Source organism: Centruroides sculpturatus, unplaced genomic scaffold, assembly GCF_000671375.1.
Source record: "Centruroides sculpturatus isolate CEXI.00-Female unplaced genomic scaffold, Cexi_2.0 scaffold932, whole genome shotgun sequence".
NCBI lineage: Eukaryota > Metazoa > Arthropoda > Arachnida > Scorpiones > Buthidae > Centruroides > Centruroides sculpturatus.
In genome coordinates this window covers 263-72351 of record NW_019385024.1, presented here as the reverse complement: position 1 = coordinate 72351, position 72089 = coordinate 263, and the positions used below count along the sequence as shown (strand labels likewise).

The following is a 72089-nucleotide window of genomic DNA, read 5'->3' as shown; positions in this document are numbered from 1 at the left end:
TTTAATTCTCAGACTCATTTCTGGATCGATACATATCAATTATATATATTTATCCATCGATCTTAAACCTCTCCTCCGATAAATCCAATGATGATCCTCGTGATCCTCGAATGACTCTCATGTATTAGCTCCTGGAATGACCATCATGAATTAGATTCCTCGAATAATCTCGAATATCCTGATATTCCGATCAGAGAAATTCCCTGATCAAAAATAAGGGATTTCCCTGATTTAGATTTAGGGGTTTTTCCTGATCTAAATCACAAGAGAACTAACGTGTCACAATTAGAAAAAAAAACCCTGTCTCATTGAAATATCATTTTATATATTTGAAGGAAAAGGAAACTTAATTCGTTTTCTATAAATGATATGATGGATGGTAATATAATTATATCATTTGGGGGTTATCAACAGATGACAGTCAAACAAACAGATGATATCTGATATTAAGTTTGTCTGTTTGATGAATGGAGAATTGAATCTTTCTCTCGTTCCCATTTCTCTTCTTTGTATTTGTATCTATTAACCTATTCAGAATAAAAGAATAATCATTCGACAATTGCAATTTGTTTACCATTAATATTTTCTCTATCGACTCTTTAGATAAACGCATGTATTTTTAATTAAACGAAATTATGTATTTAAAATATAAATTTTACATTTACGATATAAAATATTAAATTAGAATTAGAATTATTGTATTTTATAAATATAAAAGTTTAATTAATTCGTGCCTGTAGAATAGAGCAAACTATAAAGATGTCAGTAGGACCATTCTCCCGTCATAAAGGACCTCTAAAATTCACTGTTANAATTTTACATTTACGATATAAAATATTAAATTAGAATTAGAATTATTGTATTTTATAAATATAAAAGTTTAATTAATTCGTGCCTGTAGAATAGAGCAAACTATAAAGATGTCAGTAGGACCATTCTCCCGTCATAAAGGACCTCTAAAATTCACTGTTAGATGTAAATTAAAGTCTTTTTTTTTACGATAAATGATAAAGAATCTGTTGTTCTGTTTTATTCGTATGTTTGGGAGGCCCTTAGAATTCGGACCCTAGGTAGATTCCTTTTTTTATTTATGGTATAACCCGGCATTCTCCGGGCCTCATTTCACCTGTCTCAAGCAGTGTTAACTCTAGCATTAATTAAATTTGTTCATAATAAATCAATTTTCCCTTGGGCAATAGCCCACGTGTCGCTTTGTCGTATACAAACAAATAATAATTCAGAATAACCTGATAATTAATTTTCCAAATTCGACATTAATTAGAAAAATCTATGTTGATGTAATTTGTACGAGTATAAGCAATGCCCAATGCCATCGTATGTCTGATCGAACGATTTCTGTAGTGTAGAAGGGCATATAGATCTACACTTTTTAAATTATAAATCATACTGATTATGTTTAATCATAATATAAGTACGATTTATAGTTTACTACCGCCTTCCTGAAATACGTTATTGCCACAGTTAAAACAAAAATGATAATTTGTACCCACATCAGAGCTGTATGTGCTATGTGATGGCCTTGTAAGTATTAACTGTAGACTGACCCACAGTGGGATCAAGCCAACGAGCTAGAATATCTAGAAGGTAGTTCATTTGTCTTCAAATATGATGCCTTTACAGATGTGAAGGCGCCATATTTGAGGAACATAAATTGCCCTCTAGATATGTGAAATACTTTCACAGTAAATTTCAGAAAACCTGTACTTTTAGGCAATACATGCTTATTACTTCTGAATACATTTTCACAGTTTTAATGTCAGATCGCGCATATCCAGAGGATTGCAAACGGGGTATTTTCCCTCCCGTGGAATCGAGTAAAACATTCCTCATATTATAATGGTAAAAGTGATTGAAATATTCAACTTCACACTTTCGACCAGTGCTTCATGGGGACAAAAAAATTTGTATTAGGAAGTCCCATGTATCTTACAGTGTTAACTTCAGATATTTTTCTTCGGGGGAATTTCTTTAGGAAAATATTTTCTTATAAAAGATTAGTTTTGGATCCCTTATTGGTGGAGGCCCCAAACAATTGCCCTCTTTGCCTATAGGATAATGCGCCAATGCACGGGACTGTATTTGATCTATTTTCTGTATTCTACTGTATTCTATAATCTATTTGCGAAAACAACCAAAAATTAAATAATTATATAAAAATATATATTGAATATCATTAAACTGTTGATTATTTTCTGTACTTGGGCTGCAATTTGAAAAAATTATAGCCCTATAAATTTCCCACTGTTGTCTGTCTTTCCTAAATATCGAGAACGGTGTTAGATAATTGAAATTCAAGACAACATATGGAAAGCTTAGGTGTAGGAAGTCCCGATTAACTATATGAGAATTCCCGATGAAAACCGGAATTCACGTCATTTCAATTCAAAACTTTTCTCACGAAAGGAATTAGATAGATGACCAGCACGACTCCATTGCTAAAGGAAAAGTATGATGTACAGGGGCAAGCCACTACTAATTTGAGGTGGAGAGCATATAATTTAAATTAAATAAATTAAAAAATATTACTAAAAATTGCAGCATTGTAACCATGTCACAATAAATAATTGCTCGTTTGATATATGTATTTATCTTCAAAGCATAATGAGTACCATCATTTGTCTTGTTTCGTGGCACTACTCCCGCTGTACATTTGTTAGTTAATTGTTTATCCTTACGAGGAAATCTGTATAAAAAAATTAGACTAGTAAAAGAAAAGGTTATAGAATTAAAACGTGCGTATATTGTAATTGATATAACTCCATACCTCTTAATTCTGTTTATTTTAATTAGTGAATATATTTAAATACTTTCAGAATAAATAATTGTAGAAAAATAAACGTGAAATTCTCTTTATAAAAATATATTTTTAATGTGAAATGGGCCTATTTTTTCAGGTTCAAAGCTAACAATCCTACGGTTTTTTCTCGTGTGTGATTTTGTATCGAGCTTACAATACAATTGATTGCATCTTATATATTACACTGTATTAACATTAAATATTTCACTAGTTTGTTAATTAAAATAAGAGTTATGGAAGAAATTAGCATATATTATCAAACATTCCAGTAATATTATTTAATATGAGATTTCTTATTATATGAATCACTTAATCCATTGGTTTTCATGATATTCCGACAATTTATTTAAATAAATTACTGGGCATCAGGTGTATCACACATAGCAAAGTAAACCTACTATGAGAAAAAGTTAAAAATCATCGATCAACTCATGTATTTATTTGTATTCGTTGATAATAAGGCCTCAGGAGGTTTATTCTTAATATTCTTTAGCCTTTAATTTTGAACAAACTTTATCTTTTTACAATTAATATATATCTATCTTATAATAACAAATTTTAATCGGAAATAATTTAATAATTAACTTATATACTCCCGTTTATACATAAGTTTTATTAATTTAAATATCCGAAGAATCATCTAGCAAACCTTTAAATAGAAGAGGAGGAAAACAGAGGCACATCCGACCAGGTTATTTACCCCTCCGCACAGTTTAAAATCTCGAATTTTTTTTTCTAATACGCTAATTTATTAATTTTAAATAAATTAATAAATACATAAATATAATAATTAAAAATTGCAATTTATTCGAGTTCTTTTATTAAATTCACTACAAAAATATCAATAAAATCCTGTATTTAAAGATTGATTCTTGAGTGAGGTAAAACAAGATCCAACCCAGACGTTAGTTTTTGGGCCTCAGAGGGGGTTCCACACTTTTAAATTTATAAGAAAATTTGATATAATTTCAATTACTACCTTTATTATCGTGAAATTCTTCCTAAAGATGCCTTAAATTTAATTATTAACCAACAGGAATCCTACCAAACTGGGTTGGATACCGCACGGCAATGCATTTAATTCTATTGAAATTAGTGTAAAGAATTATTTTTAAATATTATAAAAACATTCTCGTATTTGTGTTTGTAAATTAAAAATTAATTATAATGACGATTATTACTTTTATATTAATAAGATAATCCAGTTTGTCTTCCAGTAATTGCGCTTGCTATCTTATTACATTGTTGTTACTTGAGGGTGACGTAGAAAATGCTTTCGATCGTTTTTTCTTTTTGAATTGAATTTCATTTTATTCGCGGGAATGACGGCATTTGACGGAGTGTACCTGTACACTTCGGTAGTTTTCCATTCTCTCTCGTCACTACTCTTTGCGTGTCCCATTGGCCGAGTGGAAAACAACTAAGTTATGTCGGTCGATCATTGGAAACTGTCCATTACGCCAATCCACGAATGTCACACATCCGTAACGCAGTATCTACTAAAGCTACTTTACTTGTCTATTCCTATCGAAATATACGAGAAAGGTAAGATTTAAAGGGCATTATCCCATAGAAAGATATTCTTTAAATATTTTATTGGTAAATTCTTTCATTAAATATGCATTGTTTAGTTTGGCAGAATGATCTCGTGTCGATATTATCTTAATTTTTATAACAATTTCGAAGAAAGGACTAAGAAATTGTGGAGAGAAGCGGATGCGGTATGCTTCGATGTAGATTCTACGGTTTGTAAAGACGAAGCTATCGACGAATTAGCGAAATTTGCCGGGAAAGAAAAAGAAGTTGCAGAGAAGTAAGACACTATTCTTGTATTTATTTATATTCTATGCTTTATAAATTACAATTGAGTGATACTCTCTTCTGTAAATATCATATCAAACTTTGAGAAAACTTGATACTTCTCTTCATATTTATTATACAATAATATATATATCAGGGATAGGGTGGGATGTGTGTGCTGTTATACAAATATAAAGCCTCACCCATCTCCAAAAGTCATTAAAAAAATACCTGAATAAATGCAATAAACAGTTAAAAACAGATTTTCATCACTTATATATTTTTTTTAAATATAAAATATCATTTTGGGCACTGAGTCAAATGGTCCAGATATTTTGTTTCAATAAAATTCATGACTAAAAACCAATTTATTCTGGAAAGACATTATACTTAACAATCCCATAGATTCTACACTTTATTTTAATATGTTGGTTTCATTTTACATCTGGTTTTACCTGTTGCAGAACCACAATATTCTTTATTATTATAGACCATACAGTAATAAATTTGAAAAATTAATTTTATTTCATATTTTAAATATATTTTTAACATGGAGATGTGCAAAAACTTTATCAATAATTATTTTTAAAATAGTTTCTAGATTATTTATTATTATTAAAAATCTTTCCTGTATTATCAGTATGCAATATTATAATGTAAACTGTACATTTTCTAGATGAGATACGTAAGGAAAGACATGAAATTCTATCACAATTCTTGGTGATTTATTGATAAAATGACATTCGGTTATTAAATATTTATACATTATAACTATTTACTCCGCTACAACACTTTTGATATCGATTTATTATCCAATAAATAGTTAATTCTAATTGTCAATGTTTAAAATGCTCGCATAATAGTCAATTATCGACGAATCAAAATATAGGATATTCAGATATAATTGCGCGTATACCGAAAATCGATTTAAATAAATAATTATACAATTAAATCAATCCAATATAGAGATATAAAAATTGTATTTTCTTTACTTCAATTTAGCATCTTTTAAAGAGCAACAATTAGGAGAGGAATCCGGAAGAGGAACATTAACCAAGTTTAAGAAGAATCTTCTCTCATAAATGAATCTATGTTGCTCTATTCATTTACATTTTAACTTCGTTTAAATTGTTTTTACACCATCANTACTTAACAATCCCATAGATTCTACACTTTATTTTAATATGTTGGTTTCATTTTACATCTGGTTTTACCTGTTGCAGAACCACAATATTCTTTATTATTATAGACCATACAGTAATAAATTTGAAAAATTAATTTTATTTCATATTTTAAATATATTTATTAAAGACCTTTATATGTTCCTACTAATGATTCTAATGCAGAAAGGAGCATTTTTTTATTCTCTGCTAGTAAACAAATTGGAACTTGAATGCAATAAATAGAAGCATAATAGAGCAATACAAATCTGGAATGAAATATATCTTTTAAGTTTTTCCCTAAATAAAATTGTGTGAAATTATTTTTAAAAGTCCTTAAGTTGTTGGGATATTGTGAAAATTGTATATAAAAAAAATCTAGGTTGAAAAATTACTTAAAAATATATAGAAGTATAATTTGAAAGAACACAAAAATAACTGGATCTTTGTGTTCCTGTGATATGAGGAAGAGGCATTAAGAAGACTGCAGATTCTTTTTATATCTGTCTTTGAAACAGAATTATATCAAATTAATGCAGAAATACAAGAAAAATAATGCAGGCTAAGAGCAAATATTGTCTTTATTTTTACAATATTCTATACACTTTTAGATTTATACATTTATTATATTTTAATTTGGAAAAAAAGTCACACAATGGAGGTGTTGAAATAAAATGAAACTTTATTAGTGCAAATCTGATGATTATGGTAATAATTGATTACAATATCTTATTTACTATGAAACAATGATACTAAAGGTTCCTTTTAAATTGTATCTTGTAGGGTCTCCTCTTGCCTGGATGTACAGTGATATTATTGGGTATGGATGCATACAGGCACCACATGCTATCCTGTGACATATTTGTCCACAGATGTTGCAACTGTTGTCCTAGATCTGTCATACTCGTAGATAGATGAAGCTGCAATCCTGTCTGGTCCCACAAATGTTCAATGAGAGACAACTCTGGAGACTGGGCAGGACAAGGAAGTGTGGCAACATGACCGAGACATTCCTTGGAAACAATGCCACACTTCTTTGGTCTGTCCAGTCTTTAGATTTGTCTTCCTTAGGGCAGGACTGTTTGCAACCCTGCCATAAAAAGCAACACATAAGAATGCATGATTTCATAAATGTATCACTATGTCATCAGTGTACCTCATACCATTAATCTGACTTGACAGTAGGCAGTAGTTGACTGTAAGCACGTTAGCTGCAACAAATTTATGATCATTTGCATGATAATTTTTAATACTTTCTTAATTTTTCTTTCTTTTGACATCCTTCTGCCAGCTCTGAGTTAATTATACTATTCTATACACTAATTTATATACCAGTTTAACCTTTTTTTTTTTAAAGGAATATCTTAATTAAAAATTCATCATGTAGACATATAGCTTTAAACTTAATTTCAATATAAATATTTATTATTAATTTGTTTATTTTTTTTAAACAATAAAAATCATTAATTTTATTGCTATTAAATTAAAGGACACAGAAAGCGATGAGTGGTGGGATGACATTTAAAGAGGCTCTTCATCAACGTTTAGAGTTAATCCAGCCAACTGTAACTATGATTCATGAATATTTATATAAGCATCATCCTAATTTCACTCCAGGAATCAAGTAAGTACTTCAATTCATTATTGTATCTGAATATTTGTGTTGTTAAAGAAATATTTCAAGATTTATATTACTAAATCCAGACATTTATTAATATTTTGCTTATTATAACATCATTTACATTTGCTTATTATAACATCATTTACAGATAACATTAACCAAAAGTTTTGTTAAATGTTATCTGTAAGCGAATTAATTCTATTAATTTACAGACAATTTATCTTTTGTTTAAATTAATTTTGTTTAAATGAAATTAAAAGATCATTTAGTTAAAAGAAATGCTAAAAAGTTTAGCACTTCTTAGCTTCGTCTTAACTTTTTATCAAATACTTTACTCCCTGAATGTAAATTCAATTCAAACTGCTTTACTTAGAGTAAAATCTTCTTAGAAAACTCAAGTGCCTTCAAGATTTATAACCATCATTGAAGTTAACAAGAGAAATAAAGATCAAGAGGAGACACTAGATCACTACTAGCATTACCTTTTCAATGGTCTATTGTGTGTAAAGCCTGAAAGTGGTTAGTTTCCTAAAATGTTTTCACTGCAGGAAAAATAGTAAATTTTTAAAATTCAATTGGAAGAAGTTATCAAGCTTTGATTATATACAAAATCAATAAAATTATTATAAGTTTAAATCATTTAGTTTAGTATGCTTATATATTTTCATATACAGTTTATTTAGTAACAATTACTTGCCACTATTGCATCAAATTTGGGATGATAAAAAAAAAATTGTATGACGTTCATGAATAACATAGATATTGATTTTAATGTTAAAAAAATAAATTCTTGATACAGACTATCGAAGATCATATTTAAAAAAAATTATCAGTCCTCCAATGAATTGCAAAATATTTGATTTTACTTTATACACATTTTATTTTTAATAATACAAAATAATTTAAAATTGAGTTGGTGATATTGAATAATAATTTCATATTCTACATTTTATCCAGATACATTTTTAGACTTTCATCAAACCTCAGTAAGCTGAAAGCTGAATCTTATGAACAAGTTAGTTCGTAAGCATAAAGTTTTAATCTTTTGCAATCATCAACAAGCATAGTGCTTTTAAGAAAAATGTTTACTAGATGACTCAAACTACTAATTGAGTGTTTTGGACACTATGATGGAAACACAATATAATTCTTTCTATGTTTTCTGCATTTGTTGTATGTCTACCTTGTGGGTGACCTCTTAAAATACTTCTGTTTCCAGCAACTAGTTGATTCCACTTATGAATGCTTTTGTCACTGAAGCATTCTTACAACATGCTCGCCTGACATTCCTTTTGGCAACAGTTATAGACTTTGTTTCTGGGAACAATAATATACACTGTGCTTTTTCTTATGATGATGCCTGTACAATGGTGCTATTTAGTAGAAAATAGGCTCAAAACACTGTTTTTATTCAAATACCCTGAATTTCAAACAATTATTTATTAATTAGAGAGAGAAAATGACAAACGTTTTTTGAACTTCTCATCAAATGTCTCTATTGCTTGTTATTTTCTGTATTTTCAAAAGTCTTCTTATCTTTCAGCTTTTTTTAAAACCAAGTAGTTACTGAAATTAGATCCATATCAGTTATAATGTATCATTCTGACATGCTAGATCCATCATTCTTTTCAGAAATTACAATAGAGTTAAAAATAATCTTGATTTAATGCAGTAGTTTCTAAGATGGCTTCACAACTAGTATAAGAATGCTCTATCTGTATGCTGCAGTTGCATTTGAATTCCCATAATTTATCATGGATAAATTACAAGAATTCAGATGCCAACTAAAAGACAAAACTATTCTTCTGGTGCCTCCTTGTTTGATACGTCAAATTTCCAAGACTGAGTTGCTGGTAGCATTGATATCCAAATAATGGTTTAAAATAAAATTTTTTTTACTATTTATAAATAGTTGTGTGCAATAAATTAGAATTAACTTTTATTGATTTCAATTTCAGTAATAATTAAATTTGTTTTTGTAGAGATCTAATCAGAATACTCCACAATAGACAGATTGCAGTCTATTTGATATCCGGTGGCTTCTATACATTGTTAGAACCAATTGCTAAAGAATTAAATATATGTTTAAATAATGTGTTTGCTAACAGACTTTTGTTTTATTTTAATGGTAAGTAATTTTTTTTTAATATTTTTGAATGTATAACAAATTGTTAAAACTGTTTTTAGATAAAATAAAATACATAAAATAGATTTTTTTTGTATATATATCATTGCTAATATAATCCAAAGTTAGTTTTTTAAAAGAATTGAAAGCCTTTATTAAATTTATGAATCTTTTAAGATTTGTGAATGAATAAATTCTCAGAGTGTCAATGGGCAGAACCTGCAATGTTTGCATTTAATGTTCACAGGAAAAAAAGCACTTATGTTGCCATTATACATCTATGATCTGGTGAACAATTGCTAATCGTTATTACATTTTATAAGGATAGAACTTACTTATGCATAATATAATGAGGAGCTATTGTATATTGGTGGACAAACAAACAATGTATCTATGCAGCCATTTTCTGTTTTTGATCTTTATGCCAACTTACTTTTTGTGGGTTGTATTTTATACAATAGTAATTTTAAGGTCAATGATTGGATGTTAGTAGAAATTCAATAGCAACCATTTTTTTTAAAAATTCAGCAATGAGCTGCTTAACTTTTCCAGCAACATTTAAAACTGCATGTGATGCTATCTGTTATTTTTTTATTAAAAAAAAAGCTTCTTATATTTTTAATTTTTATAAAATGGCAAAAAGGATAATGATGGGTTTTACAAAAAATTGTAAATGCTAATTATGAGTAGAATCATCAAGTCTAACCCTACTTGAGATATGACAATAAGCACAGGAGTTAAGCTTCAAAGAGGGTGAACAAAATTATATCCCCCCACACACACAGAAAAAAACTTGCCGAAATATTTTGCATTTCTTGATGTTTTAAGGTCCCAAGTCAAAAAATGTAAAAATCTTGAGAGGGTTGTTCTTTGATAGATCATCATACTTTTCCTCTGTTATATATAAGAGAGCCAGGAAAGTAATTATTGGCTAATGTGCTTTTATATTTGGAGTAAAAAACGTTTGGAAACAAAGAACTGCTGTAGTTCTTTCAGATTAAACTTTTAGGAATTTTACCAGATTTTTTATTTCTCAGCACAAAATATTTTATCTATAATAATTACCCAGTATATAATTTTTTTAATATTGTAGACCAATGCTTTGTAACAAGATACATTTCTATTGGGATACATTTTGAGTACCCAATTTTTTTATTGACTATTGTAGTGTGGTATTCTATTCCTATAAATTTAGTTTTGAACTATAAAACTTCAATTTATGATATTATCTATAGAAAATTATTTTGGTTCTTTGAAAACCATCATTTTCTGCTATTTAGTATTATAGTTAATAAAATGTTTTTTTAGTACAAAATTCATAAGATGCACAGTTTGTTTTATTTGATACTTCAACTGTTCAGATTTCTGTTTGATGTTTTTTCTTTTTTCTTTTCAAATAGGTAAATATGCTGGTTTTGATGAAAATCAACCTGTTTGTCATCAGAATGGAAAAGCTGAAGTAATAAGTTATCTAAAAGAAAATTATGGCTATCAGAAAGTTGTAATGATTGGAGATGGCATTACTGATTTAATGGCTTGTCCTCCAGCTGTAAGTTACCAAGATTATATATATACATATATGTAATTATAAAATAAAAACAATGCAAAATTTTTAAAATATTAAAAACGATGTAAACTTTCTAAATTTTAACACTTAATGCTTTCTATTCTGGCATAGTATTTATATAAGGTGGCTGAGAGCTGGAGATTTTTCTTGGTCCCAGAGAAAACATGGGCCCTGTAGTAATTCCTAACTCTTTAAAATCAAGATTATATTTTCTTTAGTAAAAATATTAATAAAAAGCAATCTTTAATGTTAAAGAAACAATTTTACATATTTCATTTTTAAAAGAGCCTGCTAAGAGGCAAAACGACCTGCTCTACTCCCTGTACAAGCTCTTGACAGCCCTGCTGAGATTCATTAAGATCTAGACATAAAGTTGTGTCTTGTTAGTGTGGTGAGTGACCACTATGTTTATAATCCTGAAATTAGTAGGTGAGATGGCTAAGATGGTAAATGTATCAGCTTGCCATTGAATTGGAGCCAGAAGTTTTAATGTGAGCATTGTGAGCATGATTGAAAGTTGCCTTACTCATTAGTAGCTTCATTAGTAGCCTCAGGATGGAAATCCTGAGGCTACTAAATAAAAAAAAAATCAAATATTAGATGAAGATCCAGGTGACCTAAATGATAATACATCTGCACAATAAACAGAATTTGCAGGTTTGAATACTGTTTCAGATTAATAATTGAACTTTTCTTCCAGAATATTCTATAACAATTATTAATCTTGTACTATGGTAGTTAAGGATATTAGGCTAATTATTGATATGAAGATAAATCTGAAATGACAGATTATTTTGAGATTTATTGTGGAGAATGAATTGCTACCAAATTCACATTTAGTCTGATCAACACAATTAAGAACAGAAGATACATCAATTAAACATTTCCTTTTCTTAAACAAAAGTAATAGTATTAATTCCAACTTAAAGGTAGATAGAAGAACTCCAACAATACAATACTGACAATCTCTCCCAAATAATTTTGGGCTACTATGCCCATTTTCAGGAGAATGCGACCTTTAGTCTGTAAAAGATAATTCTATCTAGTTCTTATTTAAATTTGTTCCACTAAAAATTCCAAAAGCTCACTGCTTTGTTTTTTAGAACAGTTGAACTTTTGAAACTGATATTTTTAATCATATTTTACTTCTAACCCTCTAATTTTTTTTCTAATAACCACTTCCAAGTCATTGATAACAATTCTCGGTTCCTACTCTTAATCACATCTTTCCTTAAACTTTCTCTACTTGATCTAACCTCTCTAAGCTCTTCTAGAATTTTTGCTGTTCCATTCTATCTTCAAATCTGTCTGTCAAGTGGCATTCTAGAATTATCTTTTACAGACTAAAGATTGCACTCTCTTGAAAATGAGTATAGTAGCCCAAAAATACTTGGGAGAGAATATCAGTTTTTGATGTTAGAAGCACTCCAGCAAATTATATTAAAGGAAATTAATGATTATTGTAAAAAAATAGCTATTGAGAATTATGAGAATTGAAAAGTGAATAAATGAATTTATCTAACATTAAAAATTTGGAAGGAAATCTGACACAAAATAAATAAAACGATGTTTTAAAATGTTTTTAGTAAATTTTATTAATTTTACTGTATTTAAAATATAATAAGTTTATTCATTAATTTAGAAGTAATTGTTTTCCGGTTGATTATAAAAGATAAAAAATTCAAATCCTTTTATGTGAAAATTTTTGCTTACATTTGATTATAAAAGAAAACAGATTTATGCTTAATAAGAATAATTTAATTAATTTTAATTAATTTTACTGTAAATATATGGATTTACTGTATAACTAACAAGCTTTTATTGAAAATCTTAATTGTTATTTTTATCTTTTTAGGGTTGAATGAATTGGGTTACTGAGAAACAAGTAATCTCAAAATGGATATAGATCCAGCATAATTAAATGAATTATAACACTGTTTATATAGAATATTGAATTTTTTTAGATTAAATTTTTACAATTGATTTAGAAAATAAATAATTAAAAGTATTAATTAAATTTGTATATTTAATAGGATGGTTTTATTGGATTTGGAGGAAACAGCAAGAGAAATATCATTAAAGACAAAGCCGGATGGTTTGTTACAGATTTTTACGAACTGATCGAAGAACTACAAAACTAAATTTAGTATTATTTTAAGAGAAAACTTTCTTGTGATATTTATTATATAATTAGTATTTACACAATTTTATTTTTAATAAAAACCAGTATTAACAAAATATGATTGCACCTGCACTCTTTGAGTGTGTACTGTATGACCTCCTGTGGAGGCAATATTAGCTTTTGGAAAGCCAACATGTAATTTCTTTATTAATCATTTTAGATGTTGTAGTAGTAAATGTACCTTTTAATGGGATTGTTTCATTTGCTTATTATCTGTATTTTTTAATAAAATTATTAAATTAATTCAACACTTAGTTTTCTTAGATATACAAGCTCCTATGAAACCTCTCGTAAGCCAAAATAGTATTAAAGTGAAGAAACGAATGCTCATAAAGTTTTCCTACATAAATTAATTTTGACTCTGAAGTATTATTAACTCATTAAATAACACATATAACCTACAATAACATATAGTTACTACATTAGACATAACCTGTAAACTATGAAACTTTCTGGTCTCAAGAACTAATCAAAACCCTCCTTGACTATCTTTAAATTCAACTTTTGCAATATTTTCATCATCATCAATTATTTCTGTTTCAGCTTATTGAAAAGACTATCTTACTTAAGAAGAAATCAGCCACTTAATGGAATGCCACATTTTGTACACCAATTAAAACGGAGAGAGTATTTGTTGAGTGGATTATCATTTTATTTTTTGCTACTGGATGCACAAAATAAATTGACCAAAAAACACTTTGGAAGCTTGATGCTGAATGTAGTTTCCAGGGAAGGAGCTTTGAGATGTCTCACTGCTTGAGGTGCATAATGCCTCTAAAATGGCACTGCAAAACATCCCTAAATGCTAGTTTGCTTTTTGCCTTTTATACTTTCCAGGCTTTATGTATACATAACAAGGGAAAGTATTGGAATTGTGTCAAATTTGATCCTCAAAGTGTTTTGCGAATCTCCAGATTTTGAGACTTCCTGAACCCAAAAAGTAAAAAAAAAAAACAGCAAAACAATTTCCGCATGTATGTGTTGGTCTATTTTGTTTTTTGTTTCTTAATCTTTCCCCCATTCTGAGATATTAAATTTGGCATGGCTTGTGTACAGGGGTGATGCTATTAAAATTTGGTGATTAAATATTGAAGGGGTAGGGAGCTAGAGGATTATCATATGTTATATCTCAAGTGGAGTTGGACTTGATGTTAGTCTTCATTAAGTCCAGCCTCACCTGAGATATGCTATTACCATTTACAATATTTTATGAAACTGATTACTACACTAAGCTTTTTATTTCAATAATTAAAAATATAGAAAGTTCTTATAACAAAATTTCATAACAGATAGCATCCACACACAACTTTATTATATTGTAATTAAAAATACAAAATAAAATCTCATAATAGCTGGGAAAGTTATGCAACTTGTTGCTGGATGCTTTCTAAAAGTGAAAATAAATCCTCTTTGGGTTTCTTTCAGTTAGCAAAAAAGAGGTACTAATATAGGTCTTTCATAAATCAGATCTTTCATTTAATTCAATTGATATATTACTTAATAATAAAATTCTTCACTACATTCAAACTCCATTTGTACATTTTTCCAAGTTAATGTTAAATATTTTCTACATGGAATCAGTGCTGGCCCAAGGCAAGTTTTAGGATGGAGCGACATCCTATTATCGCACCCCCCTTGGTTGCCCCTAATTTATACCCTTTAATTTTCTTTACCATTGAGGTGCCCCATAGCACTTAGCACCTGGAGCAGCTGCTCTGTTTGCCCTATGGTAGGGCCGGCTCTGCATGGAATTTTCTCAATTATAAAACATTTCAGTTATATGTTTTTTCTTTATATGTCATATTTTCCACTGCTTTTTATCTCTTATGTGTTATTCACTTTAAAATGGAAAAATTTAAAGTGATAATTAAAAAGTGAAAAACAAATTATGTATTCACTTAAAAGCTGATTGCTGCATAACCAAAGAGGATACAATCAGCCTTATTGGGGGTTATTTTTTGACCTATCACTGTACTAACAATTTAACTCAAAATTTAACACTTTTATATTGTTTTTATTAATTTGGCAATTATTGGCAATTAATAAAAATATAAAAGTGTTACATTTAGAAAAAGACCCATATAAAAGGAAATTTAAAGAACACACACAAATCAAAAAACACCCTAAAGATAACTTAATTAATATTTCAGAAGGCATATCAATAGACCCCCAATGGTATAAAGTAATAGAGAGCACTGCCATGCGTTAAAGATTGTTTAAAAGTACACCCTGTTGTACGGAATGTTAGGAATGGTTTAAATAACATTACTTGTCGGTATACTGTTACTCTGTGAACACCGGATAACACCAGTTGTCAATTTTTACCGTTTCATCTTTTGTTGGGAATAATACATATTAACTAAAAATGTAAGTGTTCATAGATACTTTGAAATTAATAATCTGTGTTATATTTTTTATATAAATGATGTGTTAAACAGCAATGCTCTTTACATTTTTCATATTATAGAAAATAATCATACAACTATGTAATAAAAATATAGTCACACAATTCTATGTTGTACCATTATATGACATGCAAGTTTTTTATTTTATTGTTTATTCCTCTTTTTTTTTACATCATACTTACCAATGTCATGAAACTCACCTTGTTTTTTTGTAATTTTAACAGCACTCAAGAGGGATGATGACGTTCATGAATAACATAGATATTGATTTTAANTTTTTTATATAAATGATGTGTTAAACAGCAATGCTCTTTACATTTTTCATATTATAGAAAATAATCATACAACTATGTAATAAAAATATAGTCACACAATTCTATGCTGTACCATTATATGACATGCAAGTTTTTTTATGTTATTGTTTATTCCTCTTTTTTTTACGTCATACTTACCAATGTCGTGAAACTTACCTTGTTTTTTTGTAATTTTAACAGCACTGAAGAGGGATTGGAAATACAAGCCAACCCAAAATGCATCTGAATTTAAAAAAGTGTTTTAAATAAACCGTAATGTTTTTCTAACTAATTGCTGTTTGATCATCTACCAAAATTATTGTTTGGATTGCAAGGATGCTACACACAAAAATTGTTTTATTCTGTTTTAAAATTTTCTTACACCATATCCTTTCATTAGGTGAACCATTCAAAGTTTATCCTTCCCCCATTTAAAGTTTGGTTACTCTGTCATGTATCGGGTAACATTATAACAAAACGGAAACATCACAAATACGGAGCTAGACAAAACACACATGTGCAATCACATACATCTGGCACTCCACTATGTCACATGCAAGTGGTCTATACATTACACTATATAATGTGAGATGACTGTTCATGTTTCATCTGCTATCTACTTTACAGTTAAATTACAATACTGTATATAACAAACTCAAAATATCAAAAAATCCTGCAAAATTTATTGAAGAAAACTAACATTTTCAACCATGTTTAGTGATCATCATCAGATTAGAATAAAAGAACTGGAATTTTAACATAAATTTCAAACTCTAAATCCGGAACCTGTTACCAGTGTAATTTGCGTGAAACAACCTTCCTTTCACAAACATTTTCAAGCTGTCGAGGTAGCTCTTCTTCAGATAGAGAAAATTCCAACGGAATACTTCAAAAAAAATGGAATGTAGATATTTAAACAAAAAACCAAATTGAAAAATGGAATGTAGATATTAAAACAAAAAACCGAAAGCTCGTATAATGGAAATCATCGAGACGGTCATGCACATTCGTGCACTGATGTTGATATTTAAAGATTGTCATTTAAAACGTTTGTGAAAGGAAGGTTGTTTCACGCAAATTACACCGGTAACAGGTTCCGGATTTAGTATTTCACCCCCGGTGTCAAAGAGAGATTGAATTTGTTATTTAAATTTCAAACATGTCAAGCATACATTTAGTTGGACATGGTGGCAATTTTCATTACTGCTGTTTACAAATGAAATCCTTTTATTAATCAGCCTCCAAGAACCCATGCTTGTGATAAAGTTTGTAATCCTTATAGTTTATAGCTATGTTCTGTCTCTTAGCTCTAAGCTCCTAAGATGAGCCATGTCAATGGAGAGATATATGAGATGTTGACTGTGTCCAATCAAATGCTTGTTTGATATGTTTGAAATTTAAGTTTGAATTCCTGTTCTTTTATTCTATCTGACTACTATTAAAAGTAGTTGAAAATATTCCATCTTGTTGAACTTCCATCCTCAATTACAAATACTGTATTCTAATACAGAGAAAGATTCATTTTTAAGTGGTCATAACAAGAACTTATTGGAAGGGTTGATATGAAATTAGAGACTTGATGTTCCAGTCCAGTAGTCTTTATGAGAGATATTCTTTAAGAGGGGTCTCACTGTATTTTTAATTAAATGAAATGAAACAATGAAATTCAGGGCAGAGTAAAAAAATGAAGATCATTTGGAAGAGTAATATTACAATTAAATGAATAAATTGCTAGCACAATCAAGAAGCAAATCAAATATTTCATTGACCTTTTATTTATTTTTCATATACTCGGCAAGGTATTATGGTTTAAATATTTTTGCCATTTTTCATCAATTGCTTATGTGAAATATCTTATTTAATAGTTATGAATATTTCTGCAACTTTGAACTTAGCATCTTAAGTTAATTTGGAGTTGTTTTTATGAACATTCCACTATATTTAAAACACATTGAAAGCTTGAAAATATTTGAAAAAAGTTTTAACTTTAATTCAACATACAATATAAAATAGAAGTCCATAAAATCACAAAATAAATACTAAAAAATAGAACAGAAACCATCAGCTTTAAGAATGCTAAAAAATATTAACTATTTGAGCATTTCTCTTATAATTTCATAACTTCTATCATGTACTGTTTATTGAATTAAAGTTAACATGCAAATGATAAGAATTTTTTGCTTGAATAACATCTGTAGGAAGTATTCCAATACTCTCCACCTTTATATCCAATACCTTTATATTTTAATAAATTATTTTTGAACTTCTTGTAAGTTTTGTATTTTATTCTTTCAAGACGGCTTTTAGGTGGTCTGAAAATTCTAGGAACTGATGCTTATTTCTTTTTTGACTTCAATATAGTAATATTTTGTGTGTTAAAAGTATTTTTGTTCATAAATAGTTTAAAAGTAGTCCTTGTTTATAAATAGAATTTATTAATAAATCCTATAATAATAACAGTATAAAAGTCCTATTTATAAACAAGATCTAAATGGAGAGTACGAAAACAAAAATTTGTAATATTAAGGTCATAGAGGTATAAAGAATTAGTTTAAAAGTCGTTTTTAAATTAAAAAAAAACTATTAGAAATTAAAATGTGTAATTTATTAATATAAAATCAAGTGTTTTTTTAACACCTGATTTTATATTAATAAACTAGCTGTCACTCGCAACTTCGCCTGTGCGGATTTTGCAAGCAAACACCATTTATATTCAGTATTTTAACAACCATAGTAATTGCTATATAACATCTACCACTGAGAATGAGAATTGCTGAGAATCAAACAAACTGTTTTCAATTTGATCAATTTTCTGGAACGTTTACAATCGTTCTATAATCGAACCAATATGCAATAACAAATTCAAATTTAAAACAGTTTGAACATTTGGTTAAAAAATCAAAATATATAAAAATATTTATAACAAAGTCTGAAAAGTTATCAAATTAATACACCTAAGTACTCAATGAAGAATAAACATAGTTGAAAACAAAAAATCGCATCTAAAATAGTACAGTAGAAGCCGTTCTTCAGGTTAAGCCTTAATCCTTTCCCTCTCCCCCCACGGGGGAATTTTGAAAAATCCCTTCTTAGTGTGCATTTTCATGACGTACCCTAACCGTGTACAAAATTTCACCTCTAGGTTCAGCGGTTTGCTCTGGGCGATGATGAATCAATCAGTCAATCACTGTCAGTCAGGACAAGTAATTTTATATATTTAGATTACACATTTTAGTTGCTAATAAACCATTCTCATATGTTTGAGATTGTTTTTCTATTCTACCAAAAGATATTTTCTCACAATTATTATGGACTTAGCCACACCATTAATGAGATAATTGAAAGATAAAAGACAGGATCCAATATAGCCAAGGACATCATGAAAAATTTCTAAAGGCTGGTTTACATTATATGACTGTTACATCCAAAAACATGCAGACAAGATTTTCTGGCAATTCAGATATTTACACAATGTAATTTAATATAACTTACAAGGAATAAAAGGGAATAAGCATGCCAACCTCTTAGCTAAAGAGGTAGCACATACCCATCGTATGTGCTACCTCTTGACTCACAATAAAATCCCAATTTCGGGTATTAAAAGACTGATAAGAGATGAAACTGTAACAGAATGGCAAGATAGGTGGTCTTACTCAGAGAAAGGAAGGCATACATTTTGGCTCTTGCCAAGTATAGAAGAGCAAATCAAAGACCTAAGTTGGCTCCAGGCCAACTATATCACTAGTCAAATTTACACAGGTCACATCAATAGCTACGAATATCACAAGAAAATTAAGAAGCATCAGATATATACTTGCAACTATGGAGAGGAAACACAGAACATATGTCACTTACTCCTTAATTGTTATAAATACAAGAGAGAAAGAATGGAACTCTCTAGTCTACATCAACTGAATATCAACACTCAGACTCTAGAACTTTACAATTTAATGAGAGACAGAAACCTTGCGGATGAACTAATGTCCTTTGCAAGAAGAATACTCATGTAAAGGGGGGAGAAAGCCTTCTCCTCCACCTATCTGCCAGTAGGTAACTCGTAGTGTCTTGTCGAAGCTAGACAAATAATAGTTACATAGCCTAAGTGTTTAATATTTCTTTTGTATGATAATTGTAAGTTTGTTTATTTGGTATAATGATAAATGAAACATTCCTTGTGGTGTGATAGCGGGACAAGGATGACTCTGATCCCTGTAAGGAAAAATGCTGAACATCAAATGAAAAAAAAAAAAAACAAAAATGAATAACTTACAAGTCATTCTGAATATATGCAAGAGCATTTGTTTCTCTTGAGAGTGATAATGACATAACCTATCACATGATTTTAATCTTGTCATTGATTGGTTCTGTGAGATCCAGATGCGTTTTTCTGTTTATTTTTAACAAAAATCTGAGTTATAAGACACTCGTGTTAAAGGGGACCTTTGATGCAACGAGTCCTTCCCCCCTCTCATTAACCTGAGAGAGTTCGAAATAACGGTATAACAACTAAATATTAACATGTGAGAGGGTTGACATTTAAATGAGTTCACAGGGAAAATTTACAAACAATCAAAGGAAATAGTAAATTATCCACCCAAGGTAGACTAATTCTTACCACCCTAGCCAGCCCATTGATGACTCATCTAGAGTGTAATCACTACAAACAAGTGGTCACCTGATCATATTCCCACACTTGATGGGGATATAACAGCTGAGCACCCAATCTTTGGGGCAATCAGTACCTAAAGAGTATCTTTGACTAGTGCAAGTGACTCCTAGACCATCTCCCCAGATATTCGCCTCCCGAAGGGTCTCTCTTCTGATCGTTGACATCAAACCCTCGACCTTGATCCACGAGTGACCAGATGACTTTGTATAACCAGATCTAGAAACATCGAGTTGGAATGACACAAAGTACTGTATATTGGAGTTATATTTGTAATCTCTCTCTCTCTCTCTCAATTAGGAGTAGATACACTGAAAACGATTTCCCTAGAACCTCATGAGAGTCGTGCTTATGCTTAGCAGACAGTTCTATGTTTCATAGTAGTTGTATATTGTAATCTAGGTTTTAGATATATATTAAACTTATTATTTAGTTAACATGTCAACCTGTCTTTCTTGGAGTAATGGACAGCCTTTCGACTTATCGACAACCTCCCCACTCGGTTTATAGCCCTCCTATTCAAACAGCCATCCAGTGACACTTGAGCAGCCTTTAGCAGATCAACCTCCCATCTTCTCATGGTTCAATGATACAACAAAGAATGAAAATTCTGACAGATTAGATGTGAGCAACAAAATAGTGGAAGTTACATGTAAACTAACCATAATGATACAACTTCCATTGAACCTAGCTCACCAAAGCGGCAAGCAAACAGTCAAAATATTTTTCCACTTCAGACATCTGGCTAGTGATTCAAGATTTATACAAATATAAACATCCAAACCTGATAGTTATATATTAAAGCCAAATTACATCAGGCTATATTACTTCTATTATTATTATATAATGCTAAGTATGTGTGACTCTAGTGCCAAATTACTTAGCATTTAATTAATAACAATAGTAGCAATGTAGTCTGATATAATTCAGTAATCATTTTGTTTTGATTCAAGGTTTATTTGACACAAACTGCATCAAAATCTAATTTGTTAAATATTTATTTCACAGCACTTTAATTATAAAAAAATCTCCCTAATCAATTTTATTTCAGTTTTATTGCAGCGTGTAATATCAAAATTGTTCAGTAGATTTAAATTGAGAAAGCACAATCTCTAAAATTTCCAAGTAAGATATGTACAGTATTTAGAAATAAATTATCTAACTACATGGAAAGCTCATGTTTGCATTACAATTTTCCATCAAATTTCAATGAAAATTTATTACTACTATACTTATTTTTCTTGGCAAATATGGACTATCATAATTATTTTGATACTAATGAAATTATTTTATTATGTTAATTAAATTTCTTACAATTTATTTTAATCATGTTCCTTTTAATTTTTTTAACATTGTGAATGGATTACTATAAAATGTATTTATTAACATTCACAAACATGTTGAAAATGTTTTGTAGATGGTGAAATAATCAAAAAAATCATAGGTTGGTATACTACTGTACAAAACAAAATAAAGTATGCATTTGGAATGAATTGTTTATACTTGAATTAAATACAAGTACTTTTGAAATTTTAAAATGTCTTTCTCAGATGATAAAAGAATATATANATATTCTCACTTATGACATCAAATATACTATACATAAATTGTACTATCTTTTGGCATTAAATTTATTTGATGAATTAAATACAAGTACAGGTGATAAAATAATATATAAAAAATATACATTCTTTTATTGAAATAATTTAAAAGAATATATAATATATATATATTATTTGTATTTAATTCATCAAATAAATTTAATGCCAAAAGATAGTACAATTTATGTATAGTATATTTGATGTCATAAGTGAGAATATAGTTTTATGAATTGTTTAAATATACTTCAGTAAATGGCATATTCAAATGTATTTTCTTGTAATTGTTGGAGACAAATTATGATTAATTATAATATTGGCATAATTTACTGCCAAAAAACCTTTTATTTGTCAATAATATACAGATGAAACAAAGTTTGCAGGAAAACCTAAAACACCTGTAAAATGCATTGTATTTTAATTATGAAAAAATATGCCTAAAGGATAAACTATTATTTGATGAATGTATATATATAGCAGATATATATATATATCTGCTGAATAACAACATAATATATCTCTATCTTTTTATGATAAAATCGGAAACAAAGTGAATGTGTTAACATAAGCACTTACATTCCTTTTTTAAATAGTCATTTTCCAAAATATTCTATGGCTGATGTAAAATACAAGATGTCAATACTTTAACCTAAACATATTAAAAAAAAGAAAAAAGGAATGAACTGATAACATCTGTACAATACTAGAAAGCTATTTAAATAGTCTGGATAAAATTAAAAATAACTGTTTCTTTTCAAATAATTAACAAGTAGCTTCTGTGGCAATTTATAGAAAAATGGCATCCAACACAAAGTGCCAATTTTTTTTTTTTTTTTTTAAAGAATCTAGTACATGCACAATGTTCACAGCACCACATCACAGATCACTGCACTTGAAGTGAATCTTTGCAAATTGGATGCTCCTTTAACACTTTTCACATAAACTTAGATGACTGTTACATTTCACTGCTTCGGTGGATTTCTAAGTCGCATGGTGTATGGTGAGGCTCTCTGCTGTTGTTGCGCTTGTTGCTGTTGTTGTTTGGCTGCCTGAATGGCAGCTTGTACTACTTGAGCTGTTGTACTTGCGCTAGCTTGGACAGAATTTCCTGGAGACGGTGACTGTCCGGCCGCTTGGGTTAAACTAATGGTGGTAACAGGACTTGCAGCCTGTTCTGGAACTTGTGATTGTTGCAAAACAGTAGAAGCAGCCTGCTGAAACTGTATCTGGACTTGAGCTTGTCCTTGAGGCTGCGCTGTTGTTGTGGACGATACTCCAGCACGAACTGCAAGTGCAACTGCTTGCTGAGGAGTTAATCCCGTGGTAGCAGGTGAAAGCTGTTGTAAAATGGCAGCAGTTGGAGACTGTCCACTAATCACAACTGCGGGTGTTCCTTTTAGTATAGTTGTGGTTGCATTGCTGTTACTATTTGTAACTTCTGTTCCTACTTGAGTTTTAATGGTACTACTATCGGGTACAGTTCTTAGAGTTTGCATTCCTGCTGCTAAATTTGGAGCAGCTGTCACTACCTGGAAAACAAAATAAAAAATTATTTAATGACTAATTATTATCAAATTTTATCATTCAAATAGACAATAATCTTTAAAGATCTCAAAAACCCATTACATGGATAAGAACAATTTTTTTTTATTTTAGAGAAATGAAAGTTTTTTGAAGAGAATTAATAGATTTAATTCAAGTACTGTCAATAAGAATTTTTTCTTGATAACAGACCAGTAAAGAAGAAAAATACTGAACTAAAGAATACAAATTTGTATGATTTGTAGAAATGAAGTTTTCATCAAATTGGATATATAGTAATATCCCAAACTTACGTGTTAGGTGGGACCGAACAATAACCACATAAGTTGGGGTATAACTTCGCAATTTGTGTAAAATTCAAGTCAGATGTGTATGTAAGCTAATAAATGTTCTTGTTAATCTTATCTTGTCTTTTGATTCGTTCACAGTTGCAAGAAATCACCACATAGAGTTTCTCAAGTGTCCGTAGATATAACAAACACAGAAATAAATAACACAAAATAAATTGTAGCTATGTGTCGATTCTGCGTGACACGTCCGAACATGTAAGCTGAACAATAGTGTGGGGGGAGTGAGTAATCAAGAGTTGTGTGGCACTCAAACAAAAGACAAATTGACAAGATTTGAAAATCACATAACTCTGGGTTCGCGTAAGTCGAGGTATTACTGTATTTTAACTAAAAACATGTCTAATACTAAAGTGAAAAAATTTAAGAAAAATATAATTACTTAATTTTCTAATAATTGTAATATTTGCTTATTTATTTACTAGAATAAGTGTATATAAAAGCAAATAATGAAATAACCAACGATTGCCTGAAAGATCGGTTAGTCTAGCCCGATCTTTCAGGTGATCATTGGTTATTTTGTTATATACTCATCAGGCTACAATTACAATGCTATTAATTACTTCTGAAAAATCATGGCGAAGATATATAAAAGTTTTGCTAAAATAAGCCAACAATATAAATTTATGTTTATTTTCATATATTCAGTAAATAAAATTTTATGAATGTATGCATTTATATTAAAATATGTACTACAATATCTAGAATATGCAAATTTATTACAGTAGTAGTAGTATAAACCTATAATTAGATTATTGATTTAGTCTATTGATTTCAATGTAGCAGACAGTGGGAAAAAAATTCCTTAGCAAATCTGTCAATAGTTACATTTGTAATGACTTTTTACTTATAATAATTTATAATTAACATTCTAAAAACTCACTCTTAATATTATTAAGAACAATCGTTAGAGAACCCCAAAGACGCATAGATTTAAATTATAATACTTCAAAAATTAAAATTAATAATCAGTGTAATTTATCTATGGTAAAAATGATTGCTTCTTAATTTTAAAATTACATCATTGTGAAATTTTGATAATATATTCCATCTTTCAAAGAAATAACCTGTATGAGTGTGTAAAATTCATTGACTAGCTGTTAATATCTTATTTTAAATGAAGAAATCAATAAAAGCATTTATAAAGACATTTTCTTTCTTTAATAGTTAATGGAAAAATCGATACAACATTTACAATACATTCAATTATACTATACTCCCCACAGGATGAAGGACAAAGTCACATTATTCACTTGTTTATCCTCCCATCACAAAATCAGCTGATTCATGCCAAACTATTTTTGTTTTTGTGTAGCAGAATAGCCTGGCATAACATTATCCAAAGCTGTTACCTTTTATCTTAATATTTTCATTATTTATTTTATTTTAAATTTAATTTGTAAGGGTTTCACGTTGATTTAATTGTACCATTTGGACACTCTTAACTAGAAGTTGTTGCTTCTTTAACACAAAAATAATCAAAGATACCAGTCAGCTTACAGCTTCTATGCTTAAAGTCAGATTGGCTTCATAATGCATGAATATACATTCCAAACTGCTTCTTGCTGCTTGCACTGTGATTGTTAAGTATTGTTAACAGCCATTGAATTGTATCTGTATACCATTTACCAAGTTTTCAAAGGTATATAAACCATGAACAAAATAATGTTTATGACAAATGCTACATGGAAAATGTAATAATAATTCACACCATCATTTTGGTATTGTATTTTACTGCACTTGCATACTCTTTCTTGATAGCCACACAGTGACTTTGTTTTTATCTTATGCAGCATGTAGTAAGTTTCATATTCATGTTGATGAATTATAAATATTAGATGTCTTTATAGAAACATTTGAAGATGCTAAAGATAACAATCAACTGAGACATAGAAATTTGAAAAAATAAAAAGAACTAGTTTTTTATTTCATTATTACACAGCATAGATAAAGGATTGGTAACTATGAGTTTCATGGATCAAATTATTTTTATTTTGATGAAGTAGGCCACAAATATTGATTTAAATTATAATGGGATACTGCAGACTGAATGAGATACACCTTTAAAATACAAATTTTTATACTTAAGAGAGACTCAAATATAAGCTGAAACTTCTTTGACGAGAAAATACATTAATTCATTTTTATAATGACTTAATAAGGGATTTTGGACAAATAAACCAAAATGTTATGTCCTTCAAATTTGACTTTCGCCATCAATATTGCGATTGATGTCGAAGAATCCCAAATATTGGTGTAAACTCTGACACAGATTGTATCTCCTACTGAAGAGGGATCAGCGAGAACTCCGATCCAAAATGCATTTAAAACTGAGAAATTATCTGAGAACTAAATTGTCATCTGAGTAATTCTTGAACTTGGGTGAAAACCAGATTCGAAGGATATAACATTTTGGTTTATTCGACCAAAAATCCTTTTAAGTGGTTATAAAAGTGAATGATTACATCTGGTAAATATTACTAGTTTTAGCTTTGTACTAAAAATGCATTAACTTTATAGAAGCATACTTTTTCTTATATTTTTGAGTAAATTTTTACAAAATAGTAACTATCTCTTTTAATAACAGTCTAAATATCTTCTAAGAATATATTTTCTGTAGAGATTCATGTTAGATAAAATAATTCTGAGTTCTATGCCTAGCTTTTCAAGTTTAAAATATACAAATTTATTTTTAATATATAAAGATACACAATATTTTCAATTACTAAAAATTAAATTATTTGAGCTTAATGTTAAAAAAATTAATACATGCCAGAATAAATTGGTATGCTAACTATAATTGTTCATATGCATATTTATATAAATGCAGAATGTAAATATAGCTTCATTTCAACAATACAATAGCCAACGAGAATATTTTGCATTCATTGGCCAGTATATTATTAAGATGAAATTATAATTGAAAAAGCTGAATTTTATAAATTGATAATCATTTGTGATAATACTTTGCATCAAGAGTATTTTTTGAAAATTTAGGAAATAATTCCTAAGACAATTTCATTAAGTTTCTAATCTAAACAATAGGATTGCAGTTATCCTTAACAGTATTAAAGAATTTTTTTAATTTAATATTTTAAATACATCCACGATTTAGCTTCAATTGTGCATTGGGTTTTTGTTCTCGAATCATTCTTCACTATAATTGACATTTTTTAAAAGCGTAAATTAGATTTTTAATTGTACAAATTTCAGTTAAAGAGAAGTTTGTAAAATTCAAAAAATAGTAATTAATTTAATTTAATATTTTAAATGGCCTTATGGGCGCTAAGACGGACTTTTTCTATGCCAATCGTGAGTTCAGCCAGGCCCACTTATTTGCCTGGCTCAATTCACGATTGATTGGATCCATTTTGGGCGGTTAGTTGATGAAAGTTAGAACCAGACTGTCCATTATTGAGATTTCAGACTAGGATTCGAACCTGAGTCCTCCATAGTTGGGAAATGACTCCTTCACTACGGCTGTGTAATTGTTTGTATTATAATTTATTTTACTATTTTTTGAATAATCATTCTTAATTACAATTAATTTTTATTTTTTTAAATTAAATGCTAGTAAAAGCACAAATTCTTTAGGGAATATTTCTGTATGATGGAAGAAGATCGAATATATTCTTGCAATAATTCTTAAGATATTTACAGAATATTCGTGTAATAAATCGGGAAAAATTTAGGAAATTTTTTTTTTTAATAATTTCGAAAGTATTAAAAATAAATAAGAGTAATGTTTTCTAATACTTTTCAGTAATTTAATAAATATTATTCTGTAAATTCTGTATACATACGATAATTTCTGTAAGCTTTAAGGGATATTCTGCTGTTTTGGGGGAAAAAGCAGCAGATAAAATTACAGATAGGTTTAGGGAAAAATTTACCCACTTTCATAATGGATAGGAAATATTTGTGCTATTATAGGGAATATAGGGAATATTCTAATTTCCGTGATACTTAGGAAAGAGTCAGTAGCATTTTTAAATATTATTTAGCTTAATTTATATTTAATANATCGATAATCGGTTAACAAACAATTCAGATAGCGAACAAAGTCTTGGAATGGATTATGTTCGTTAACCGATCACCCACTGTATATATTTTTTTGATTTTGGTGAGGCTGAATGTTGCCATCTTAAACTAGATCTTTTCAATATATACAAATTATGCTTCCAGTACATATTCATATTCATCTTGATCCAGTCATATATGTTAATTTGCAATCAAACAATACTTAATAATTTAATTTTAGATCTCCAGCCTATACTAAAATTTTGAACTTTTATTAATTTATCTTATACTGATGTGGCAATCATATAAGATGTTCAATACATTAATGTTCTGATTATGCATTGTAACAGGCATGCATACATGTACATTTGATATCATTCACTAACTCGCTGTTTTTAAAAATTTCTTTGCCCAATTAAACACAAATTTATATAAATAGGTATGTTTCTTCAAACCATTCAATTTTCTGCATATTCAAAATGCTTTTTTATCTTTTCTTTGACTAAAGAGAATATTGTTTCAATAAAATCATCATGCTTCCTTATATTAAATGAGCAACTATTTATTGTGACATTGTCACAACACAGGACTGCAATTTTTAATCATATTTAATTTAAAATATATGCTCTCCACCTCAAATTAATAGTGTCTTGCCCTATATATCATATTTTTCCTGCTAGAAATAGTGTCGTGTAGGTCATCTATCAAACTTCTTTCAGAAGACAATTTTTGAATTTTCTCCTGAAAAAAGTTAGATAGATGCACGAAATAGCATGACTTCTGGTTTGTACCAGAAGTTTGTATTTAGTTAATCAAAGCCTCCCACCCAAAATTTTCATATTTGGTCTTGACTTTCTAACTCCATTCTCAAGATTAATTAAGGAAGGACAGACAGGCAGACTGATGATAGTGGAAATGTATAAGTCTACAACTTTTTCAAATTGCAGCCTAATTATAAATCCCAACTACATGACATTGTCATCCTAGTACAAATATCAGTTATGCTATCATTACAATAACATCAAGTCTTGTAAATCCCACATTATTTATCATCATCTAAAATAAAAATGAAGTTAATCTTTAAAATATTTCTATTACAAATACACAAATGTAGGATAATGTATGTAGCAGTTGAAAACTGGAAGTGCTTTATTATAAATTTCCATTGTGCTTCAGATATATTAATACCATACTAGACTAACCAACAATGCTCTGTGTAGCATACAACATTTTTCCTATTAATTTATACAGAATTAAGACATCAAAATGTTAAATCTAAATATACAGGGTCATTGAGGTAAACCCAGAATTTCTTTCCAAGCAATCTTAGGCAATCTTAGAGATAAGACTTGATGACAGTATAGGCATGTGTCAAGTCACTCAAGAAGAAAGCATCAAACAGTTAACAACTGAGACCTGCTCAGACATGTTACAAGAATATGATCAGAGAACTGCTAAACTGGAATCACTTCACACCAGAAAGTTCCCCCAAATTGTGACATGATTTGGTTACAAGAAGATGCAAGTTTACAGCACAGCCAAGAAGTTCAGGAAGTCTGACAACAAGAAAAAGATGGTGTGCAAAGCATGAGTGACCCTGCAAAAGAAATGGGTGTGGAGAGATCAACAATCAGTCTGACAGCGAAAGCTTAGATTCCACTGAATGATATCAAGTATGACAGCACCAGCTTCCTGAGGTTCTTCTTGCACAAGAACTTCATCCAGGACAAGAAGGTAAATTGCCAAAAAGACCACTGGATCTGCCAGAATGTCTCTGACATGCCTATCATCATGCACACTAAATTTCCTGCCTTTGTGATGGTCCTTGGAATCATGAGCTCACTGCTCATGACTCCAAGTGAGGATATGTCATGGTTGTCCCACTTTTTCAGCAAGAGCTTGAGAGTGAATGCTGACTGCTACATCAATATGCTGGAGATGATTGTGAAACCCTGAATGGATCAGTGGCCATTGGGAGGAAGTATATGCTACAACTTACAAGGCAAGGGAGATACAGGCCTGACTTTACAACTACCTCTCACACCACTGGTCCCACTGACTTGTGGTCCCCATCTAGTCCTGACTGCAATTCTCTTGACTACTGTGTGGTGGTGTAGTCAAGGGAACACAATATGAATGATGCTCTAAAGTCTTCCATCATGGAGGTGATGACAAACATGGACAAGGAGCAGGTCAAGAGTGCCTACAGTTGTTTCAGGTCAAAGCTGGAGAAGGTCATGGAAGCTGATGGAGGCTACGTAGAAGAATTTCATTTTGTATGTTGTGTACTACTAATATACCAATTTTCATAAGAATACATTGATTTTTCCCTGTATTTTTGGACTGAAATTTGAAAAAAAATTGTAGGCCTATAAATTTCCACTATTGTCCATCTGTCCTTCCTTAATCTCAAGAACAGAGCTGGATAGATATCTGAGACCAGATATGTAAACCTTAGGGGCAGGAGGTCTTGATTAACTACATATGAACTTCCAATGCAAACCAGAAGTCACATTATTTCAATTCAAAACTTTTCCACTGAAAGCAGTTAATAAATGACTGTTACAACTCTATTGTTAAAGGAAAAGTATGATGTACAAGGGCAAGACACTACAGCACTAATATGAGGTAGAGAGCATACATTTTAAATTAAATAAATTAAAAATATGATTAAAAATTATAGCTTGACATTGTCATAATAAATAATTGCTTGTTCATTATATGGTGACTTTTCCAGATTTACCTCAACAACCCTGTACAGAAATACATCATCTTCTGTTAAGTAGGGTCATGCTACATAGCACCAAGATCGCCATTTAGTGATATTTTTTATTAAAGTGGCAATAGCAAGTGGCGATAAATCTGTAGTCCACTTATATCGACATTCAGCATGAAATTGAATCACAAAGCACACTTCAGGAAAAACAGCAGAATGTCTAGCTCCTGTGTGATGGGAGTCCCGGGCATCACACACCGATTTCATGACGTCATGCAGCAAGTTCAGGCAGAAAAGCAGGAAATGACAATGAGAACCAAAGGCAGTTTTGTGCAATTCTGCTCAACATTTCCAGATGGGGGATTTTTTATCGACCATAGAAAATTTGGGGAATTCTTTGGGGTAACTTTTTTCATTTTCATCTTTTCTCAGTTTCAATGTCACAATAAATATTTGCTTTGTTAGCAATACAAATCATTTTTGAATAATTTTTGAATGAATAAGTCTGAATAACATATTTGATTACGATGCTTAAATGGTATTTTACATGTTCTGTCATATCAAAATTTTTGTTTTAGTCTACTGAGAAAAGATGAAAATGAAAAAAGTTACCCTAAAGAATTGCTAACAGGAAAAGTATGATGTGTTATTTCTGAATTGAAATAACATGACTTCTGGTTTGCATTGGAAATTCATATATAGTTCATTGGGCCTCCTGACCCAACATTTCCATATCTGATCTCATCTTTCATCTATCTAACTCTATTCTCAAGATTAAGGAAAGACAGACAGAAAAACGGATGACAGGATGAACAGAAGGTAGTGGAAATTTATAGGTCTACAACTTTTTCAAATTGCAGCCCAACATGGAGAGGGCCAGATATTCGGGTTTCCAATTTGAGCAAAACTTGGCAACCATGTAGTTCTAAACACAAACAGCTCCTTCTCCAAATAACAGAACCCATTTCTCAAGTATATCGAAAAACTGGGCTTCTGAAAAATTTAGTGTTTACTTTATAAGTCTTTAAAAGTTTCACGTTTCCAAGTGGATAAGACGCTAGGCATTGGACTTACACAATGTAGGTGTGAATCATTAGCATTATTACTACTATTATTATTGCTCACGTTTAAAGCTTATAAAACAAGAAATTAAAATTGTGACGTCATATCCTGTTTAACAAAAACAAGTCTCTGTAGATTTAACTCTTTTACTTATTAAATAAAACTTTTATTTCTTCATATTTATTTTCAGATATTTTCACTCTGATTACATACTAAGTCTCACAAACAAATAAACTTCGGACAAAGCACATAGACAAAAAAGATAATGTGTCAATGGGATAGGATAGTTGCAACATTTTATTTTTTTTAATTCTTAATATGGACAATTTTTTTCTGCGATTTAGTTTTTCTAAGCATTGCAACAATTATTAGTCTGATAAACAATAAACAAATTAAAAATTATTCAAAACTCTCTCTCAAGACAAAAGTCATGTTGAAGACATTATTTGCCAATACAACAGAAAATGAATACTTCATTGTATATTTATTTTCGTACTATATATATGAATTTTTTAAATAAACTTTTTCTCAAAAAGAAAAAGTAATTCTGTAAGAACTGGTTACATCCAAGAGCATCCAATCTTCATATGCTGTATATTAGAAATCCATAAATTCAAAAGTTATAACTAAATAAAAATCCAGTCTTTNTTAAAATTAAAAATAAACTTATATTAATATAAGTTGATGAAATCAGTTCTAGTACAACTCTGAAACAAAATTTTAATATAAAAAAATATGGACAACAAGAATACATAAATGAAAATATATTGAAAATATTAAAATAGAATTAAAAATTCTGAAAATAATAAAACTGTTAACAGTTATTTTTCTAAATTTTAAAACTGTGTAATTTAGAAAAATTTATTACATTGGACTCAAAGAATAATATGAATCAAGATTGCTAAATATACTAATTACATTAATTGATAAATTTACAAGATTTATATATTTTTAGAACTAATAATAATAATAATAATTTATTAATTTAGAACAATACTATTTTAGGAAACATCATTTAAACAAGTTCTATAAAGAAAGAATTTATCAAAAACAATTTGGATGAAGAAAATTTCGATTCTCTTTCTATGTTTATTGATAGAATAACTGTAGTAATAGTTTTGGAAAGTAATTGCATACTTTATTATTTTAATTGTATTATTATATTAAAGTCTAAGTATTTTCAAGAATTTGATAGATGTTAGAGATTGCATTGAGAGTAACATAGGAAAAATAGTATAGATATAAAATTAATTTTGATGGAATGCTTTGATGTTTAAATTGTAGGAAGCCATATCATTTTGTTTTTTATTTAACTGTAAAACATAACTTACAAAAGGTAAATGCTGGGGCAAAACTTGTTTAATGACTTGTTGAATTTGTTGAACAGTTGATGCTGTTGTAGCTGGGAGAGAATTTCCTGTAATTTCATTTACTTGGGGTGGTGTTTGCTGAACAATCTGTACAGTACTCAATTGGTCTGGTAATGCTGATTTCTTACCCTAAATTAAGTTGTCAAACAACATATGTTGATTTTTTTTTGCTTTGTCTAATTTTTTAATGGCATTTATGCATGTACCAATTATTATTAAATTATGTTAAAATAAAAATTATTTTTTAATTTGATTTTTACTGTTTTAAAATAAAAAGAGAAAATATTTCCCAAAACATAATTCTAATTAATAATATACTGATTAAAATATCTAATAATTTTATTACAACTAATATATGTAGTTACTTTGAAATTTATTTTATTCCATCAATAACGCACAGACCATGTATATTGTAAGACATTAAAACTAATTTTTATCCAAACTTTTTCATTTAAGAATTTAATAATCTATCATTATCTTAAATATAAAATATATTTGAAAATAAAACTCTTTATATAATATATATTTTATTATTAAATGATATTTATTATTATCCTACATTTTTTCTTCAAGAAAACAAAACAAACAACTAAAACATCTAAGTAAAATCAATTTTAATTATACTGTAAATAATTTGAATAAAGTTAAGATTGTATATTTAGTTATTAAATATTGAACTTAGGTATATTTGCAATTATGTTTCAGGAACATGTTATTCTCTGTCATAATGAAATTAGTATGGCACTACTTATTGTTTTGCAGTAACAAATAATGGCACATTAATTTCATTACAACAGAACATTCTTTTGATTTAGTTATTATTATTAACTACAACAACTTTAAAATATACTATTTTACAATAAGAAATTTCTATGCCTAGCAATTATTCTATAATCAAATTAAATAAAAAGATTAATAATCTATAAATTTTAAGAGAAACTTATCATTACAAAGTTAATATTTTTGATTTTAAGTCGACATCAAAAATTAAAAAATAACAAAAAAGTACATTAAACCTAAAACAAGTATGAGATTTGTCAGAAAAGATTCTGTTATTTTAAAATAGATACCATAAAACATGAATATCTAATGGATGTTGGGATTGTCAGATAATGCCAGTTGCTTTCCACTGTTTTGTTTAGTCTGTATGCTGAGTAAGCAAAAGTGAAAAGGTGTGTGATGCCTCTAGCAATTCTCTGTTGTAAAATTTCCAATTTGTACAACAGGCAGTGTGTGTGGGTGTATAATTTTGTATTAAATTAAACTTTTACAAAGACATTTGTTTGAGATGTTAATGCAACAAACTGAAGGTACAAATGGCACAAATATTTTAGAGAAAAGAATGTTGTTAAAGACTATCAATGTCAACAGACAATTGACATATCTGAAAAGTTGTCAGATGAGTGTTGTCTTGTGCTTTCAATGAAATTCACAAACCAACATATGTTAACATTAGTTATCATGGTAAAATACCCATTCATCCATGTTATTTTTATCTCACTGCCTCTTGTAGACATTTGATCACATTCAAATAGTACTCTTTATAGACAACATTGCAGAGATGCTGGTTGCCTGTTGAAGTTAACAGTTCATACACAACACAGATTATTTTCAATCAATGTTCATTTCTCTTTCAAATATTTGTGTCATTCCCTATCAAATATTTGCATTAACAACTTTTACAATAACTTTTGAGATTTCTTTAATATAACAAAAATTTTCACATGTGCACATCCTTTACATACTGAAATAAAATGTACAACAGCAGCAATCTACAAGAACCACTAAACATCGCTTCACTCTTACTTATACAACATACAGACTAAACAAAACAGAAGAATGCAGCAAACTCATCAAGATCAGTGGTATAATCTAATATTCATCTTTACTGTGCTTTCACACTAATACATTATTTTAAAAGTTCAGAACCTTTTTGGGCAAACCTCTTAACAACACAATATGGATAATATAACTTGCATATAGACATAAGAATGAAATTTTTATTCTTTATACATCTTCATGGAATGAATATCATCTCAAAATTACATCAAAGAAAGGATTAAGAATACTAGAAATATTCTAGAACTTATAACATACAAATATAAGAATAACTTTAAATATAAAATTAAAGCAGAGAAATGAATTTCTACTAGTTAAAAGATACAATGATAAATTGTGATTTTATTTCATTCTTATCAAATACATGGCACTCTTATAAAAACTAAGTTGTTCAGAATAACTCTCAGTAAATAAAAAAAAAATCATCATATATAAAAAAAAAAATGATATATCTATTACAAGAATAAAATGAATAATTTATAAATCTAAAGCTTCATTATAAATATTATTTTTATCAATAAGTTATACAAAAGATCACAATAAACAAAATAATTAAATTTTATAACCATTTAATATCAGTCATATTAATGACTGATTAAACAGATTATCTGATAGTACTTGATCTATAACAGTTGGATAATAAATTAATCATGTAAGAAATTTTTAAAGAAAAATGTATAATATTAATTCTAATGTTTTAAATAACATTTGATAGCATCATCTTTATAAAATAACAAATGCAGCTAAAATGTATTACACCACAAAGCCATCAATTAAAATCATAAAGAAAAGGTAGAAAAGGTTCTAGAATTATAATTTCAAATTTTTATTTTATAAAATTACCTGACATTGTTTAATTCTAATCTATCTGTTTAAATAACATTCTCCTTTAACTTTCTAACTATTCTATAGATTAGATTTGATATAACAGCTTTGTTTTCATTTATATTATTACATTTCCATCATGTAATATTTGTACCAAACAAGAAAAATGTTAGCCATTACTGAATTAAAATAGAATTCATAGTATTTTTTTAGACATAATATTTTGAGTTGTTATAAAAATATTGCTCATCCAAAATTTTCAGTTTTCTTTGAGAACTTTGAAAGAAAAGCTTAAGAATATTTGTCAATTGCATTTGAAAAAATGTTAACAGAATCAAATTGAAAACTTTAAATTTAAGTATTTGTTTGTTTCAAGTTTTTAATCTATTACAATTAATGAAAATGTTCTATTTATGAAACCTTAATTTTACATTAAAAAATAAGTTTAATTCAATCAAGTATTAATACAAAAAATCTGAAAAATGAATCTAGAATTTTTATTATTAGATTGTATTTTTAAGCTATCATGATTTCTTATAACTTAAAATTAAAATTTAATTACTAATAGAAATTCTTAATATAACTGTTAATAAATTAAATTATGATAAAATTTAAAATTCCATATAAGTTAAATAAACTATTAACATAAAATGTATTTTCTCATATTAATCATTAAGAATCAAAATGTGCAAGTAAAAATAAAAGAGAGAAAGAGATAAAATTAATCTATTAAATAAATAAAGTTTAAACTATTCATTTTTTATTAAAAAATATGATAGTTAATAATTTTAAAAAATGCTGATAAAAACTGAAATATGCAACAACATATTTTACAAAAATATTAATCAATACAAAATTAAAAGACTATACATATACATATGTATATACTTCCTTCAGTCAATAAGTTCTGAGACAGAGACTGTAAGAAATTATTTAATTAAAAAGTACAGGTAACCCCCATATAACACAGCACTTCTATAGCACGGATTCACTCTAACACGGTTTGAGAATTGAGAACATTTCCCGTATAACACGGTGGTTTTATACGAGTTCATTCTAACACGAGTTCATTCTAACACGGTTCACTCTAACACGAGTTAGCACGAGTTCATTCTAACACGGTTCAGAAATTGGGTAAAACCCTTGTACAATATGAAATGTAATAAAGGGTGCGTTCTTTTATACTTCCGCGTAACTCCGCATGAACATTCTAATTGTTTTCGTGGCTACTTTGAATGCTCTTTCAACCAGTGGCATGCTGTCATTGGAAGCGGTGGATGCGCCACTTCCCTTGTATTTTATAAAAAACAAATACATATTAATTTTAATTATATGAAAATAATCACACAATAATTTTATTATAGCCACATTATGTATCTTATTACAAATTTCTATACTACACGTGAAAAAAAAAAATTGCTATTGTATATTAGAATATTAGTGGCAGAGTGGAAGTGCTGTATCATCAGCATCCAAAAAGCCAGATTCGTGCACGCACTTTACAGAGCAGCAACCTCACCCAGTTTAGCTGGTGGAAGCCTAGGACCTCGGGTGGATGCTACATGTATACTGCATCAAATTCTATCCAGGACTGGTTCTGGGCTGTTAGCCGCCTGCCTGCTAGATATTTGGCCGCCCTCGCCCGATTACGCAAATCACGAGTAGATTTGTAACTTAACCCAACCAATAAGAATTTACTGGTACATTTTTGTGATAGTTCTGTATAGTTGACAGGAGTTTAAAAAATCCATAAAAATATTTGATATTTTTATTCTGCTCTCCGACTTTATATTACTCACGAATTTCAATGTTAAACCAGCGATATTACGATTTTGTATATCCCATCTCTAAGGGGATGTAGAAAAAATGTGTACATTACTTGTACAAAGTTAAAAAATTAACTGTTACTTCGACAGCATCATTTACAACTAAATTTAATGAGTGAGAGAGATACATGAGGTACAGAAAAAGCTCTAGAATTCATTTTCCTTACATTTACGATTTATGTATCCATTTGTCATAAAAATTTGTCTTTCCACTTTTTTCCTGACTACAAATATTCAAGTACAAAGTAACTGGTTTTGACTTATTTCTACTTAAGAAGTAGTTAAATAATTAAGCGATTAGAGAATTCGGGACATAAACAAAACCCTGATGAAAGAGCCGAAATTTTACTTAAACAAAAGCTTAACCAAACCAATCTATAGCCGAGTACAGTGGGGACTGATTTCTTCGAAATACTGTATTAGATGTAATAAAGACAGAAATTTTTCCAGTTCAACGAGAGTAACCAAAAAGTTGTAAATTTTGGAAATTTCTGAGGACACTTGGTCCTAAAACAAATTAGTTAGAAAACAAATGACTATTAAGTTTAACATATTTAGATTTTTACAGCTATGGTGAGAAACGTTTAAAATCTACAACAGCTCTGTCGCATCCTTTGAGATATATTAGTGGAGAGCAGTATCGGCACCCTGGGGATTTGGCAGTCCGCGTGTATGCACACTTTGCAACCGTCTTCGATTCCATCCATTAGCCACTTGTAGGGAGCTATTTGACTAAGTGCATTGTTTTAAGATTTAAACAGTAAAGAATATTTTATGTTATTTTTATGTACGTTTCTTTACAAAGCTATATTTAATTATAATTTTCTTTAAAAGTACATTCATACAATTGAAGAATATTTTGTACCAGGTATGTACTGGTACATCTACCACACATTTTATTCCACCAAGTAAGTTTTTATTATTTTATTTTTAATTGTAGCCCTTATATCGTGACTAGCAATTCGGAATGTAATTGTGATATTAAAAATACATTTAGAAAAGTCTATGGTTTTTACTGGTTTATCGAATAAACGATACAAATGGACCCTAGACCAGGGGTGGACACCAGTTTTTCCCCCGGGCCGAATTGGAAAGAAAACTTTTTTCTTTCCAATTCAGCCCAAACCACAGGTTGGTCTAGCAAGATTTTGATGTGGTAAGCGATCTCATTGTTGTGTCACCCTGCAGAGACTAAATTGTACATAGAGATTACAGATATATTTTTTAATTTATCATGCATTATCAACATTCTAAGCTGTGCTGAAGATATTTGTATTGGAGCATTAACTCTAATTGCACAGTTACTTGTTGATTTTTTTTTAGGTGTCAGAATTTTTCGTCGAGATATTTGGACTTAAGAAGCTAATATTGAAAGATTAATCACAGACCACATAAATTCATTAGGTGGGCCGTATGTTGGCCATGCCTGCCTTAGACCATCACTGACGCACAATTGACTGATTGTCCCTGGATGTTGGCTTCTTACAGAAACACAGCTTCCCTATCATCAAATGTCACGGCACACCACTGCTTTCAACAATAATCCATTCAATGGTTAAATTTTACAATTGGGACCCTTCTTTTGCCACTAAAAGCTCATTTTAGAATTATAGATTCCTCCATCACGATACTATCGATAGTGTGGGCGCCGCCATCGCTCTTTCACCGTTGTTCCTAAATGCCCACAAACAGCAGCGCACTCCCATTGCAGAATGACCGCACCCAAAAACTGTTACCAGTTGATGATGCTCATGCTGAGATCATCATATAGGATGAATAATCTTCTGGTAAAATATTTACTTAAATAATAAATAAGTATTTTACCTATGAAAAAAATGAATAATAAATCCGATTTAAATAAGGATTTGTGAGGACCCAAACGGGGTCCGAAAGCAGGCCATTAACGAGTTTTTAAATGAGTCAAGTTTTGTAGTGCAAAAGAGCGAACTTAAAGATCGGATTTAAACAATGAACCTTTTGTCTTGTTAAAAGATTTTAAACAATAGATAGAGTAAAGTCGAGGAAAACGAGGTTGGAGAGGAGTCGTGTTCCGACGCGACGTTGACCTCTCCCGCGCCCTTCCTGGGGTTTCGAATTGTCACCATGTGACGAGGAGAGACCAATGGAGAGGCGATTGCGGTGGAAAAATCGATAAAACCGCGTTTTCGGGAACTTTACGGGGTCTTGGGTTTTGGTGTGTAGTGCTCACCTGTCGGGATTTGGTGCTCCCGACTGAGACGCAACGAAGGCTCTTCCGACAACCTAGGAACTGGTTTCGCCAACCCGTCCACTCTAGGATCGCCGAGGTTCGACTTGTCAACCGAGGACATCACTACAAAGGCTGGTGCGTGTCCTGGGGCCATCGTTCTCTGCGTCCACAGTGCCGAAAGCTCCCCAGGGACCAATCGAACATTCAAACTGTCCGATTTTTAGGAAATGTGACATAAACCCATCGTGGGATAGGCTCTTGCCCGCATTAGATTGTTGTAAGAACAATTTATGTATATTATTAAGCGATTTTATATGGTAAACCTGTCTCGGTGAGTCATTCCGCGCCCACACGACAGAATTAACCACTCGGCTGTCGAAAACACCTCACCCCTAATCGGCTGGCCTCACAGATTTAACACCATGTTTTTTAATTTTTGGAACCTAACCCCCCTTTTTGCACTAGTTCTTTGTTTTGTATAACACGGATTCACATAACATGGCAATTTTTTGGAACGTAACTCCTGTATTATATGGGGGGTTACCTGTATTAAGAAATTATTTGAAAGCCACCATCATGACCATGACTGCTTCAATCTCATCAGATGTGAATCGCTGATCTTTCAATTGTTCTTTCACCCTGGAGAAAAGAAAGAAGAAGGTACTAAAGAGTAGAGGTGGTTGTAGGAGCAAGGACACATTGTTCCTTCCAAGTAATCTATGACCAGAACAGATATTAATGACACCTGACGAGATTCAAGCACCCATGACAACAGCTTTCAAGGAGGATGCAAAAAAAATGGCTTTACTGACTGCTTCCCCAGCAGTAGTACAACCATGGCAGAAGCGGATAAGTTGTAAAAGGGTGATATAGCCTAACTCTCTTTTACTCCAATAAGTAATTTCTTATAACTATCTCAGAACTTATCAACCAAAGGGAGTGTATGCGTACGTGTGTCTGTGTGTGTATGTATATATGTATATATATATATATAAAATAAACATTAACATTAAAAAGATCCTAAATTATAAGAGAAAGATTAAAAATAAGTAAATAAATAAATATATTTTTATCTTATATCTTTCACTCTCTCTAACTCTACATATATTTTATTTTATTTATATTAACTTAAACTAAATAAGATAATTCTGAAAAACTCTTACTAATTTCTTAAAGCTGATGTAAGTTATCTCTTTTTCTTACACATATTTCAAATAATGTTGCAATTCACAGATTTATTGACAATATAAGAAGCATCATCAATAAATTTATAAACTGCAATATTAAATGTTTTCAATGGAATAAAAGTTTGTTTATTTCAAATTTAGACTTTAAAAGGAATATTTAATGTAACATTCATACTAATATTATGAGCAATGAATAGTAAATAATAGATATATTGATTTATATTAAATATATAAAATTACTTTACAATTTATATATTTGAACAATGTTAATTTAACTTAACTACTTTTTTGGTATCTAAAATCAAAAATTCAATCAAATGACGAATCAGCAAATCTTACCTTAGCTACCTGAGTAAGAGAAGCTACTTTTTGCTGTTGCTGTTGTTGTTGTTGTTGCTGCTGCTGTAGCTGGGCTTTACGTTGTATCAATTGCTGCTGTATTTGTAATTGACGCAACTGCTGTGGAGTAACTGTAGCAGCACCTTTAGCTGTTACAGTTGTACCTTTTGCCTATCAAAAAATTTATTTTATACAATTAAACTAAAAAATCCTTAATTTTATATTTTATAAGCTTAATAATAGTTATATTGTAAAATAAAAATTATAATGATATAGTATTTGAAAATTATCATTATAAGTTTGTCTCCTTTGAACTTGCTAAGTTTAAATTATTAATTAGGAAGAGTTTGAAAGGAATGCTTGATTTTTGAATATATTGTAGTCATTTAAGAATTGTACTTTAAGGGGAGAGCAGTCTATAAACAATTAATACTCTGAAAATACTCGCATTTTATTTTACATTAATTAATTTTTACTAACTCACTTGTTCTTTTTGACAGTATAACCAACAACTACATATACTTCAGTGTGTGAATAATACATTTTTGTGTACAATTTGATGATATATTAAGCAAAAACATTTATTTAAAATTTATGTATTTTATTTTACATCATCAATGGTTCACTTATCACTTGTTACCCAGAAACAATATTATTGTAATATCGTATTGTTTTCTGGTGTTTGTAATGTAACTAACTAATATTGTCAGTTGCTTACATTAAATCATTCCTTTAACAGACATTAACAGTCACATTAATATTTACAAGGTTCAGTAAATAATTTTATCTTAACTACATTTAATTATCACTAGCTGTACCTGGCCATGCATTGCTGTGGCTCAAAATGTATCTATTTATAAATGTATTCTCAAGACTCTCTGACTCTAACCTGACTGTATCTGTCCACCTACACCATTGTACCCCACTATCAAGGTGCTCCCTGTTCATACTCTCTCTGGCACCTCATGTTATTGTTCTCTTGCTATTTGTCATGCCTATGAAAGGTGCCCACTTTACTCTCAGTATCCTACACGCGTTCATTTAATCCAAACACGTTAATTGTAAATTGTTCTCTTTGGACAGACAATTCGCGGCAGGTGCCCTTGTTTTCTCCTTTTCCCCTTTTCTCTTTCCCCATTCCCACTCACTCCTCACTCTTCACCCCACTCTATCTCCATCCCTCCCTCTTCCCTTCCTTCTGGCTATACTTCCAAGTTAAGGCCATTTTCTTTACAAACTATAAACTATTATAAATGTATAACACTCCCCGCAGAAGGGAATTTCGAAAAATCCCTTTCTTAGTGTACATTCTCTTGATGTACCCTATTAAAACGCAATCAAAAACGCAAAAAAAACACATCTAAAATAGTATAATAGAAGCAGAGTTCTTTACGGTAAGCCTTAATCCTGTCCATCTCTCCCCAGTGGGAGGAATTTCAACATGTATCTATATATATAACTCATTCAACAGGTATCCGTCCGTACGTCCCGTAACCGTTTGATAACAGACACTAGAGGCACCCCTATCGTGTGTCATATTTCAAACATTCAAATTAAATTAACAATTTTAATTATTATTTAAATTAACAATATAAATTATTATTATTCATTTGGCCAATAAATTATTATTTGGTCAATATAACAATATAAATAATTCAGTATATTTGTAATAGGAATTTATTATTGTCACGGAATGCATGTAATGTTCACTAGGGGGCAAATAACGAAAAACCGGATAGGTTTGAATCACTACGTAAGACGATAAGGTTTGAAATAGTTAAGGTAATATAAGGTAATATTTTAGTATCTATTAACCCATTCAACGGGTAATAGCAATTTGTAAATAACGCCCACTAGAGGGCGTCCCAGGCTACTAGTATTATATAAAAACACGTGTGTATTCAAATGCAGCATTGTGTCAAAATTTCAAAGGAATCGGTAGGAACAAACGAACATTACATTTTTATTTATATAGATAGATAGAAGATGATCTGCTTTAGTTCATCCTCACAGAAAAGCAAACTTAGGTCGTCGTACTTGTAGCGCCATCTGTTGGACATAAAAGCCTTAACCATAGATGATATCTTTTAATTTATATGAATGTTTAACGGATAATATACAGCCTATGTCCACCCTAAAGTTCCATTCTAAATATTAGTGAAAGAATTTTTGAAATCGGATGAGTAGTTTCTGAGATTACCCGCTACATACAAACTTACAAACATTACCTCTTTATAATATTAGTATAGATTAATATAATTGAAAAAATAATTATTTCTATTCAAACTTTAATAAAATTTCTTATGTTTAGAATTTAGTTTCTGTATATCATATATTTAAAAATAAATGTGAAGTTACCTGTGGTAAGCTAACATTGATATTTACACCTGACATTGTTACAGCAGAAACAGGTATTGTAACTGATGTAGGAGCAGACACAGTTTTAACAAGGGTTGCCATTGATGTTTGTACTGTACCAGCAATTGAAGGTTGTGTCTGTTGCTGCTGCTGTTGTTGCTGCTGTTGCTGTTGTTGTTGCTGCTGAAGTTGAGCATGTGCTAATATGTGAGTGGTTAACTAAAAAAAATTTAATCAATTACACAATTTTACAGTTTTTTGGCTAATGTTATTCATAAAAAAATATTTTAATGTATAAATTATTAAAAAATCTAAATTATTCTCATTAATACAATATATTTTAAGAATGTGAACAAATATTCATTATATATATAAAATAAAAATATTTAGTAAATAAAAATATCTGAAATTTATTAAATTAATTTAGTATCAATCCATCAGTTAAAAAAGAATTTATCATGTTTTCTCGATTCTAATGTGTATCTGATTTTTGAGATATCAAAACCACAAAAAAAAAAGTTAGTCTGCAATTTAATTCATGCTCTATATCACTAAAAATGCAATTGCCAAAAGTCAATCAATAATAAATACATTTTAAAATGTATTCATTTTTCACTTCATTATCAGATACAGAGGACCATCCAAACCAATACAAAAACCACAGTCAAAATTACCATATAATCAACTAGCTGTTACCTGCGACTTTGCACGTGTGGATTTTGCAAGCAAACTCCATTTATATTCAGTATTTCAACAACCATAGTAATTGTTATATAACACCTACCGCTGAGAATCAAACGAACTACATTTTCAATTTGATCAATTTTCTGGAACATTTACAATCGTTCTATAATTGAACCAATATGCAATAACAAATTCAAATTTAAAATGGTTTGAACATTTGGTTAAAAAATCAAAATATATAAAAATATTTATAACAATGTCTGAAATGTTATCAATTTAATACACCTAAGTACTCAATGAGAACTAAACATAGTTGAAAACAAAAAATTGCATCTAAAATAGTACAGTAAAAGCCGTTCTTCAGGTTTTCAGGTTAAGCCTTAATCCTTTCCCTCTCCACTCGCAGGGGAATTTCAAAAAATCCCTTCTTAGTGAGCGTTTTCATGACGTACCCTAACTGTGTACAAAATTTCACCTCTTTAGGTTCAGCAGTTTGCTCTGGGCAATGATGAATCAATCACTCAGTCAGTCAGTCAGGACAAGTAATTTTATATATTTAGATGTTGTAACAGTGAGATCATATGTTGGTTGCACAAGCATGAAATCATGAAATTTACCAGATATGAAATATCACACTAAAGTATCTATATACATGTCTTTCAGAAAAGTATATACATAACCACTTGCCACTTAAACATAGCTTTATAGAAGACTTGTCTGTTGGACATTGTTCATTCAGTTTGTTGTAGTTCAAAAGAGCATCAAAATATCCTAAAACTGAAACCAAAATAATGGGAGGAACATGTACCATCTATGTCTATCTAAACCACTGTTCTGCAAGCTTTTTCTATTCGCGGCACACCCATGACTCGACATGTCTCAACACGGCACACCAAAATGTTATTCCCCTCAAAAGCGTATGATATGATACTATTAATAGAATTACGTAATGCCACTAACCTATTATTATTATTAAACAGACATCAACACCCGTGAGCAAATTTATTTTACATTTAATTTCTTAAAATACATAAAAATGTGTGGCTTGTAATAAAGAATAAACGAACATCATTATACTTGAAATACAAGCATAAGAAGCACAGCAACTGTGATAAAAATATATAAATAAAGCTTGAAATTAATAGAATATGTAAAAGTTCACGTCACACCTTACACCTTGTGACGGCACACCAGTTGCGGAACACTGATCTAAACCAACAACATAATATATGCAAATTGCTGAGCAAAGAAAAGAACAAACAATATAAACAGAGCTGCATTAAGTCAACTTTGTGCCCGATTCTAATGCACACCCCAATTTTTGAGACTAGAAAAGTGCAAAAAAAATAAAAGTTGTGCATTAGAATCAAGAAAAAATGATTATTATGATTAATGTTCTGAATTTTCACAAATTATTTGTAAGAAATATAATGAACAGTTAGCAATGTAATATAATAATAAATATCATGAACAGTCGGCATACCATTGAAATCTTTGTGATTTCAATGGTATGCTGACTGTTCATTATCATGCAAGAAGTCAAAAAATAAATAAGTTATGCTCTTTTAGAAAAAAGTTAGAAAAACTTTCTTTGATATAATTCTAATTTCTATATGTTAAAGGTAAATTATTATAAGAATCAATTTTATTCACGAATCAAAACTAAATAAAAAAAACAATAAATGAATAAAAATTTAAGAAACAAAAATTAAATTATGAAACTATTGTAGAAGATAAAAAAAACTGAGAACAAATAAAACTCTAATTAAAAATATCATTGTCAATTAAAAAGTTTTTATAGAATATCAGTTATATGAATTGAAAAATCTAGTTATGTTTTTCTTTTTGTTTAGACAATTTTTATAATTATCTAAGTGTCAGGGAAAATATAACTGTGCATATCATCCTTATAATCACATTTCTCTGAAAACTGCACTTGTCATAAATTACAGTATGACACTACTCAAACCTTTAAAATGTAGTACAATTTTAAAGGTTTTAGTAGTAGTACTGTGTCCTCATAATCTGCAGTTTTTTATTTTTTATGTAAAAATAAAACAAATAAATAAAACAACTTATTTTAAAAAACATAACCCTCTTATCTTAAGATATTTTTAAGAAATCAACAAATAATATATAAATTGTTTTATCTATCATCCCAAATATTAATATTTGTTGTCTACATTTCAGTCAGTCATATTTTCACATCATTTGTAATTTGTACATAATGCTACAAAATGTATTTGTAAAATATACATATTAATAGTATGATCATTTCATTACTAAATAGTTTATAAAATATAGCTTATTTTAATTAAAAAAATAATCAAAATATGTCATAAATATCCTGCCTTAAAATATTTTTTGTACTATTGATATTAATTAAATTATGGTCTTAAACAGGCTATAGCATTCTATAGTAAACTGTTTCTCAAAACTTAAAAATTTAATAATAATAAGAAATTATTATGATGTGAATTTACTTCTTAAAATTTTACCTGAGCTGTTGCTTTTTGTTGTTGTTGTAATTGTTGTTGTCGTTTCAATAAATGAGTCATTTCAACATCAGTCATAGCTCTTGTTTTTACAGCTGTCTGCTGCTGAACAATTCTTTGTTGAGCTGCAGCAGCTACAGCTGCAACACTTGCAGCTAGTGGAGAATTTACGCTAACAGCAACTTTTCCGGCAACTGTCTGCGTAGTAGTTTGTTGTGTAGCAACTTGCAATCTTTTTAACTGTTGCTGCTGCTGTTGTTGTTTTAACTGTTGTTCCTGAAATTGAAAAATGTTCAAATTAAAATATTATAATAAATTTAAATCAAAATAAATTTTATTTCATTTAATTTTATACAAATTATTTCAGATTATATTTAATTAAAAGCAAAATAGCACTTCTTCAAAGATAAAAAAATAAACATTCAACAGAATCTCAATTATTCAGTACAGTTTATTTTGTTCCATATTTGTTAATAGACTTAGAGAATAAATGTAGCATGTGTATATGTTACATTTATGATCTTTGTAACAATGCTAAAAATTCAAAAGATAAATGAAATATGTAGAAACTAAAATAAAATACTTCATGTCTTTAAGTCAATTATTCTCTATTATAAATACAATTCCATGTCCTGCTCAAAGACACTTAAACCAAAGTTTTTCAAGAAACTTACTTTCATTAATAACTAATTTAAATTTTTATTTTATTTTTTTAACTTTTACCCAATCTTAATAACAAACATCAAAAGTTACAAACATATTATGATAAGATAGAATAATATATACAAAATCTGATTTTTCAAAATCTCTAAATAAAATTTTTTAAAAATCTCAGAAATATCTAATAAAAAAATAAATTTTAAAAATATATTGCACTTCATGATCTTTAACATTTTTTTTGAATGAAGGTTCTGAATTTGTTTGAAAATAATCACATAACTAGATACCACTTGTTAATTTATTTTTTGAATTATTGACTATTAAGATTAGTTATTTAACTTATTTAACAAAAAAATGACAATCTTGTCTACTTGGTTATTTATGAAAGAATTTTAATGATATGTTATTTTAATCATAAATATGTTTGTGGTTTCAAAAATATTGAAAGCAGTCAATTTACTGTTTGTGCATTTATGAATTTTCTATTTCCTCATTATTCATGATTAAAATAATAAAAATAGTTTGTGGGTATAGATTTGATAAATTTAATCAAACCATAAACAGTGAATATGAAACAAATGACACACTGATTTTAAATATTTATACATAAATGAAAATACCTGAATCCTTTGCTGATGTTTTAATAATTGATGAGACTGTCGATATATCTGAAGTTGAGAAGGTGTTAAATTTCGCTGAGTTAACTGGCCTGTATTTGCTGCTTGATTTGTAGGTGTTCCTACATAATATTTTTATTATTAATGGAATGCTAAAATATATTATTATTATTGTTATAAATATATAAATTTAAAGTTAATGCTTTATATATTAGCTTTAAATTTATTATAACCAGAAAAATATAATGATTTATGAGACATGTCTAACAACAACAACAGATAATTCTATAACATCCAAATCTAATTTAAATACTCTGGTTTGTTAAAATGTTGCAATGTATTTTGTACAGTGATTTAACTTGCAGTCCTAAAAGTATTTAATTTGAAAAACTGATTATTATTATTATTACTATCAATATAAATCCAAAAAGTTCTATTAAGTTTTTAACCAGATTTTTTTTAGGAACAAAAGTTAAATATATTTCCTTTTCTTTCTTTTTTGTCTGAATTTCTAATTCTTTCTTTGTGATTTACTAGAATCTCTATTTTATTAAATTACATATCATATCAATACATTAAGAAACATTACTTACATATAGATGCACTAAATAGAAAATTTCTAAACTTAAACCTTACATAAAATTAAGAATAATCTTAAGCAATTTTGATAAAAACATACATTTGAATATAACAGTTCAATCTGTTTCAAGACATTATCTTTATTTTCAGTATACACAAATGGATATAAATTTCCAACAGAAATAAAATTTGTGGTATTAAGTCTGTTAATGGTAATAGTAATTTCATTTTACTCCATCAAAAAATATCTCTCATATTTGCCTAATTACATTTAAAATACATCTTTGATATTAAATTATTTTAAAGGATAAAACATTTAAAACTATTATAAAATGAAAGTATTCATTGCTAATTAATCATTTATTTTTATTAATAATGAGTAAACTAACAATAATCAAATAGAAATAACTTAATAAAAATAGTAAATTTTTTAATTATGATGATTAAAAATGAAAAGCAATAATTTTTATTTCATTAATTTTCTTTTACATTAACTTTATTTTTAATTCAATTACTTCATTAACATCCCATATTCATATTAAGAAGAATGATAAGTGATGAGTTTGGAATAAGATTTTCATATTCTTATACAAATTCAAGTTTACAAATTTAATTTTAAATGATACAACATAATTTTAAAAGCAGAATTTGAAGACAATAAATGTATTTATTTAGCAAAATTATCATAAAATCAACATAATTTGTAGCATTCATTAAAATAAATTCAACAGTTCAATTTATTAAATTTTAGATCTAAACTTATTAATTACCTGCTGTAACAGTACCAGCTACACCAAGTCCTGAAGTTGCAATTCGTTGGGATTGTTGTAACTGTGCAGGAGACAGACCAGCAATAGAAACAACAGCAGGTGTTGTTCCAGATACTACTCCTGTAACGGTTGTTGTTGTTAATGATCGCATCTGTCCAGCAGCAGCAGCAGCAGCCACCATTTCCTGAACAGTCATAGTAGTAGTAGTGCAACTGGATACAGTTACTGCTGGTCTCTGTGCACGTAGAGTTGATCCCAGTGCAGTGACAGTTGCAGTCTGTAAATTATTTATTAAAAAAATTACAAAAATATTTCTAAATAAAAAACAAAATAAATACTTGATAATAATGATGTAATGAAAATACTATTTATTGAAAGAATATAATTATTTTATGAATAAATCTGCAATTGTTTTAGTCTCTCAGTAACCAGGACTGCTAAGAGAAGAACACTGAAGAAATTATCTGAAAGCCTATGGAAAATAATAAGCTATCATAATATTTACAAATTTCAAGAAATTTTCATAATTTTGACAAGTTTTAAACAAAATGAACCTAATTATTGTTACATAAATATCCAAAATTTATTTCTATGATGTGTAGTATGAAAAGAGACCTATCATTAATACTGAGAGATAGACTAGAGTTCATCAAGTCTAAAGCTTGCCTCTCTGCAATGCTATCAGCAACATCTTCAATTACAGAGAGGCTATATCAGTCATCAAATTTAAAAACCAAAAATATTTGTCAATTTAAGTGTACATATTTGATTCAATAAAATAATTTTAAATTTTAATTTTTAATGGAAATTAATTATTTTTCCACTACTTCAGATGTTTTCTGTGAGTAATTGATTCCACAAAAACAGCATGTAAATGAAAACCACATAAACGCAGCCATGAAAAGTTGTTTAAAATAGGGGTTTGTTCTATATTCTCAAATTCAGTATTTTATTCTTACTCAGGTGGAAAGTTTAACTAAATTTTTTTTTAAAATATACATTTATATATATAAGAAGTTACTGATAACAAAAACCATATTTTGATGTAACTATCATTTATTTCTATAAAATTATTTAAAATTTTCAATCAAATTAAAGTGAATCCAAGTAAATAGAGAGATTACTGTATATGTAATTTACACAAAAGCTTAAATTTCTGTATTTCTTTAAAAAATAATTGAATTTAAGAAAAATAAAAAAGTTATCAATAATTTAAAAGATATACTTTTACATTTTTGTAATTTATAAATAATAAATCTAGGATATTAAGAAATTCATTAATTCTTTAATGAACTAATAAATAATCAACATTATGAATATTTATTCATCTTTTAACTGAAAGGTATTATTATTTCTTTTATATTCAGGCTTATTCTTTTCAAATATTTACTTGCACTTCTAGATTAGATCAATGCTTCCTATTGTATTATTTTCATTACTGTGCAAAGTTATTTATAATAATTTTATTATTATATTTTAATTATCCTTAATTCAAGTTTTATTTTTAAATATTACTGAATCAATTTATCTTTAGTGCCCAATTTATAAATAAAATTATGCTATAATTTTTATAATGTTGAGAAAAGTTTGTTGTTGAATAAAATGTTAATTTATAATTCATTTGTTTATGAAATAGTTTTGAACTATGAAATTTTTAATATATAAATATAATTTGTTTCTTCATTTTCTCTCCTTTTCCATCTTAAACACTACAACATACAATACAAGAAAATAATTGTAATTTATTCTACAAAAAAATGAAATTTGGGATATGGCAGAAACATGACATGTTTGTTTGCATGCAATGCTTCTGCCAGATGAAATATCAATAAATCTGTATTAGAATTTATAACTTACTGGTATTGTCCCTTGTGCTGCAACGGCATTTGTTGTTGTTTGCCCTAGAGTTTTAGTTATACTACCAAATGTACTTGTGCCATTACCAGCTGCTGTATTAACAACAATTCCACTGGGTAAAGATTTAGCCAATGATACTGTAGTGACTGTTCCAGCCTGTAATCCTGTTTTAACTTGCTAAATCAAAATCAAAATAATACAATTAAATAAGTTGCTAAATTTCATATATCCTATTCAAATAACTATTTTTTAAATAAATAAACCAACAATTTTTAAAATTAAAATATTTTGTTTTAAATTAACTAAACAATTTTTTCTAACATGAAGTACAAATAATAAAATTTTTATTTATATTTTAAATTAGATTCACTAAAAACATTTAATTTATTTATAGAAACATGCAACAATATCTTTCCAACATGATTTTATATGTATCAAAATTTCAATGATTTCTTTTTAGTGACTCTAGTAATTTACACTAAAAAGAAATGTATCATCATCAATCATCTAACAAAATAAAACTCCATTATATGCACTACATTCTTATTCATTTTATTTTTAACTATTGAAGTTCATGTGTAATAAATACTTCTGTGTAAACCAATGATTTTCTTGCTTTTGTCATGAATTAAAATTGTTTTGGATGGCATTGCGACTGGTGTTTAAGTGTTTATGGCATCTCCATAAACACTTCCTCTCTAGTATCTCATTTTTGAACATTCAGTTCTCTGTGCTGGCAGTCATATTCATCTGGATTCTCCTTTTTTGGCATTTGCCATCTTTCCTTTATAAGTATATTTTTACAAATAAATAAATCAAATCATAAACATCAGTTAAGGAAGTCAACATTTTTATTATAGAAAAAAATTTTGATCAAAATCTGACAATCCTCAATTTAGAACAATAGTCATTGCCAGAATAATAATAAACCCAACATTCATTAGTCTACACAAGCAAAGGAAAATAGTCATACACTATAATGAACACAGAACTCGCATCTGTCCAGCAGCAGCAGCAGCAGCCACCATTTCCTGAACAGTCATAGTAGTAGTAGTGCAACTGGATACAGTTACTGCTGGTCTCTGTGCACGTAGAGTTGATCCCAGTGCAGTGACAGTTGCAGTCTGTAAATTATTTATTAAAAAAATTACAAAAATATTTCTAAATAAAAAACAAAATAAATACTTGATAATAATGATGTAATGAAAATACTATTTATTGAAAGAATATAATTATTTTATGAATAAATCTGCAATTGTTTTAGTCTCTCAGTAACCAGGACTGCTAAGAGAAGAACACTGAAGAAATTATCTGAAAGCCTATGGAAAATAATAAGCTATCATAATATTTACAAATTTCAAGAAATTTTCATAATTTTGACAAGTTTTAAACAAAATGAACCTAATTATTGTTACATAAATATCCAAAATTTATTTCTATGATGTGTAGTATGAAAAGAGACCTATCATTAATACTGAGAGATAGACTAGAGTTCATCAAGTCTAAAGCTTGCCTCTCTGCAATGCTATCAGCAACATCTTCAATTACAGAGAGGCTATATCAGTCATCAAATTTAAAAACCAAAAATATTTGTCAATTTAAGTGTACATATTTGATTCAATAAAATAATTTTAAAAAATACTTATATAAAAATATAAATAAAGTCACCTGATAAATTCATTGCATTATCTATTATCTTTGATAAATGATAATGCTAATTATTTATTTTAAATTTGCAAATCTTGGATTTATCTTGGACGTAATTTTCTGATATCGAAGGAAAATTTTGAATAGCTAATAAGTTTGTATTTTATTTGTTTAATTAACTAAATCCTATAACAGTAAGTTAGTGTAATTAGCAAATAATTTGGTTTAATAATAAACTGAGTTAATGTTGGCAATCTACTTATTTTGTCAATTCTTCCTTCCTATATTGTAGTAAAATGAACATACTTTAAATTAAAATTTTGTAATTTAAAATATTTGAATAAATTCAATAATAAAACATAAAAAGTTAAAAATGGCAAAATTTATTATAATTATGGCATTTAAATAGTAATTCTTGCACATAAAATTATAGAAAAGGTCTATATACAACAGTTTTTCCATAATTTAATGCAATTTGGATTTAACTTTTTAAAACATTAAAAATTTTATGTGAAAATAATTTTAACAATTTGAAATATCTTAAAAATTACCGTGTATCTCGGCAGATAAGATGAGATATAAATTTTCATCAAAGTTTTATAGTTTTAGCATATATCTGTCCTATAAGATGACCCCCAAACTATCAACAGCCTATGAATTTAGTTTAGATCAGCAATCATCATCCAAATAATAATAATACTGTATAGCAGGGGTGGCCAACCTTTTTAGCAAGCGGGCCAGATTTCAGAAATAATATTTCCTGCCGGGCCACGCACCTAGTATTTTTTTTGTTAATTAAAGTAAACAAGCAAGCGTGCTACAGCTTCAACCACATTTTTGCTTTCCAGTATGTGAGATCGTGGTCAAACACTTGCCTGGTTTAATGTAAAAAAAAAAACACAAAAAATAGATATATTTATTTTTTTGAAGAAAATAAAACATAACCGAGAATCATTTATTTAATAACCGAGAATCGTATTTATTAGACAATTTAAAAATATTTAAAAGTGAGACATCTGATTTTGTTTTACAAAACTAAGTGCATCAAAATTTATCTCCACTGATGTTGTCGCTACACGCAAACAGTTTTCCAAATGAACATCAGTAATTCGTGTTCTCACTTGTGATTTGATGTACTTCATGCGACTAAAAAGTTGTTCACACGCATAAGTATTTCCAAATAGCGAAACCGTCGACAGAGCATGTTTGTAAAACGCAGGATATTTATCCTTGCCCAAATACATTTCATAGAACTCTTCCAAACCTTCTTAACTCTAATGTTCATTTGGTGATATGTACAATAAAGTTAACATTTATGTTCATTTGACCTAGCTCCAAGGGCCGCAACACGACTCCTGGCGGGCCGCATGCGGCCCGCGGGCCTCATGTTGGCCATCCCTGCTGTATAGCATATACAGAATTATGTCCTATTTGTAATTTCTTATTTTTTTGCTAATGGCAGCATTGCCTTGCAACTGTTGCAAAACATTGGCACTCATTTAGAATTAGGGTAATGACCTTGACTATTGTCATATGGGCTATTCTATTTTGTGCACATACTCTACTCTCTTCTAGTAAATAATCACGGTTTGTCTGTCTTTTTATTACGGTTTTAATTTATATAAATTTCAATCTAATTTTTATGTATCTGTCCTGTAAGACAACCCCGGACTTTTTTTATGATTCAACTATCGTCTTATCTGCCGAGTTATAAGGTAAATGAAATTCTGTAATTTTCTATATAAAATAAATTAGTTTGGCATTAATTTCAAATAAGAAATAAATTTACCATTGCTTGTATTTGTTGAGCTTGTGATAAACTTGCAATAACTGCTTGAGCAGTTGGATGCTGTATTAACCCAGAGACTTGGCTGGAACCAGAAACTTGACCTGTTGCAGTTTGAGCTTGTTGTGGCTGTGGCTGTTGTTGCTGTTGTTGTTGCTGCTGCCTCTGGGCCAACTGTTGTTCTGATGAAGTGACAGACTAAAAATCAAATTATAAAACAATTATTAATTTTTAATGAAATAATTTTAATTAAGTTATCGACTATACAGATAATTATTTTAGAGTTGAACTTGGTTAATTCGAATTTTAAAAATTCCCTTTGAGTTTCCTATTAAATGTAATGGTTAAAATTACCTGTTTAATTCAATTTTTTTTCTAATTTTTAGATAATTTAAAATTGAAGTAGTCCCCTATTTCAAAAGTTATTAGTGTTTTCCAATTACAAAATATCTGTTTTCCAGGAATTGTTGCCTGACCTGTAGTTGTCCTTTCTCCTTTTGTGTCCTAGTTTATACACATACAATGGAAGTGGGAAGTGAGAGAGAGAAAGCAGTTGGTGACCCACTGTTTTTAAACATGGACTGTACTTGAAATTTCTAGAAAATTGAAATTCCCACTGCATCATGTCATGTGCTAACAATTCATCTTTAATTGTTTAATATAGTACAGTAAGTATGGTAGGCTTACTATACTGTCCATTTACTGTACAGTACAATACTTTAGAGTAGCAGTGTATTTTATTTTAGTTGCATTTTTTTACTGAACTGTATCATGTCCAAGTGTGGATCATACAATAATTCTTTAACTCTGGAGAGAAAGGTCAAAGTAATTAACAAAGTACAAAAAGGAATAAAGAGAGTAATGTAATTTTTGCTAAAGAATATGGTATACCCATAGCACTTTACCAACTTTCATGATAAATAAAACTAAAATCATAGACTAAATATTTGGAATAAAGAAGATGGTGCAAACGGAAAATATATGAGGGGAGCTAAGTATCTTATAACTGATGAATGTGTTTTAAAGTGGTTTCAAGAATCACAACAACATAATGTACCTTTAAGCAGCCCAGTGATATATATCAAAGCATAAGAGTTAGCCAAGAAAATAGAAATTATTGATTTTAAAGCAAGCTCAGATTGGTTTGACAGTTTTAAAGCTAGAAATAATTTAACATTTAGAAAGATTTATGATGAAAGTGCATTGGTAGATAAAGAAAAGACTGATGAATGATTTAGTGTCTGAACTTCTTGCTGATTATGAAACAAAAAATATGTTTAATGTTGAATGAACAGATCTTTTTTCTCAACTGTCTGCCAGACAAAACATTCCTCTTTAAAGGTGAGTGATGCAGTAGTGGCAAAAACAGCAAAGAAAAAAATAATGATTTTAATAGGAACAAACATGGATGGCACTAGAAATTTACCAATGTTAATTATTGGAAAATCTGGAAAAGTGAAATGTTTTAAATTGGTGAAAAGTTGACCTGTAAAATATGAATCCAACAAAAAGGATTGGATAACTAGTGAACTGTTTCGAAAAATAGCATGTAATACTGGAGAAGAAAATTTTACAGTGCTAATAGATAAGTTTGAATGTTTACCAATAATTACACTGCCCATCATAACATTCTTCAGCTGACATGCATTAAACTTGCATATTTTCTACTTAAATGACTTGCATTGGTGTAACCAATAGATCAAAGTGTCATTCAGAACCTCAAACATTTGTATTATCAACAAGTGGTTTGGAAAATCTCAGAAAACATAGATCCCAACAAGCAAATGAAAACTGATCTTGATGCAGTTCAAATGATATGCAAAGCTTGAAAACAAATCACAGGCCTTAACCATAATCAAGAAAATGACTTTGAAGTCACTTCAGAAGAACCTACAGTGATGCCAGTTCCAGAACAGTGGATTAATGTAATAGTTAACATCACTTATGATGCCTACATAAATATTGACAATGAAGTTTCAATTTGTGAACAGCTTGCAGACAGAAATTGTTAAGGAGTTAAGAATTAAGTTACAGAATATTCTAATGAAGATGAAAATGAACCTAATGATGCAAACAAAACACATTCCTATTCCAACAACTACAGAAGCTGTGGACATGTCAGAAAGAAATAAGATGGTTTGTATAAGCTGAAACTAATGTTACAAAGCACATCCATTCCCTGGATGAACTTGAAGATTTTATACATCGTATAAAAACAAAAATGAAAGTTTCAAATTTTTTCAAATAAAATACAGTAATGTAATTGTTTTCTTTACAATCATACTGTTGACTAAACATCAACAGTAATAAAGCATAGTTCAAATTAAGCAAATAGCAAAAAACAAACGCAAAACTGGTCTAGACTGAAAAAAAGAAAATGTGATTGTGAAATTTCAGCAACCAATCATTTACAAGCAAAGGAGAAATGGCAATAGTAAAACCAAAACACTTCTGACATTCTGTTTTTTAACCACTGTTGGATATTTGTTACAAAAAATAATATGTTAAAAAAAAGGATATTGGTGAGAAAAACATTTAAAAACTGTGAATTACAAGAATATCATCCTAATTTTGATGTCTACTCTGTTGAGTGATAATTTTGTAACCATTTTAAAAACCACTAGAAACACATGATAACAAATAAAACTATGATTAGTGGCAAAATTTTTTGCTAGTGAAAAAGTTTGACAGTTCCAAACTTCTGAGCAATTTGAAAAATGGTAAGATTTACTGGAAACAATGTCATATGACATGTTATTCACTCTCTTTTTTTTGTAAGTACACTGTATCTATACAACTTAATAATTATCAATGGAATTGGTTAATCTGAATTATTTTGCACTCCTCTTGAACTTCAAATTAACCATGTTTGACTGTATTTTAAAATATTAACAAAATAGTACAATATCAGAAAATTTTCTTACTGCTGCTGCTTGAGACTTTTGTTTTTCTCTATTGATTCGTTCAGCACGAATAGCTGCAACTTGTATAGGATTTAAAGGTTGATCATAATTGATTCCATTATCTACTAAAACTTGAGCGTGCTTTGGATTTTTACCAGCAGGGTTGTTCACATACCATGATTTTAATGTTGGTGTTCTTTTATTAGAGACAGTCTTTATTGTTTCAAATCTACTGTTATATAAACTGGTAAAAGATGCATTATTATCTTGAATATATAACTGACTGGTTCTCATTGGTCTGTTATTTTTAGTCTGTAAAATATTAAATGATGATTTTAATTTCATGTTTTAAACAGTATGCTTATAAATTATAAACCTTACTTCTTATAGCATTATTTTAATATTAAAAAATATATAAATAAATAGTGAATAGTATATTAAAATTTATATAAAAATCTCCTTGCAAAATCACTATAATAATTTATTAACTAATAAGATATGATATTCTATTTATATGCAAGAAAAATATAGAAAAAGTCATGAAAGTACTTCAAACTATAAAATCTTGAAATGACTTAAGAAAAAATTGTAAGAAATTATCAAGATCAGATAATTTAAATAAATGTAGCAACAAGCTACTGTGAAGATGTAAAAATTAATCTATTCTATTTTAAATATCATACCAAATTTTACCTTATATATTCCTTTTGATTTTTTCTGTTTCTTTGGATTAGTGTCATACAAAATTTTTCCTTCTTCACGTGGAACAATGACACTCTCATACCTATTTTTGCATTGTTTTGGAGAACGGAAAATTCTGCTTATAGAATTCACAACATCTGCAACCAGATCCCAATTTGGAATATGAGCAGGAGATAACACAGTTAAATTCAAAGGCAAGTCTTGCAGATTTTGAATTATCTATGAAATATTTTAAAAATTTTATTAACAAATGAATTACACAGAATAACATTTTTCTTCTACACTATTAATTTTTAGTACAAAATACAAATGAGAAGAATTGATAAATTTTTTAAAATAAATATATTTGAAATTTATTATAACACATTCATATTTTTTTAAACTTTTACCTGAAGAATTGCCCAATCTTCATGAATTAGCCATTCTGGGCTGTCTTGATCTGTGTCAACAGTTGGTTTATTCACAACAACTGGAGTATGTTTCACACTGGTCAAACCCAAACCTAATGATTTAGAATATGTAGTGGTACTCATCATAATGCCTTTTACTTTCTGAAGTTTGGCTTCTCTTCGCATTTTTAGAATTGCTGCAGTAGGACGATCAAACAGAGAACGTGGAATATGAACTGTTTCCTCTTTGCGAACTTTCTGTTTTCTTGTTGTAGTTACTATTTTATTAATAAAATTCAAATATAAGATTACACAAAAATAAAAATTAAACATAATTTATTCATTATATTTATAATAAAGGCATCCTCTACTTAATGTCAGTAATCCATTCCTGAAAATTAGACATTCTGTGAGAAAATGTTAACTGATAAGTCTATTTTCTATTGTAATAATTGAGAAAAATTATAACTCAACATAGCATTAATCAAAAACTCTCAACTAATTTCTGAAAACATAACTGAAGTATGCTGATATATATGTTACAAGTTATCATATTAGGATATAAAATGTTTAATGCATTGCCTTCTGATCACCAAATAATTAACACAATTGTTAATAAATAGTTGCTTTGTATATAGTAACATGTAAAATTTATATATTGTATCATTTATGAATAAATACTGCATAGCAATAAGAAAATTTGTTTTTAAAAAAAGGCAAACAAATATTAAGTTTCAACACATTCTTAACATTTCTGTTAGTTCTATAAATTTAATAATTAACTGACTAGTGTTACTGATGTCTGAAAACATGTTTAGGTGGTATTGGTATGATATAACTTATGATTCCTCTTCCAGTGCCATCTACATTCAACAAACATATTCTCTTTCTTGACACTTAGATCATTTAGAATCACATTTTTATGTGATTTTTCACCAATTATATTTAAAATGTAATTTAAAAGTTTTCCCATATATTTTGTGAACAATAATGCACTGAATTTTTTGGAATTAAGCAAAAATTTTCTTATATACACACTGGAAAAAAACAGTTGAGAGAAACATACTTCTATGAAGTTTAAGTATTATAAACCAAAAGATGTTCTAATGAAAAAATCTTAAGTGTGGGATGCCTACATTCTGTGAGGCCCAGGAAATAGCCCCTCCCCCTAAAAAAAGGAAAGATATGTAAAAATTTGTTATGTTAAATCGTCAGGAAAGCAAATTATAAGTGTCGAATCGGCGACACCCAACTTTGACGTCGACGCTCATCAAAAGTTGACGGGAAAACAAAATTTTAGATATAAAAGAAGAAATTTAAAATATTAAAAGTTAAGACGCAGTTTAGAAAGCAAAACGAAACTTGATAAAAAAATGTCTAGATGAGCGAAGGTGTCATAGTTAACAATTAAACGATCAGATTCGAAAAGATGGTGTCGGATAAACCATCTCCAACCGACCTTTTCCACAAACTTAACGAAGCTCCATTTACACCTGGAGACAGGTGGATGACCAATTGGAAAACGGTGATGTAAGATCTATCCAATTGACAAGGAGCCAATTGCAAAAATCCTATAAAAACGCAAAATTCAAGGACATCGGGACTTCCACTAAGACTTCCTCTAAGACTTTTCCACCTAGACTACATGTTGTGTTCGTTTATTGACAGCTGTTGTGCTTTTTTTTCATCTTTTGTGTGCTGTCACTGCAGATCTCGAACTTCTCACTCGACGCAGTCACGGGGCCCCTCCAGCATAGGACCAGATCGACACCGAAACCAACTTACGAAGACAACCCGAAGTTCTGAACTTAAGGACCTTTGCCAACAAAAATTATGTAAGCATTATCATCCGGAATAAACGGTTTACCTTTGTAAACACTTGTCTTTGCTGCCTTTAAAAACCGCCACCCACATACGCTAAGACCTTAGACCATCCCGACGGTAGGGAATAAAAATCTCCCCCCAATCGGCGTTCTTACAATTTCAATTAAATTAAAATATGTTATAAACCAAAAAAATTTTAAAAACAGTTTATCTACATATTCTAAAATTTATAAACTTCCTTACAGCAGATTCAAAATGAATATCACTAGAAGAAAAATAATCAAAAATGTTTTATTTATTATCTAATCAAATTACATGTAGAATATTTATTTACGTTATCAAAATGTATGCTTTTAATTGTAAAATATGTCCATTAAAATATAATTTAATTTTTACCAATAAATAAAATTTCAATCAAAGTCTACATAAAAATATAATTAAATATTTTTTACAATTAAAAAAGTAATTAATAAGTTTTCATACCTGTTACTGTATTATCAACCTTCAGACGTTTTGTTTCTTTTTTTACATATATTGGAGGAAGCTGTGATTCAGGCATTATTGTGTGTTCATAAAGAAATCCCATACTGTAATCAATATACAAGTCATTTTCTTCTTGTGGTGGTGTTGGAGGTGCCCATATCTAATATTTGAATGACAATAAAATATTAGTTAAATAACTAAAATTTTAGATTCCTCATTGAAGAGAATGTATTGATAATTAAGAATAAAAAATCAAAAGTTGTTAACAGTATAAATATTCACAGTTAATTATATAGTTAAATATTATGTAACTAATATAATCTGACGTTATTATCATATGATTTTCTTTACTTTTCATTAATGCACTTTTATTTTAAACCCTAAAAGTCATCCTGTATTGATTATTAAATTGTATTACAAATGCTTCATTAAAGTGTATTTAATATGCCTCAAAAAGCATAAATACAACATAAAAAAAAGACAATCTTACACTGTGTTGTCCACATGGCCCAAGTGGAAGGCTCAATTGTAAAGTGGGAGGAGGCCAACATCATACAACCAGTGCATTCACCATTGTTAGAGACAAGTACAGAACAGTTAGAAATATATAGAAGGAAGTTAATGGACAGGTGTCCAAATGCTAGGGATGCTGAAAGATTACCATCAGCATGGAAATACATCATACAGGAAAAACTAAAAAATGCCAGTTTATAGATAGCCCTTCGATCAAAGAAGCAGTATTACATTTTCATTTCTGGCTTCTCATTACATATTAACACATTTGTAGTAATTATATTTTGTTTCATTTTTTATTACAGTAGAACCTCGAAAACTCGGCTCTCGATAACCCGGCACTCCGGATAACTCGGCCACACCCTGGCAGGGCAAAAAAATCCTTAGTTAATTAATTTTCATTATAGACAGCTTTATAAAAGTATAAAAGCTCTCATAAAGTATTTTTCTGAGGTCTGTCTTATCAGGTAAATTACTGTACACAGTGTATTCATTAATTTTCATTTTCATGTAGTAAAGGCTCTATGCCTTCATAAAGGACGTACTTTTCCTTTGTTTAAGGGTATTTGGGCAGTTTATTCTCTGTTATATTCTCAAGTAAACAATACATACAAGTACAGTATAGTATTTTCTGAGGAAACACTCATACTTATTTTTTTTAACCCCATTCCCGATAACCCGGCATTTTCACAAACTCGGCCACTCTTCAGTCCACAATAGGCCGAGTTTTTGAGGTTCTACTGTATTAATTTAATTTGATTTTGTGTAATGCTCATCTTTTTAAAATTGTTTTATGTTCTTTTCTTCATATTTAAATTTATTATATTCAAAATACCGTTGGAATGTTGTATTCTAATGATTGAATGTAATAATGCTTGAGGATTGCTTGTAGAACAAGGAAAAACGATTGTAATTATTAAATGTTTTCTTTGGCAAAATGAAGTGTTGTATGTGGTTTATCTTACAGTTCTTCAAATTAATACAGTGGGTGATCAGTTAACGAACATAATCCGTTCCAAGACTTTGTTCGCTATCCAAATTGTTCGTTAACTGATTATCAATTTACCATAGGTTTCTATGGGAATTTGATTAATTGATTCTGGAGACTCCCAAAGAATAAAAAATATATACTTTCTTACTATGTTTATTCATATGTAATAATAAAAATACATATATACATGGGTCTTGCATTTTTATTTGTCAGGTTTTTTCTGTTTGTGGCGGTTAAAGAATCTGTCCAATGTTGATTGCTTTTCTGTCTTCTTCATGATTTTTCAGAAGTAATTAATTACATTGTAATTGTAGAGATCCCTAAGCCTATTAACCTTAACCTGGTTTGGATGCCATTTTAAGACCACTGTTCTGACATCCTCCCACTTCAAAAGATCTTTAATTAATAGCAGATATTGGCATAAATCCACTTTTTCAGAAAAAAACATAAAAGAATTTTTCTATCAGAAATATAAAAGGCTGGAATTACAAGGGAGAATTTCAAAGTTCGGGGGAATACTATCTGATCAGTATATACTGGGTTGAACATTGATGTCAACGTCTCCCACACTCCGAAACGTTTCGAACTGTTGCCTGAAGATAAAGGAAGACCAATCGGTATTTGTTATTTTATATTGCTTCTTCTTGTGTTTGTTCAGTGAAGTGTTCGTTGTCCGATCATAAAAATCGTTCACAAAAGTGTTCATTATCCGATTTGTTCGTTAACNAGTTGTATTGTTCTGTTATCCTCATCGAGATAAAAATCTTGTACTAAATAAATTGAGAATAAAAATAATAATTTTTGAAATTTAATTGCTTTTTGTTCTTTCAATCAAGTTATTTCTGAAGGCAGAACTGAACAAACCTGAAAGTGTTTAAGACATTAAAAGATATTTAATCTTAAAAGGATTTATGTAGAAGTTGTTTAAAATTTAAATTGTGATTAAAACTGTCATTAATGGATTGAAGCATTAATAAACTTTATGTAATCACTCTTTGATGTCTGTTTTGTAAAAGTGTAATTTTGAACAATTTTTGTTATATATTTTTTTTAGTGAAGAAATTAAAAAACAAAATTAATATACTTTTATAATTATTATATTTCCTTGATTAAATCCTGGGATTTTACTTTTAAAATGTACTTATCTCTGGTGTTTATATAAGTGTAAACTCCAGTCTCAAAAAAGACTCAAGAGTCCTATTTGAGACGGGGGTTTACACTTGAGTAGGTAAAATTGGAAGAAACACCTTAATTACTCATACATATTTTGAGCTATCAAAACCATTTATTGACTGTATAACATTTGACATAATTACTGTCTTCATAGTTAACTTGATTCAGTGTCTTCCAATTCAGTTATTACAATGTCATGCATATATGTTTCAAAGCCATTAAAGAAATCAAGGTATTGACTACCATCTTCTCACAAAACTCACTATCTCTTTCCAATTGGAGTTTTCCTACTTACCATTTGGCATCTTGACTTTTGAAATAGTGCTAGCCAATGCTAGACAATTTAAAAGGGTAGAATTTTATTTAAACTTCTTACTTGCCGTTTTAGATTACATTAACCTATACAGTGCAGTACTTCAATATGTTTTCCATGCTTTTCAGCCTGGCATTTAATCAAGGAAATACAGTATTTATGTAATAGACATTATTCATAAATATTTATCTATAATATTACAGATAAATAAATAAAAAAAATGCTTAAAATATGAAAGAAAAAAATTTGAAATGATATTGATAACTTTTAGAAAAATTGTTATTTATTAATTAAAACAAAATATTTTTTAAATATGACATATCAGAACACAATCAACTCCAGTTTTTCAAACGATAGAAAATAAAATCACTTTTGTTTCTTTTGTTTTTTTTTTTGTTTCTTTTTTTACTCTTACTGCCATGTAGGCATTAACAGGTTCTCTTCTTTTGTTCTTTACAAAAGCTATTATTCTTCAAAGACTTTTCAAAATAATATCACTCATGTTTTGATAGTTTTTATAATTATATAAAAGGTTCTGTAGCCAAATCAAATTTTTTATATGGTATATCATTCTCCTTAGTGTAAAACCATAATGTAGCAGTTTTCAAGTTCTTAAGCTTTTTTATAGCATAGAAATATCTGAAATCATAGCTTAATTTCAGTGTTTAATTTTCCTTCACTTTGTGAACATTTTTAAAAAAACTTTTTAAAATATGGTGTTATCTACATTATTATTATTATTATTATTATTATTTTAAATCAAAAAGATTTATTTTAGATTTTTTGCCACAAAATCTGAATCTTAAAAAAATAAATGAAACTTCAAATACATTTTAGCCCAGGAATGCACCTGCAATTATCTATTGTGCAACAGTTGAAAATACAATAATACTATCTCCATTTTTTTACATTTGCAAGAGATAAAAAAAACAATTTTTTTCAGACTTTTTAAAGATTGGACAGTAGTTTAAAAAATTTTAAACTAATTTTTTAATAATTAAACTTTGATTTTGCTGCCAATTGTACTGAAAATTATTGCAGAATTTTTTGTAACTATTTCAATCAAAACTTGCCATTAAAAAAAATTTCCTACTTTTTAAAACAGAGGTTAAAAAAATAAAAATAATGATTTTCAATCTTTTTTAATTGCAATTTCAATTTTTCTACCAAAAATATAGGTTTATATCATTACTAAACCTTAATATTATTACATTGTATCCTACTACTGAGGAAATCTTTATTTTAGATAATTTTTAATGTTAGACAAAAACAGGAATAAGCCATCAGTTACCACACTTATTATTATAATTTTTTCATTCATATAGAAAGTGAAACAGGAAAGGTAAGCTTTTATGCTCTGTCTATAACTTTTATGATTTATTTTATTATTGAACTAGGGCAAATAACTTTTCAAATCTAAATTTTTTTTATTTCAAATGCCTGAAACTAATGTAAAACAATATAAATGAGCTAAATGTAATTTTACAATTTGGATATAGGAAATGAATATACTCAGAGATAAAAGCAAAAATATTATCCAAAATTTCAAAGAAAGAAGTATCTTTGGGAGATATCTTATGCAATAAATGTTGCAAGTTGCATATCTAAAAACATGAAAGAAACTGAGTGAAGCAATAAGTCTTGTAATAGATTCGTGACAATATTCTTTTTACAATCAGCAATTGTCAATATTTTTATCACAATCATCTGCTTCTTAAAGTTCAAATTTATCAAAATACATAATACAAAATCCACAAATTGAATACATAGAAATGTCATTTATCAAGAGTTGTTTCAAGTTGCAAAAACTGTTTCATTTGTGGATTATCAACTAAAATTATTAATCTCTATTTGACAGCAATCCTTTATAAAGAGCATTTATGCCTCCAGGAAATCATTTCTACCCAGTCATTTAATAAAGATAAGATTGCAATATCTTCAAATATCAATGTACTAGATGGACAGCTGAAGCAGTTAAAGTGTTCACCTATCATTGTCCCAGATATGTTGGTCCCTCTCCTTCACTACCTAGCTTGCTTCAATGCAGACCTGGCCAAACATAATAGGTTTGAAAAAGATATTTTTAGTATCCACAGAGAATAAGGCCTGGAATGCAGATACAATTTTCTGTCACAGGATTGTTAGTCATAAAAATGGGAGGGAAACAGTTTTTAATACAAATGCATATATAAACCACCAAATAATCATAGTGATTAAAAAGATTAAAAATTAAAGATGCAACCTACATACAGTAGATCTGATTGTATTCTTTTAGCCTAAGAATATACCAGCAATTATCTATTGTGTAACAGAAAATTGCATGTGCATTCTTAGGCTAAAAAAAAAAAAAAGACTGAAAAAGTTACAAAAAATTCCACAATAATACAATTTGGTGACAAAATCAAATTTTGGTTATTAATTTAAAAAATTTGTTTTTAATTACCATCCCTATCTTAAAAAAATGTATTAAAAAATATTTTTCATCTCTTGGAAACATTTATAGAAAAAAAATATGGAGACGGTACTGACATATTTTCAAACAGAAAAATGTATTCAAAATTTTATTTATGTTTCTTAAATTTTGATTTTACACCAAAAAATTTAAAATAAATTTTTTCAGATTAAAATGATAATGTAGCTGACACATTTTTAAAAATGTTCATAAAGTGAAAAAAAATTAAACACAAAAAAATTGCATTCTCCTCAGCTTCTATGGGATGAAATGGATTAAAGACTTAAAATTTGCTATATTATGATTTTACACCAAGGAAAATGATATACCATTTAATTCAATTTGGTTTGAAGCATTTTTCACATGCTTATCTGGCTAGGCTCTTTTGGTGTGTTATTTGATATAGAACATAAATGAAATTTTTAATAAACAAATAAAATATTCAATGTTGTTAAATTGAAAAAAATAACTAATATCTTTCATTAATAAACTATCCATAAACTTTCATCTAACAGATAACATTTATGTCATCAGATAAACTTCAAGCAATGTTCAGAATATAGAATATAAAATATACACCATCATTCACAATTGGTATTGCTGGCAATGAGAATTTTTAAACTTTGAGATAGTTTCATAAATGAATGTTATAATTAAATTTAAACTATTCACATATTTACATAAAATCAATTGTATAATTATCATGATGTAGCTATGGTTAAAATTATGAAAAAAACAAAATAAAATCAAGTTTGCAGATATAGTAAAAGAAGCAATAAAATTACATTTATATGTTTACATTACATTAAATACAGTGAAGTTAATATTTTACATATATTAATATATGAACATATTAGTTTACATAATAATATATGTAAATATATAATTTATTCCAAAGTTTGAGAGAAATTTTTAGTTTGATATGAAAAAATTTTGTTTGATTATACATTTAACGTATTGCATATTAAAATATATAGTTATTTTTACTAAGAAACAATGACAAAGTCAATTGCAAAACAATAATAAATTAATACCATTTAGATTTCTAGAATTCCAGACATGTTTCAAATAGTACAGTTTTTATTATATAATTACAAACAAGATTCAAAAAGGACAGAAAACAGCACAGTTCAGCCATTTCACGAATTTTGATCAAGCAACATATAGTATTTGAAAGGGGCTCTATAAGCTTAAAAAAAATTTACTCTAATGATATCTTGAGATAATGTGTATTAAAAAAAATTTCAATCATAAGCATCATTAAACTAATTTTATAACAATATTTCTGTATTCCATAATCTGAGGTACACTCAGTTTACAGTATCTTGGATAATTTGGACTTTACTGTATTTCACTACTTAATTTCTTCTGCGGCAATTTGAAAAAATTGTAGACCATTGCCTTAATCTCGAGAACAGAGTTAGATAGATGAAAGTCATGACCAGATATGAAAAACTTAGGTGCAGGAGACCCCAATTAACTAAATACGAACTTCCAGTACAAATGGAAGTCATGCTATTTCAATTCAAAAATTTTCTCCTGAAAGGAGTTAAGATAGGTGAGTGGCATAACTCAGAAAAAGTATGATGTATAGGGGCAAGAGACACTACTAATTTGAGGTAGAGAGCATATACAGGTAACCCCCGTATAACACGGCACTTCTATAGCACGGATTCACTCTAACACGGTTCGAGAATTGATACCATCCCCCGTATAACACGGTACTTTTATAGCACAGATTTACTCTGACACGGTTCGAGAATTGGGTAAAACCCTCGTACAACAGTAAATGTAATAAATTTTTACATACTTAAGTAATAATAGTTCACGAAAATTATTATTTTCGTGAACTATTAGTACTTAAGTATGTAAATTTTCTCTTCTCGCCTTCTGTCGATACACGTGGTCCTTCTCGAAACTTGTTTCAATGTTGCCAGATCGCGACGCTTCTGCTTCTGATGTTGCCGAATGTTTTTCCCTTATTCCATACTTGCTTTATTCTTCATAAGTGCTTAGCACCATATAAGGAAATTTATAAAGACCTTTTAACTAGAAGCAAGCAATCTAAAATTACATACATTTTGCAAAAGGTAAAGCATGGATCTGAAGATAATGCAGAAAAATGCTCAGAGGATAAGGATAACTTGCCAAAAAGAAAATGCTCTCGGTTAATTAATAGTGCTTTTAGTGATGACGAAGAAAACATTGTTTAATTTATATTAATATGTATCACTTTAAAAAATTTTAATGAAGATATTTATCTTAATTATGAAAATACACTAGCATGTCTTTTAATTTTTGGAACCTAACCCTCCTTTTCTTATTAGTTCTTTGTTTCGTATAACACGGCAATTTTTTGGAACGTAACTACCATGTTATACGGGGGTTACCTGTATTTTAAATTTAAAATATGATTAAAAATTTCTGCCTGGCATTTTGACAATGTCACAATAAATAATTGCTCATTATAATTTATATATTTTACATATGTCATAATTAACACATTATGGATACCATATGATTTACTGTTAATAATAATTTTGCCAAATACAAATTTAACCCTACTGTACTCAAAAAAGTAAACTTTTCATTTGCATTTTATTTGCACAGATGATTAATCTTTTAAGAAATTTTAAATAATTTTATAATCTGATGTAAATTAATAAAAAATGTTTTTATTACTAAATTATTTTGGAATTTCTTCTGAAATTCATTAAAAACTTTGTTTCTGATCTAATCACTAAAGAAAAAAATATGATAGTTGTTTTATATTTGAGAATTATTATTCTTTATCCAAGTCTAATTTTATCATTTAACGTTTTTTTACATTATAATAACTAATAGTAAACTGTATCATTATTAGAAACAGTTTTTAATGTAAGCATATACTAAAACAGCTATCCTGACTAAAATCTTTTTATTATAATAGTATTGTTTTATTTTAGTACAACTGCACATTCTATCAGATATGTAAATTTTAATTCTAAATCTAAAACTTAGTACCACTTTGTTTTTGCTTACTTTACAAGTTGTTTTTTTTCCATATGTATTTTATTATTCTGTTTTCAAAAATTGATTTTAAAAATATAATTTATTAACAATTATATTTATTAAATTTGTGAATTCTTAAATAGTATTTTAATAATTTAATAAAATTTAATAATTAAATTTTAATAATTTAATAAAGAAAAATGTCTAACTTACTGCTAACATTAAAAATGGTCATCAATATATTGTTCTATTTATCTATAGAACTTAGAATTTTGTAAGCCATAAATAATGATCTTAGAAATGGAAGTAAAGAATGAAGATTCTAAGATCATCATATTTAAAATTTAATATTCACTTTTGCAATAAGTATGGTACAAAATACTATTATTATAAAATATTACCAGTTTGTTATTTTTAATGAGAACAATGTGGTCTTTCAAAATTTAGTAACTCAGATCAAAGAGCAACTATGTCAAAAGAAAAAATTCTCTTGATATCTTCCTTGCAACTGTCAAGTAAATTAACTCAATGCTAATTTTATCTAATGCCAAAAATGCAAATGCTAAAATAGCTTTCATTTTGAGATTAGTACTACTACATAAGATATCAAATTGAAACTATTGGTTTCTGGTTTGAATGCAATTTTGACCTTTTTTACATAAATATATGGATATGTATAATACAAAGAATTATGAATTCACTATAAGACTTGCTATAAAATTCAACATTTTCAACAATAAAACCAATTTTCAAAGACTATCGGATGGATGCATATAAATGAAATTGTGATATATTATATTGTGTATGATGCTTTGGATAACTTACAAATTTATGAATTTCTATCAACTCTCATTGCTAGTTATTGATTAATTGCAACTATGAATTATTGCACTGGCTATTTGTAATTATGGAAACTCAAGGTTTCATGGACTGAAAAAACTAGCCTGAGAGGCCAATCTTACATACACTTTACTTATAAATAAAGCAATAAAACTGGTATTACATTAGTATATGGAAAATATTCATGAAATAAATTGAAATTAATATACAGTAGAATCTTGTTTTAACAAATTGCTTGGGCCACTGAAAATCATCCATATTGCAAACCACAGATTTCTTGCATACCCAGGAAAATATCCATTTCTATTTTTTAACCCCCTACATATGAGAAATACCTGTACTTGAAATTATTTAGTCTCTTGATATCTCTATTCTTTATTCTAAAGAAATACATATGTTACAAAGTCATACATTATGCCATATGTATGCGCAACAAAGATAACTGAAACTGTATACTGTAAGCACAAAAAGAGGCAAATTACATATGCTCATTTGTATTTCAAATGACTTCATGATTTGTTAAAAAAAAACATCCATCTTGGTTTGTTTTGATGCCATTTCTCTGCCTACTGAACATAACTGCTTGATATTAGCAATGTTGTGTACAGCCTGTTCATTTATGCTGACACTCGTCAGGAATGTCATCACATCTTGGAAAGACGCAACATCCTTGTTAAATTTCAGCACTACACTTGGAGCATGGCCAGAATATTCACCAGGTTCCTACTCAATTGAATCAGCCTGCTGACTCAATTCTTCAATTGTACATATCCAAGATGTAACAAGTACATCATCAAACTCTACAAATTCCTAGAAACACCCAAATATTAACTAAAAGTTGAAAAAGCAAGAAGTTAACAATAGATAGGGCTAGAAAAATCTGTTATTCTGAGTTATGAATTGCTAAAAGCAGGTAAAATTACATTTATTTGGCAGGACATGGGGAAATAATCCATTTTAAAATGAGACTCTACTGAACTTATTAATTATCAAATGTTTTACTAACCAAAACTTTAATAGTATTACCACAAACATCGTAAAATATGTTTTATCAGACTCATAAGAGAAGAAAATATCAGTCAGTTATTATTTTTTATTAAAAAATAAATACGTAACTAATCACTTTTTATTTGTTAAATTTTAAGATAATTGTTTAAATCTATGCTTCTCAGTCATCTAAGATTGTAGTAATAGTTCTAATATCTTATGAAACAGTACAATACTTTAACTTTATTGTATATGTAGAAAGCATTCTATAGAAATAAATATAAACGATAAATGAATAATTAGGAAAATAATAATATACTGTATAAAAGTCTAATAGAATGGGCAAAGTCATATTTAGACATCTCTGTAAACATCTTTTTAGAATTTGTTGTGGACTACAGTGGTCCACCACACTACCATTTTGAATAATTAACTAAACTCATATCCAGTTTAATTGCAATCCTTGACTTAAAACTCTCTAAAATATAACAATCAATAAAGAAGATCCCAACTGTTTTCTCAAATTTAATACTATTTTATTATTAATATAAAAATTAA

The 72089-nt window shown here is 28.7% G+C and overlaps 2 protein-coding genes across 6 annotated transcripts; one reads left to right on the top strand and one right to left on the bottom strand.

Moving 5' to 3' along the window:
- Nucleotides 1–4026: 4026 nt before the first annotated feature.
- Nucleotides 4027–14444, top strand: LOC111633575 (phosphoserine phosphatase-like). Of its 4 annotated transcripts, none has more exons than XM_023378170.1 (6): nt 4027–4363; nt 4505–4631; nt 7268–7402; nt 9382–9527; nt 10925–11073; nt 13125–14444. In XM_023378170.1, the coding sequence occupies exons 1-6, from the start codon at nt 4246–4248 to the stop codon at nt 13230–13232; spliced, it is 783 nt and encodes a 260-aa protein (XP_023233938.1). In that variant the 5' UTR covers nt 4027–4245; the 3' UTR covers nt 13233–14444. The 4 variants fall into 4 exon arrangements, with proteins under 4 accessions (XP_023233938.1, XP_023233937.1, XP_023233939.1 ...); XM_023378169.1 differs by having other exon boundaries at nt 4454–4631; nt 13125–14442; XM_023378171.1 differs by having other exon boundaries at nt 4028–4363; nt 4509–4631; nt 13125–14443.
- Nucleotides 14445–23018: 8574 nt separating this feature from the next.
- On the bottom strand, nt 23019–61450 carry LOC111633573 (E1A-binding protein p400-like). 2 transcript variants are annotated; one of them, XM_023378165.1, is made up of 13 exons: nt 61272–61450; nt 58965–59242; nt 58567–58794; nt 57895–58185; nt 54974–55168; nt 51538–51714; nt 49681–49957; nt 48335–48453; nt 47058–47330; nt 43876–44094; nt 41518–41688; nt 33254–33421; nt 23019–23764 (listed from the first exon to the last, which is right to left on the bottom strand). In XM_023378165.1, the coding sequence occupies exons 1-13, from the start codon at nt 61372–61374 to the stop codon at nt 23198–23200; spliced, it is 3066 nt and encodes a 1021-aa protein (XP_023233933.1). In that variant the 5' UTR covers nt 61375–61450; the 3' UTR covers nt 23019–23197. The 2 variants fall into 2 exon arrangements, with proteins under 2 accessions (XP_023233933.1, XP_023233934.1); XM_023378166.1 differs by lacking the exon at nt 33254–33421.
- Between the last annotated feature and the right edge of the window lie 10639 nt (nt 61451–72089).

What these genes read in the sequence shown, in the direction of transcription:
- LOC111633575 (XM_023378169.1), top strand. Translation starts at nt 4,246, where the DNA reads ATGTCGGTCGATCATTGGAAACTGTCCATTACGCCAATCCACGAATGT. An exon ending in TATCGAAATATACGAGAAAG is followed by an intron (nt 4,364 to 4,453) that starts GTAAGATTTAAA and finishes TTGTTTAGTTTG; the next exon opens with GCAGAATGATCTCGTGTCGA. An exon ending in AATTTCACTCCAGGAATCAA is followed by an intron (nt 7,403 to 9,381) that starts GTAAGTACTTCA and finishes TTGTTTTTGTAG; the next exon opens with AGATCTAATCAGAATACTCC.
- LOC111633573 (XM_023378165.1), bottom strand. Translation starts at nt 61,374, where the DNA reads ATGGGATTTCTTTATGAACACACAATAATGCCTGAATCACAGCTTCCT. An exon ending in CTCAACAAATACAAGCAATG is followed by an intron (nt 51,715 to 54,973) that starts GTAAATTTATTT and finishes ATTTTGATTTAG; the next exon opens with CAAGTTAAAACAGGATTACA. An exon ending in CAGCACAAGGGACAATACCA is followed by an intron (nt 49,958 to 51,537) that starts GTAAGTTATAAA and finishes AATAATTTACAG; the next exon opens with ACTGCAACTGTCACTGCACT.